General features: G+C 39.5%; 5 protein-coding genes across 5 annotated transcripts; all 5 read left to right on the forward strand.

Moving 5' to 3' along the window:
• Positions 1–367: 367 nt before the first annotated feature.
• LOC114701992 (olfactory receptor 2B2-like) lies at positions 368–1324 on the forward strand. The gene has a single exon (XM_028882213.1). The coding sequence runs from the start codon at positions 368–370 to the stop codon at positions 1322–1324; it is 957 nt and encodes a 318-aa protein (XP_028738046.1).
• Positions 1325–15468: 14144 nt separating this feature from the next.
• On the forward strand, positions 15469–16410 carry LOC114701643 (olfactory receptor 2B2-like). Its single transcript, XM_028881768.1, has one exon. The coding sequence runs from the start codon at positions 15469–15471 to the stop codon at positions 16408–16410; it is 942 nt and encodes a 313-aa protein (XP_028737601.1).
• Positions 16411–28648: 12238 nt separating this feature from the next.
• Positions 28649–29734, forward strand: LOC114701632 (putative olfactory receptor 2W6). The gene has a single exon (XM_028881761.2). It carries the CDS (start codon positions 28781–28783, stop codon positions 29732–29734), a length of 954 nt encoding a protein of 317 aa, XP_028737594.1. The 5' UTR covers positions 28649–28780.
• A 7956-nt stretch (positions 29735–37690) lies between these two features.
• Positions 37691–38632, forward strand: LOC114701621 (olfactory receptor 11). Its single transcript, XM_028881754.1, has one exon. The coding sequence runs from the start codon at positions 37691–37693 to the stop codon at positions 38630–38632; it is 942 nt and encodes a 313-aa protein (XP_028737587.1).
• A 22477-nt stretch (positions 38633–61109) lies between these two features.
• On the forward strand, positions 61110–62069 carry LOC114701611 (putative olfactory receptor 2W6). Its single transcript, XM_028881749.1, has one exon. It carries the CDS (start codon positions 61139–61141, stop codon positions 62063–62065), a length of 927 nt encoding a protein of 308 aa, XP_028737582.1. The 5' UTR covers positions 61110–61138; the 3' UTR covers positions 62066–62069.
• Positions 62070–72089: the final 10020 nt, after the last annotated feature.

The raw sequence follows: 72089 nt of genomic DNA on the forward strand, positions 1-72089 counted from the left end.
GTTGTGGCGCATGCCTTTAATCCCAGCACTTGGGAGGCAGAGGCAGGAGGATCTTTGTGAGTTCAAGGCCAACCTGGTCTACAGAGCAAAATCCAGGAAAGGCACAAAACTACACAGAGAAACCCTGTCTCGAAAAACCAAAATAAATAAAATAAAAACTGTTGTATAGGAATCCATAAACACCCATGAAAGGTTTGACAGATAATTAAACTTTTGTCAGTACATTTCACACTTAACAGGATTAGTTTGTAAATGCATAAGACACTGTGGCTTCATCAGTTGACAAGTAATTGATGTGGCCAATAATCATGTCCACCAGCTTACTAACCCCTTGTGTTCCAGGGACCCCGAGGCTGTACCATTTAACATGAGTCTGGCGAATGAGAGCATCTCAGAGGAATTCATTCTCTTGGGGTTTTCAGATCGGCCATGGCTGGAGCTGCCACTCTTTGTGGTGTTTCTAGTGTCCTATATCTTGACCATCTTTGGGAATATGATGATCATTCTCGTGTCCCGCCTGGATGCCAAGCTCCACACCCCCATGTACTTTTTCCTCACTAACCTGTCCCTGCTGGACCTGTGCTACACCACAAGCACAGTCCCACAGATGCTCATCAACATATGCAGCACCCGGAAGGTCATCAGCTATGGTGGCTGCGTGGCCCAGCTTTTCATTTTCCTGGCCTTGGGTTGCACTGAATGTTTTCTCCTGGGTGTCATGTCCTTTGACAGGTTTGTAGCCATATGTCGGCCTCTCCATTACTCAGTCATCATGCACCACAAGCGCTGCCTCCAGTTGGCAGCTGCATGTTGGATCAGTGGCTTCAGCAACTCAGTATTGCAGTCTACTTGGACTCTAAGGATGCCACGGTGTGGTCACAAGAAAGTGGATCATTTCCTTTGTGAGATTCCTGCCCTGCTCAAATTGTCCTGTGTGGATACTACAACAATTAAAGCTGAGCTATTTTTTGGAGGTATTATTTTCCTTTTAATACCTGTGACTCTCATCCTTATCTCATATACTTTTATTGTCAAAGCAGTGTTGAGAATAAGGTCAGCTGAAGGTCGGCGAAAGGCATTTGGGACATGTGGCTCCCACCTAATTGTGGTGGTACTCTTTTATGGTACTGCCATCTACATGTATCTGCAGCCTCCTTCCCCTGCCTCCAAGGACCGGGGGAAAATGGTGTCCCTCTTTTATGGGATCATCACACCCATGCTGAACCCCCTCATCTACACCCTTAGGAACAAAGAGGTAAAGGGAGCATTTAAAAGGTTGATAGCAAGGGTCTTTGTGATTAAAAAATTAGGGTTGCCCAAATAACAGCACTATTAGTATATATTTTTACAGCCTGATTAATTATATTGTTTTGTTCCCTATGGAAATATTATGATGATCCTCCTCAAATAAAATCTTGTTGACAGACATCTATATTAGTGTTTTGCTACCTAGATATATTCATTTCACATATCCAGAGATGTGACTTTTTTTCTTAAATCTTTTGATTGCTGCTTTGTGGATTTCACATCATGTAACTGGATCCCATTCAACCCCCATCCCTTCCTGTCTGCCCTTTGTCCTCTCCCCTTGCAGCCTCCTCCCAAAAATAAAATAAAGATTAAAACAAAAACAAAAAAAAACCATATTAACAAACAACAGTCTCAGTGTGGAAGCTGTAGTTTGACACAGTGAGGCACACAGTTTCACCACTAGTCCATATATCCTAACTTGTAAGTGTTCATTGCAATTAGTCATTGGTCTAATTGAAGGCCTCTTGCTTCTACTACACCATCAATATTGGGACCTCATTGGTCTGCTCTTGATGGATATCATGTTGCTGCCTTGGGAGACCTCTTCCTTCCCCTCACTGGCTGCAACACACAGAAAAGTGGGCCATGAACTTTGGGTTGGTTGCACACCAGAACTGACCCTTTTGCCGGGTGTGGGATGTGGGGTGTGGGGGGTGTGTGTGCAGACAAATTGGCCCTGATTGAGAACAGAAGAGATGACACCCCCACATCTACCATGTGGTGGCATCAGTGAGTTCCTCCCATCCCCCTTGTCACCCCAGGTGGGAGGGAGACCTGGCCTCTGGGACAGGAGAGCAGGAGAGCTGGACCTGTCCCTTACCAACTGCAGCAGCTGGGAGAGTGGGTCCTGCACCTCTCATGGGCAAAACAGAAGGGCTGTCCCTGATGGTGTGGGTGAGGGGCAGCCAGCCCTGAGGGCAGGAGAACAGGAGAACTGGCCCTCATTCTTGCTGCCTCCTTCCTTGTGTGAGCTACCCACAGCAAAGGTGGAGAACTCACTTTAATAGTGATGAGGAGGGAAAGCTGTCAAGCTGAGCAACCCAGCTACCACCCAGTCCCAGAACCAGGGCTATGGTTATCCAACCCCAACATCCACCCCATCCCTGAACTGCTGGGGCATGGGAAGGGACTGGACCTGTAGATCCAAAGCTAAAGGCTCTCCATGACACAGGAACTGTCTTTTTATGATCCTCCCAAACAGCTAACCCTACAAGCTTCTCATTTTCAGGCTTTATACCATTTTTATGCTTAGCAAGGTTTCTTAGACATCTCAGGGTCTAAAATACATGTTTGTGGGTCTCTTCCCCAGAAATAATACATTTTAATACACATGAATATTCACATCTACATGTAAAAATCAGATCTGTGCTATTTTTTTCTGACATGTATGGATCTAGAATAATTCTATAAAATTGTCTATAGCTTCTGCTCCCTAATCAGAAGTACACACTTATGAGACCAAGAGTGAAATCCTACAGTTTAAGAAATAGCACTACACTAAAAAAATTGAATTATAATTTATATAATATCATCAAATCTTCAGTTCTTTTATTTCTGTACTTTCTACCTCTCTTAAAGTCTAACTCAATCTCATCTACCGAAAATAAATAAATAAAAATAATAAATAAAAATAATAAAGCTGGACTTTACAATCTGAATCAAACTTCTTGTTGGCAATTTGAACAATTTCTTCAGTCCATACATTTTTCTCCCTTAACCATTAGAGCACTACTTGCAGTTTAAATGATCTCACAAGAGCTCATCATACAATGATTTCCACCACTTACTTCATTCACTTTTCATATGCAAGAAGAATGCTTATTGAGTCTTTATTATTTCACATATGGCTTTCAGAACTCAGCAAGGTACTGAAGAATTTTGTTTTAGTTTTTATGTGTACTGATGTTTTGTCTACCTAAATGTTTGTGCACCATGTGTATGCAATGTTCATGGAGGGTAGAAGAGGGCATTTGATACTCTGGAACTAGAGTCTGTAACTCTAGTTCTACTATTGAGAAGCTCACGCCTTTCAATAGTAGACTGGCATTTTATAGAGAGATATGGAGAAGAAGGGGATGCTGAGATGAAGCCATATATACACAGCCAAGAAATGGACAGCTGAATTAAAAAACCATCAACAATTTGCATAATTTAAAATCCTGAATCATGACATGACACTAGTGGAATTCAGGTGTTTCTGGTACATGGACTGCTCTCACCCAATGTGAGGTTGAACTGTTGACCTTGTGTACAACCTACTTCACAAATGAGTCTGTCAGATACGCTAAACCTATAGGTTGAAGATAATGCCCCAACACTGCGGAGAAACTGTAATGGGTAGCCATTCCAGCTTGGATCTGGAAGCTCCAACCCCCCATTGAGACTCTGGCAACTGTCACGCCTACGAGGCAGGGCGAGGGGAGGTGCTGGAAACCTGAGAGCTGGATGGGCAAGCACTCGCTCTGGGCGCGCTCTCTGCACCTGGACCCTGGATAGTGGAGATTGATTGTGCAGAGCTCCAGAGAACACCGATGGATTGCGATACACTTTCCCCAGACCCCCGCGACCTATCCATTCCTTCATTTGTAAGTCATCCACTAAATAAATCTTCCTTTTAACTACGTGGAGTGGCCTTTATAATTTTCCCCAATAAGAAACCTCAGGTGACTGTCCAGGCAGCTGGCTGTTTCTGTCAACTCACAAATTTTTTGGAAGTTGCTTGCATGCACTTCCTATTTTTATTTTTGTTAGCTAATATTATTTCCTTCTTGGGACTCTGAGGGAGTTGAAGCTTAGTTAGTTATAGTTGAAGATTAATTAGGATAGAAAGTGAATTAGATACATTTTAGACTTACCAAAATAGTATAGATAAGGAAATTATTTACTCTGATTTGTCAAATACAAATGGACTAGACATCATTTAGGTATTTGTTACTTGTATATATTGTATGTAGTTATTGTACTTTTGTATATAGTTTTTCTTTTGTTAGTTATAACCTTTTGCCTTTTTTCTTTTTATTAAAAGTAAGGGGAAATATGGTGGTATTTTATTTGTACTGAAATGTGATTTTCATTGTATGTTAATAAATAAAGTTGCCCGGGGTCAGAGCTATTAGAGCCATAGCAAGAGCATGGTGGTGGAGGTGGTAGCGCACGCCTTTAATCCCAGCACTTGGTAGAAGAGCTAGGTAGATCTCTGTGTGTTCAGGGATACAGCCAGCATTGGAGACATACTCCTTTAAGACCTGGAGGGCTGTACTTACAGGCAGTGATGAGGCAGTCATGTGTTTGGGTTTACAACCAATGAGAAGGCATAACAGAAAGACTATTTAAAGACAGACACACAGGAAGTAGCTCTCTTTCAGGGAGGTAGGAGCACTGAAGGAGGTAAGATTTTAGCTCTGAGCTCTGACCTCTCGGCTTTCTCTTTTACATTGGTTCTGTGTTTTTTATTTTAATAAGACAGTTGGTTACATCTACACAGTTATAACACACTATGTAGATGGAGGGAATTGAACCCAAGTCCTCTGGAAAAGCAACGAGTGTTCTTTGCTTCCCAGTTCTACAAGGCTTCACACAAACTTCTATAACTACAGTCCCAGGAGATCTGACGTCCTTTTCTGAACTTCTGGCCTCTGTGGGTAATGGGCACAAAGGAGGTGCACAGATAAACAAGCAGGCCAAACACCAATACACATAAAAATAAATGATACAAAAAAGACAATGGAATGAGAGAAAATTATTCTAAAGATGTATGAAATAAGAATAAAAGCAAGAAATAAGCCGGTAAAATTTAACAAAAATCAATATACATACATCTACTTCATTTCGTACACTACAAGATACTGAAATATGACTGATAACACATTCCATAAAAACCTCACTTGGGATAGCATACTGATAATAACACTTGCTGGTTGGTTTTGTCAACTTGACATAAACCTAAGTATATCTTGAAAGATGGAATTGTAATTGAGAAAAAGCCTCCATAAGATTGACTTGTAGACACCGGGCAGTGGTGGCACACACCTTTAATCCCAGCACTCGGGATGCAGAGGCAGGCAGATCTCTGTGAGTTCGAGGCCAGCCTGATCTACAGAGCTAGTCCGGGACAGACTACAAAGCTACAGAGAAACCCTGTCTCAAAAAAAAAGAAACAAAGCAGGAAAGGAAGAAAGAAAGAAAGAAAGAAAGAAAGAAAGAAAGAAAGAAAGAAAGAAAGAAAGAAAGAAAGAAAGAAAAAGACTGACTTGTAGACAAGTCTGTAGGACATTTTCTCAATTCATGATTAATGTAGAAGGCCCTACCTACCTACTGTGTGTAGTGCCATCCCTGGGCAGGTGGTCCTAGATGGCAAAGGAATGCAGGCTGAGCAAACCATTATGAGCTAATCAGCAATACATGTGTCTCCATGGTTTTCGCTTTAGTTCCTGCCTCTGATTTCTGTAGCTGAAGTTTTCTCTAGTCACTTGCCTTGAGTTCTTTCCCTGAGTTTCATGGATGACAAACCAGGCAGCATTAGAAGAAATAAACCCTTTCCTCCCCAGATTGCTTTTGGTCATTGCATTTTATCATAGCAATAGAAATCTAAGTAAGACAAATACTAATACACTACTTGTTTTAGTTCTGGGATTTGCATTTTAATGAATCTATTTTGCAACTAAAATGAATTCATAGAATAGGGAGTGATGAATTGAGGAATCAGAATATCAAAACTCTTGAAGACATTTTAAGGCATGGATTTGTTAAACACAAAGTAGGAAGTACTTTGTCCTGATGTCATTGACATCAGCATTGGAAGGATGCTCATGAAATACAGTTTCTTTCATAAAGAGCAGAATCCCTACCCATGGATAAAAATCAAGAAGTTAATTTTAGTATTACAGAAGAAAGGAATCATAAAGATATTGAAGCTATATTATGCTTATTGAGTGGACCATTTCTGACAATCTTACAAACAGAAATGCATATAAAATAAAGATCAAATTAAAATCTACTTAATAATTTCCTATTTCAGTTCTTTTTCAGAAATATTTTTTACAGTGAAATCAAACTTGACACATTGGTGTCTGTGAATGACCAAAGAATAAAACAGAGAAAACGAAGGTATTATATAGAAGGTGTCATGTAGAAGTTGGACTGATGGCTTGTCAGCTGAGAAGAGAGCTGCTGGAATCTGTTCTAATTCTTGTCATAGATGTCACACTATAAAATATGAAGTGACACAAATGGGTTAATATCTCTGACATTTACAAATACCTGAGGGAAGTCAGACTACACAGCTTGTAAGACCCCTTCTAATCCAAAAAGTCCATGGTTCTGGCAACTACAATATAAGATGAATTTGGTTAGTTTCCAGAAGATAAAATCTTGGGCTCAATGAAGCAATCAGCTGTATTTGTCACCCAAAGACACTGTAATATAATGTCCAATTCTTGATGAATTGAAACAACAAAACTTAGTTTTTGAAGTTCTAGAAGCCATACTTTTGAAATCATAATATCAGCTCTGGTGTCACTCTGGAGTGGTAGGAAAGGAAGAGTAGGGACGCTCCCCTGCCTGTTTCAACAGTGGTCACTGGGGCCAGGTCTTCTTGGTTGACTCCAGGACACATTTGGTTCTACGTCACATCTCTTTTTCCTCTATGTGCAACTCAGTTAAATCCCTCATCCCCTGTCTCCTGAGGTTCGTGATGACATTTGTGTTGTGGAAGATTACGTTAACGAGGCAAAGATGTGTTACATTTGTTTATGTGGTGGGGTATTGCTTTAACTGTGTAAAGGTATGTTACATTTATTTAGGTTTCACTTGTTTAATTATATAAAGATGTGTTGCTGTTTCATCTTGCCTGTCTAAGACACCTGATTGGTCTAATGAAAAGATGGAGGACAATAGCCAGGCAGTAGAGAGAAGTAGTTGAAAGAACTGGCAGGCAGAGAGAATCAGTAGAAGGAGAGAAGAGAAGAAAGGGGAGGAATGAGAGAGAATAAGGGAGAAAGAAAGGGACATGCCTGGGGCCAGATGCCAGGCAGCCAGACATAGAGGAAACAGAAAGTAAGATAACAGAATGAAAGACAGGTAAAAAGCCCTGACATAAATCATAGATAAGAGAAACAGATTAGAATAAGAGCTAAGATAAGGCGGAGCATTCATAACTAATAACAATTTTCCATGTCATAATTTGAGAATTGACTGGTGGCCCAAAAGAAATCCTGTTACACATTTGGGATCCATATGGATGATGAATCATCAATGCCACCTCTAAGGATTTTCATTCAGGAGTTGGAGAGGGAGTGCTCTGGTTAGATTTTATTGTCAACTTGATATAAACCTGGAGTTACTTTGAAAGAGAAAACTCAACTGAGAAATTTCCCAAATCAGATTAGCCTTGAGCATAGCCTGTGAGAGATTATCTTAGTTGAACATTGTTGACATGGCAGGGGCCGATCCCCTCTTACTGGCACTATCACTGGGCTGGTGTCATATCAGAAATCAGGCTGAGCTTGAATCAGAGAGCAAGCCAGTAAAAAACACTCCTCCATGGTCTCTGCTTCAGTTCCTGCCTCCAGGCTCCTGCCTTGAGTTCCTGCCCTGACTTCTCTTGGTGATAGACTGCACCCTGAAAGTGTAAGCTGGAATGAACCCCTTTCTCCCCAAGTTCCTTTTGATCATGGTGTTAACCACAGATGTCAAAGAAAACTGGACCAGTGGCTCAGCAGTGAAGAGAGCTGGCTGCTTCCTCCAGGTACCTGAGTTTGATTCCCAGATCCTGCAGTGGGTGGCTTAAAGCTTCCTGTGATTCCAGCTCCAGGGATCTGACACATTCTCGAGCTTCTGCAAGGAGCTGATTACGTGTGATATAAATACACAGAGGCACATAAATATACAAAAATCTCAAAGACAAAAGTAAATCATTTGAAAAAGATTTTCAACTGCATAGTTTGTCATTTGTGGTATCATAAATTACATGATCTATATTTTTTGTGGGAATTTTTTGCTGTTGTTCAACACTCTGAACCATTTCAACATTCTAGGCTATAGAGCCCCTCATCTTATAAAAGAGCATAAAGATAATTTAAGTAATGAAATTCTTTTCTAGATTCTTGAGCTGATGAGCATCGAATTTAGATTCACTTTTAGCGTGAACATGGTCTTATTGTCAATAAAATTTTTTTAACTACACATATTTTTCAGTTTGAATAGTGGAAGATTGCTGCTCTCTCTGATTCTCTCTGTCGCTCTCTTACACATACACACACATTGAATTAACGATTTAGGCAACGTTGGCAGAAGAATAATATCCCTTTTTCAGATTCAAGAAACAAATACAGTTTTATAAAAATTACTGGCACATATACATATACAGGTGGACATATTAGCGAGTGGGTTGTCATAGCCCAGTCATGCAAACAGCATGGTCTCATAAGAAGCCATTTCCTTGTCCCATCTGCCTTGCCTTCAGCCTGGAACAGTCACTACAGTGGAATTTTAAAAGCTATGTGAACATTAATCAGTACCACGGGTGACAGGATTACTTGAAGCAGTAGAACGTGTATTTAATATTTAATTTCAACAAACACATCAAGTACACTCTCTCATTAATGCTTTCATTTATCTGTATAAACTATATTACAAATAACAACCATATCATGCAAAAGTCCAATACTTTTCCTCTATTGTTATAAAAAAAACTTAACCTGTGTTATTAAAGTCCAGTGAAAACACCCAGATGGTCATAGCATTCAAACAACCTGCTCCATGCTATCCAGAAGCAATAACCTTTATAAAGTAAACTTTTTTAGCCAATGTATAAAAACGAAATTTTTTTTCATGTTAATATGGTAATTAGTGATGTTTTAATACATATAAATGCTGAGTTATGCTGAAATCAGATTGAACATATCCCAAATGTGTATGATGAAAACATCTTGACCCTTTCTCCCAGATTTCTGAAATATACAGTATGAAATTATTATCTTCAGTCACCCTATGTGGTGGTTTGAAAGAAAATGTCCCCCAGAGAGAGTGGCACTACTAGGAGCTATGGTTTTGTTTGAGTGGGTGTGATCTTGTTGGAGGAAGTGTGTCACTGTGGAGGCAGGCTTTGAGGTCTCATAAATGCTCAAGCCATGCCCAGTGTCTCAGATCACTTCCTATTGATATGAGTCAAGAGATAAGAACTCTCAGCTCCTTCTCTAGAATCATGTTCTCCACCATGATGCTTTGCTTCCTACCAAGATGATAATGGAATAACCCTCTGAACTGTAACAGCCACCAAAACTAAATGGTCATGAGGTCTCTTCAGAGCAATAGAAACCCTAACTGAGACAGAAGTTGGTACAGGGACTAGGGAATTGCTGTGATTGGCCTAACCATGTTTTTGTTTGAAGATATATGGACCTTGGGATTGTGGATTAGAAAAGCAGTTGAATGTTTTAAAGGTTGCTTAATGGGCCATCCTAGTAGGAGCATTGAAGACCATGGTTGTTGAGAGATATTTGATTACTCTGTGTAAAGATATACCACTGTGATTGGTTTAATAAAGAGCTGAATGGCCATTAGCTAGGCAGGAAGCAGTGAGGTGGGACTTCTAGGGACAGAGATCTCTGAAGGAAGAAAGAAGGTGGGATTGCCAGCTGGCTGCAGAGGAAGCAGAACATGCAGGAAGAGAGGTAAAAGCCATGAGTCACAGGGCAACATGTAGATGAATAGAAATGGGTTAATTTAAGTTATAAGAGCTAGTGGGACAAGCCTAAGCTATAGGTGGAGCTTTCATAATTAATAATCAGTCTCCTTGTCATTTTTATGAGCTGGCAGCCCAAGAAGAAGTCTGATTACAAATGGTGTCCAATGTAGTTGTCCACATTTCCACTTAAGACCCGAGAAAGCTTTAAAAAAGGTTGCAAACACACAGAAACAGAGCCAAACTTGGCTTCTTAGTCCTGCAGTCTCTCATGCAGGTCCCAGATCAGAGACCCCAGTCACTGCCTGTGGGCGTGAGCTGACAGCTCACCATGAGCGAAGCTACACAGTGGTTTAAGGTTTTGCTCAAACAGAAAAAAAAGATTACAGATACCCAGTAAAGCAGGTTCAGAGGGGATAAAACCTATAAACATCTCACAGTGTGTTTAATAATGTGTGTAGGTTTAAGAAAAAAAAGAAATAGAGTTTAGTCAATCACAAAAAATAAATAGTGTAAGAATAATAAAGACTTTGAAGTTAGAAGTAAATAATAAAAAAAAAAAAGAAAAAAGAAACCACATAAGGATGGGAAATAGTATAACACTTGGAGTTTGGAGCTTATATAATGCTTTTTTAATTTTGAAATTTTTGAATGCTAATGAACAGACAACAGCTGCTGAGAGACATTGAATTGTGGAAGGGACTGCTGAATTAAACCACCTTTAGGAATACCTTAACTTTAAAAGGGAAGGCTGAAAATGTGTTACATTGGAGAAGAGGCTATACTTTTGTTTCCAAGGAAACAAAAGGTTATGAATTCCTTCCATGTTAATAGAGATCAGATTTGACTAGGGGAGACTTCCTAAGTATCTTGGCTACAGACATGGAAGAGGAAGCTAAGAAAGACTACAAGACCTGTGACATGGAAGCTGATCCCTCTTCAAGGGACCAGCTTGGAGACAAGATGAGACATGATAAATCTTGTTGGCTACAGACCCTCGTGATTAATTATTACATGCCACCCTTTTATGTGGCATGGAAGGAAATTTATATTACTGTTTAGTTGTACAGTCCAAATGGACTTCTAAAGTTGACAGATACCTTTTAGCTGTTCAATCACAGAACAAAAAAATCATCTATAACTGACTTGTGCACACTGCACATTCCATAGTGGTGTTAATGAAAATATGTATGTTACCTTGAAAAGTTTGTGTGTTTTCAGAGCAAGAGGACCAGACACCAATAAGAACAGGTGGCCCAGATGATCCAATCTCTCAGGGTACATTTGTTGCACTTTCCACAGAGTCCTACATCCAGAGCAGCTTCAAGGCTACTGGCAGATAATGGCTCAGGTTCACAGACTACTCTATCCAGACATCAGATAAGTCCTACACTTTCCCACCTTACCAAGACTAGACAACAGCTAGCTCTCCTAGGACTTGACCATTATCTTAATTTTCTCAGGCTCTCCTAAAGATGTCCTCATTCCCAGACAACAAGAAGCAGTCCAGAGAACATGATGCCCAAATTCCCAAGAGGTGTGGTGGGTGGTTTTGGGTTATTTGGTAGGTTATGGATATTTGTCATCATTTAGTGGTGATATAGGAATATAGGATAAAAAGATGACTATTAACCTCAAATATTTAAATTGGTGTAGATTTTGCTATATTGATACAAATTTAAAGTTACTTTTGTTATAATGTATGTATGTTTCTATGCTTGTTTGGGGTTTTATGCTTATGCAGTTCATTTTCAAATGTAATGTATAATTAAGAAATATAGGTTACTAGTTAGCCATCTATAATAATCAAACTTGTAAACATGTTAGTATGTTTTCAAGGTTAAACAGATATATATCGATAGACAGATGGTTGTCAAACACTTTAAGACCTACAGAATATGACATTTAAGATGGTTAATAACCTGAGGTTCTTATGACAGTAAGACACATCTGCTCCCTGCAGCACTGATCTACTTCATCAAAGGATGATGGGCATCAAAGAACCTCCAGTTGGAGCTTGCTTTCATTTCATTTATAGAGAGAATGAACCCAGGAAAGAAAAGGTATTCTGGATATATTGGATATAAATACACGTTTTCACAGTTTTTCATATATGAAATATATAATAGACAAAGTTAATAAACAACTTGGAAAGATTGGTCAAATATCAGTCTCTTTCCTGATGTGGATAGAAATAAAAGGTATGAGGACATGATTATAGATGGCATCTTAGGGAACATTAAATGAATTTTATGATTTCTGACAGAACTGATTAAATGATGACCAAATGTGGTGACACACTCCTGTGAACCCATGTGGAGAAACACCCCTGTAAATCCATGTGGAGACACACTCCTGTAATTTCACCACTTGAAAGACTGAGGCAGGAGGAGCCTGGTATTTGGAACAGCTTGGGGTATATATCCAGACTCTGTCTCAAAAAACAAAAACAAACAAACAAACAACAAAGAAAAAAGAACAACAGTAATGGAATGACTTTAGGGAACTCCTTGAATAATAATTGACAAGTGTAAACACAGCCCTGTTGGGCACAAAATGCAGTTGTTAGTTGTTCAGATGTTCTGGTTGTTGTTTTCCCATCATCACTGCTGGAGTCTCACACAGTTAAGGACCTGGTCCCTGGAGATGTTTATCCTGAACCAAACAACAATGAAGGGGTGACGTCCCTTCCTAGATCTCCTCCCTGTCTTCCATTGGATCAGGAGGTTGGTTAGCCACTATGGATAGTATAAAGGGAGGAACAGGGTTGAGTTTTTTACCAGAGGCCAAAACCAGTATTTGGCTGAAAATGTATTTTCCCCATTTTTGTAAAATCAACCAGAAATTATCTCTTTAAAAAATAGTGATTCGCTCCCTGAAGAGTAATCGAATTGACTCCAGAACCACACTTTCTGGGCATCACCCATGCATCCTGCTCACCATCCAGTGTGCTCTGACTGCAGACCTTGAGACTTCTTCCTGCAAACAGAACTAAAGAAGAATTCACTTCACCTGAACAAGTCCAGGACTAGTATAAGGAAATGGCATTATATTTGTGCCTTTTGAGTTAATTCTGTTTGAATGCCAGGAGTTTTGGAAGTCAAAACTAATTTTTCTGTCTCTCATGCTTAAATCAGAGGTAAGTAGAATATATAAGAAATTTCTAAATAAACTCCCATTAGGATTTGAGCATTAGGAGACATTTGTCATCTCGGTGGGGACCATGGCCTTCACAGCAGGTCAGCTGTCCCTTTTGTTTGCTGCTCAGCCAGATCTGGACTCTCAGGAAAGCAAGCTAAGCTAGAGGAGCATAGAAACCCAAGCTTCTGCCTTCAGGGTTCATCTCTTCACAGAGAAAATTTTATGTAAAACCTTCTCTTTATTAGCTGTGTGGGGGGAAAGACTTATTGTTAATCTACAAATGTAAAAAACATTATACATGAAAGAACTCTCATAAGAATATGAGGTAGTTTGAGAAAGCATAAAATAACGAGGTGTCACAGAAAGGAAATGTGAGCAGGTTTGAGACCATAACTCAAGAAATAAAAAACTCTGCTGAGATGATGAGAAAATGACTCAGGAGATAAATGCCTCATCACATAGATTTGAGGACCTGAGTCCAAACCACAGAAAACACTCTAGTTAGAGCACACTGTTCTCTTCAGAATCCCAGTGGTTCTAGGGAGATGAGAGACAGAGAGGAGAGTGGACTGGATCTGGAGGGCCAGCGAGTCTGCCTTATGCAACATGAACAACAAAAGAGAAAATTGGACTCCACCAAGGTAAAGACAACAGCAGCTGAGGATGCCCTCTGACCTTCCTGTGTGTGCTGCATCATGTGTGTGTGCAAACCAGCACCAACAGTGCACACACACACACACACACACACACACACACACACACACACATACACCAAAATGCATTGACACAGTATTTTTTATCTCATCTTTATAAAATTCCAGCAGATGAGGGGGTAAATATTTTGGAATAAGTGGGCTGAAAATCAATACCTATTGGTAATACTTAATGACTATGGATAAAATTGATAAAAAAATACATTCTCATATTGATAGAATCAATATGAACACAATTTCTTAGGGCAATTTCTTTGAGATCCATACTTTTTAGATGCTGGACTTTCTACATGACTCCTTCTAAGATACTTAGGATTCTGACTCACTCCACCTAAAGTATCCCAGCACCTGTGCTCCTGTGGCCCAGCACCTGTGCTCCTGTGGCCCAGCACCTGTGCTCCTGTGGCCCAGCACCTGTGCTCCTGTGGTCCAGCACCTGTGCTCCTGTGGACCAGCACCTGTGCTCCTGTGGCCCAGCACCTGTGCTCCTGTGGCCCAGCACCTGTGCTCCTGTGGCCCAGCACCTGTGCTCCTGTGGTCCAGCACCTGTGCTCCTGTGGTCCAGCACCTGTGCTCCTGTGGCCCAGCACCTGTGCTCCTGTGGACCAGCACCAGTGTTCCTGTGGCCCAGCACCTGTGCTTCTGGGGACCAGGCATTCACAAACAGTTTATAGATGATAACATCCATATTCAGATTTGTTGCCTTGGCCCCTGAGATAGAAGCTGACATTTAGGGTTGCAACATAACCATCTGCACCACTGACCCATTTGGAAATGAACACTGTAGAAGCTCCAAGGGAATCTTTTGGGGCATTTCTGTCCTTGTATCTCTGTGGCTGCATTGAGCACACTGCTGTGTGCCCAACCAGAGTCAGGCTGAGTGAGGTGACCTTGTGATTCTCAACAGGCCAGATATGCATTTGTATTTCTGCCTTACAAATGAGGAACTTGAAGATCAGAGCATAAGATGCATTCTCAAGGCAATAAAACTAGTTACAGTGGGGTTTGGGGTGGATGAGCCAGGCCTGCCAGCCTCATTATCACACCAGCAAGCAATCCTGTGTAGATGCTGTGACAGGAGCCTAAGAGGACAAGTCTCCTGACATTGTGTCTGAAAATTTTCTGGATAGATTCCATAATGTCTGCACTCACTTGAGGGAAGGTCAGGAATAGCAGGGAAACAAGGTTTAAGTAGTTGTAACACATGCCCACAACCAGACACTCTCACTGATTCTGGGGGAGATTTAAGTGAATTCAAATAATAGGAACAATATCTATATGCCCCAACAGCAGGTATCTGGGTAGAAAGTCCTCAGAAGACCCATCTATGGAAGAGTAAACCCCAAAGGAGAAGCTCTGTGGCTGTAGAAACTCATACAGTGCTGTAACTTGAAATCATTTACTAAAAACTGTTGCATAGGAATCCATAAACACCTATGAAAGGTTTGACAGATACTTAACCCTTTGTCAGTATATTTTTCAAACATAACAGGGTCAGCTTATAAATGCATGAAATACTCTGGCATAGTCAGTTCATAACTAATTGATGAGGCCAATAATCATGTCCACCAGCTTACTAACCCTTTGTGTTCCAGGGACCCAGAGGCTGTACCATTTAACATGAGTCTGGCGAATGAGAGCATCTCAGAGGAATTCATTCTCTTGGGGTTTTCAGATCGGCCATGGCTGGAGCTGCCACTCTTTGTGGTGTTTCTAGTGTCCTATATCCTGACCATCTTTGGGAATATGATGATCATTCTCGTGTCCCGCCTGGATGCCAAGCTCCACACCCCCATGTACTTTTTCCTCACTAACCTGTCCCTGCTGGACCTGTGCTACACCACAAGCACAGTCCCACAGATGCTCATCAACATATGCAGCACCCGGAAGGTCATCAGCTATGGTGGCTGCGTGGCCCAGCTTTTCATTTTCCTGGCCTTGGGTTGCACTGAATGTTTTCTCCTGGGTGTCATGTCCTTTGACAGGTTTGTAGCCATATGTCGTCCTCTCCATTACTCAGTCATCATGCACCACAAGCGCTGCCTCCAGTTGGCAGCTGCATGTTGGATCAGTGGCTTCAGCAACTCAGTATTGCAGTCTACGTGGACCTTAAGGATGCCACGGTGTGGACACAAGAAAGTGGATCATTTCCTTTGTGAGATCCCTGCCCTGCTCAAATTGTCCTGTGTAGATACAACAGCAATTGAGGCTGAACAATTTTTTATAAGTGTTGTCTTCCTTTTAATACCTGTGACTCTCATCCTTATCTCATATACTTTTATTGTCAAAGCAGTGTTGAGAATAAGGTCAGCTGAAGGTCGGCGAAAGGCATTTGGGACATGTGGCTCCCACCTAATTGTGGTGGTACTCTTTTATGGTACTGCCATCTACATGTATCTGCAGCCTCCATCCCCTGCCTCCAAGGACCGGGGGAAAATGGTGTCCCTCTTTTATGGGATCATCACACCCATGCTGAACCCTCTCATCTACACCCTTAGGAACAAAGAGGTAAAGGGAGCATTTAAGAGGTTGATAACAAGGGTCTTCTTGGTCACAAAATAAGGAATACCAATGATAGCCCAATTAATATAAGCTCTTACAGATTGATGAATCATACTATTTTTTTTCTTATGGCACTATTATGATGATCCTGTGAAAATAAAATCTTGAAGCCAGAAACCCATATTCGTGTTCTGCTGCCTAGATATATTCATTTCATAAGCTGTGAGAGTGACCTTTTATGATCTTCCAAAACTGCTAACCTTATAAGCTTCACACTTTCAGGTTTTACTGCATTTTTTTTCTTGGTGAGGTTTCTTAAACATCTCAGGGTCTGAAATACATGTTTGTTGATCTTTTCCCCAATAATACATTTTAATAACATGAATATCTCATCCACATGCAAAGATCAGAACTCTACTATTCTTTTCTGACATGTAATGATCTAGTAAAATTCTGTTAAATCTATCTATGGCTTCTGCTCCCTAATCAGAAGTACACACTTAGGCGACCTAGAGTGAAATTTCACACTCTTTAAGAAATACTATACTAAAAAATACAATGAAAATTTTCGGCAGTTCTAATCAAATCTTCAATTCTTCTTATTTTTATACTTTCTACTTCTCTTAATGTCTTACAGAATCTCATGTACCAAAAATAAATAAATGAATAAATAAATAAATAAAGCTGGATTTTACACTCTGAGTCAAACTTATTTTTGTCATTTTGAACAATTTCTTTTTTCCTTACATTTCTCTCCTTTAACTATTAAGGCACTGCATGCAGTTTAAATGATTCACAAAAGCTCATCATACAATGATTTCCACCACTTATTTAATTCACTTTTCATATGCAAAAGGAATGCTTATTGAATTGTTATTAGTTCCCTTGAGGTAGAACATATCATGATCCATACATCTTCCATATGGCTTTCAGAACCCAGCAAAGTGCTGAAGAATTCTTTTTTATGTGTACTGGTGTTTTGTCCACCTATATGTCTATGCAGCATGTGCATGCAGTGTTCATGGAGGGTAGAAGGCGGCATTTGATCCTCTGGAACTAAAGTCACAATTATTAGACATCATGTAGATGGTAGGAATCGAACCCCAGTCCTCTGGAAAAGCAACTAGTGTTCTTTGGTTCCCAGTGTCTACATGGCTGCACACAACCATCTATAACTATGGTCCCAGGAGATCTGATGCCCTCTTCTGAACTTCTGGCCTCTCTGGGTAATGGGCACAGAGGAAGTGCACAGATAAACAAGCAGGCCAAACACCAATACACATAAGAATAAATGATTCAAAAGGACAATGAAATTAGAGAAAATTATTCTAAAAATGTATGAAATAAGAATAAAAGCAAGAAATAAGCCAGTAAAATTTAACAAAAATCAATATACATACATCTACTTTATTTCATACACTACAAGATACTGAAATATGTTTGACAAAAAATTCCAAAAGAACCTCACCTGAGACAGCACACTGATAATAACACTGTGCTGGTTGATTTTGTCAACTTCATGCATGGGTGATAGGATTATTAGAAGCAGTAGAACTTGTCTGTTTGTATTTAATTTCAACAAACACATTCAGTACACTCTCTCATTTACACTTTCTCTTATCTGCACAATATATATTACAAGTAACAATCATATCATGCAAATGTGCAATACTTTTACTCTATTTTTGTAAAAAGAAAAAAATTACCTTATGTTATTAAAGTCCATTGAAAAGATCCAGATTGTCATAGCCACTTATGACATATAAGCTCTTGACCCACTCTACACCATCCAGAAGAAATATACTTTATAAAGTAAACCTATTTTAGTCAATATACAAAAGCATGCGATTTTGTATTAATGTGGTTATATGTGATGTTTCAACACATATAGATACTGAGTGATGCATAAATCAGATTGAACATCTCCAAAATGTGTGTTATGGAAACATTTAAGATCCTTTCTTCTAGCTTCTTGAAATATACATATGAAATCATTGTCTTCTATCACCCTACTCTGCAACAGCACACCAAAATATCTTACTCTTATCTAACTGTAGTTCAGCCTCCATTGATCACTACAAGTTTGGTAACCAATGTTCTACTCTTTATTTCTCAAAGCCAGTGGGCTCTTTTTTATATAAAAATTATTTTTTCTTCATTTTACCTACCAATCCTGGTTCCCCTCCCTCCTTTCCTACTGTCCCCTCCCCCTGCCTCACCCCCAGAGTGGGTAAGACCTCCCTTGGGGAGTCAACAAAGTCTAAGGCCAGTGTTTTGTCTCCAACATATGAGTTGATGCATTGCCTGTCTTCAGGTGTTTGGGTCATTTCACTCAGCATAATGATCTTCAGTTCTAACTGTTGCAAGAAGGCTTTCATTCCTTTCATATCCGAGTAACACTCCACTGTGTATACTGAAATACATTATGCTGCATTTTCTTTAACAGTCATAACTTGATGGCCATTTCTCTTGTATTGTAAGTAGTGGGCAAGGGGGTACAAATGGCTATTCTCCCTGTTGAATATCCAGTAGTGAAACGTCTGGGTCATATGTTAGCTCCATTTTTCATTCTTTGTGGACCTTCACACTGTCTGCCATAGTATCTTGCTTACTTAAACTTTGTTCTGTGACAGCTGTTTTCTTCCTACACCCTCACCGGTCTTATCTTTTTGGATAACACCCGGTCTTTGCTCACTGTGGCTTTGATTTGCATTTCCCTGATGATCAATAACATTTAGTGAAATCTATTGATTGTTTTTATGTCTTCTTTTGAGAAATATCTGTTTAGCTCTATTATCCATTTTTAATATTTTTCAAATTTGTTCTATTCATTTTACATATTTGGAAATGCTCAATGATGTTATAGTAGTTCTAAATTCACAACCTATGCTTTAAAGGTTTTATTTCTTTTTAAAAACTAAAATATATTTACATCTTCTCTCACCTTCTTTTCTCTCCTTCCAACTCTTCCCATGTCCCCATCCTCTCTTAAACTCATGGCCCATTTTTCTTTAATTGAGATATATAGAGATTTGACTGACTACTTACTTGATATTGGATAACCAATTAGGGAGCTGACCTTTGGGGAAAACTAATTCTCCCCCTTCAGCATTCCTCATTGACAAATTCCTCATTGTAGTTGTTTGTTTAGAGGGAGGGCCCCTGAGATTCCCCCCCCCCTTCCACTTCAGTATTTCTATTGGTATTGTTCTTGTTCAGGTCATGTTCAGGCAGACATATTGTTGGGCTATTGTAGGTGAGGCAGCCCTGTCATTTCTAGGAGTCACAGTCTCACATCAAATATCCTGGCAGTCTGCCTTACAGTCTTTCCACCCCCTCTTCATCAATGTTCCTGAGCCTTAAACCCAGGAGTTGTATTGTAGATATACCCATTAGGCTGTGTACTCCAGGACCAGCTGTTCTCTCCATTTTGAACAGTTGTGATTTTCTGTAATGGTTTCTGTCTGCTACAAAGAGAAGCTTTTGATGATGGGTAAGAGTTAAATGTATCTGGCTATAAGGATAAGCATGTAGAATGTTGTTAGGAATTACGACGGGTTGGTAAAGTGACAGTAGTAGATTGTCTTTTAAGATCCATGACCTCCTGCCCATGGGTCATTGGCTAGGTTTGCAGTACCAGGCATGATTTCCATCCTGTTGAGCAAGAATTAAGTCCAATTAGAGAGATGTTGGTTACCACCAAGATATAAGTGCCACTATCACATCTTTAGTGAGATCTTGCCACGCTATTAATCATTATGGTTTATAAACCTCACAGCTGGGTGGGGACTATTGGTTGCCTTTCCCCCTTGGAAAGCTCACATTACTGAGAAAGCTAGTCCTCAGCGAGGAGGCTTCCAGTTCAGATCCAGTTCAGATCCTCTGAATTCTGTGTCTGAAATGCACGGTATCTTCAACAATAGGGACTTGCCTTCAATCTAAGGAGTGTTCTGTATTGGACTTCTTGATTCCCTTAATCAACAACTTAAAGGGGTTATCACGCATGTACTGAATATTTTGTTAGCTTTAGCTCTTAGAGTGAGCATTGTCAGCCCTAGTGGTATAACTTCATTTAATCTACGTATGTATTTGTATACACATACAATCCTATGTGTTATATGCAATTTTAGGTAAATAAAGATAAGATTTTATGGCTTTTCCCAACATTCTTAGTATTATTTCCCCTCTTCCCTCCCTCTCCTTCTGTAATGACTTCCCACAGTAAAATCCCCAGACCCTGGGTTTCCCATTTCCCCTTCGTATCACTTGGCCCCTGCTCTTCCACTCTCTAGAATTCATTCTCCTACCTGCCTCCTGTTCCCCCTCCACTGTGGTACCTTTTTACTTCCGTGGTTTCTGCAGTTACTCAAGACTATCTACTCACATCTCTCCCATCTGGGAACCACAGATGACAGAGAACATGTGCTTGTCTTTCTGGGTCTGGACCACCTCATTCAATATAATATTTTCTAGTTCCATCTGGAAGTAACCTAATCAATTGAGTAAAAGACCCCACAAGGAAAACTTCAAATCTCTGAAGAAAGATATTGAGGAAGTCACTAGAAAATGGAAAGACCTTGCTGTGAAACCTAAAATACTGAAATGTTAGAGGAAAACATAGGCAGTACTCTCCAAGATATCAGTGTAGAAAGGGACTTTCAGAATTAGCCTAGAAATGAAGGCCAACAATTGACAAGTGGGTCCTCATGAGGCGAAAAGTCTTCTGCATAGCCAAGGAAATAATCAACTGAGTGAACAATAAGCCCACAGAGTGGGAGAAAAATCTTTGCCAGTTGTACTACTGACAGAAAATGAATATCCAGAATATATAGAGAACGCAAAATATAGTCAAAAAAAATAAAATAACTCACTCAAAACATGAACTTTAAATCTTAACAGAAAATTCTTAAAAGAGGACATAAAATGGCTAAAATAGCATAAAAATGTTCAGCACCCTTAGCAATTAGAAAAATGCAAATCAGCACCCTTTTGTGATGCCACCTTACTCTAGTCTGAATGGATAAGATCAAGAAAACAACTGACAATAAATGCTGGTGAGGATATGGGAAAGGGAGCCCTCATTCATTGGTGGTGGGACAGCAAACAGTGCAGACACATGGAAATCAGTACAGAGAATTCCCAAAAAGCTAAAAATATTAATAAATTTTCCATATGACACAGCTCTACCGCTCCTTGGCATTTTCCCAAAAGAATCAACATTATATACCACAGATACTTGCTCAGCCATGTTCATTGCTGCTCTATACATAGAAACTTAGAAATGGAAACAACTGAATTATCTTCAGCTGATGAGTGGATAATGAAAATATCGTACATATACACCATGGAATACTATTTGGCTATAAAGAAAAATAAAATCACTACCTTTAAAAAAATAGCTGTGCATATATTTTACATCAACAAATATATATATGTAAGAAATTATGGTTGACCTCACATTTCCTTGTTGATGATAATTGTAACTTTTTAATCAGGGTATGTGCAAATGTACTTTGTGGGTATGCGTGTGAGTGGCCATATGTTCATTTGCATGTGGAGAATTTGACATTAAGTTTCTTTCTCTGGGGCTGGACAGATGGCTCAGAGGTTAAGAGCACTGGCTGCTATTCCAGAGGTCCTGAGTTCAATTCCTAGTAACCACATGGTGGCTCACAACCATCTGTAATGAGATCTGGTGCCCTCTTCTGGCATACATGCAGACAGAACACTGTATATGTAATAAATAATTTTTTTAAAAGTTTCTTTCTCTGTTGCTGCTCCACCTTGTTTTCTTGAGGCAAGGTTTCTTGATGGAGTTGTCTTGGTAGACAGGCCAGCTAGCAAACCTTGGGGATTCTCTTGTCCCTGCCTCATCCCCTCCAACATGGGTTACAGGTGCACGGAGCCACCTCTGAGCTTTGTCCTTGGGTACCAAGGATTCAGATGCATGAAGTAAAGAGAAAATTGTTAGCCATCAGAGTGAGAGATGACCCAGTGCACAAAGGGCTTTTCACACAAGCATGAGCTCCTGAGTTTGGACCCTGGTCTCCTGTAAAACCAGATGCAGTAGTGTGTGTGTCCCAGTGTTCTGATACCCATGTAGTGTGTTTGGGTCCCGGTGTTCTGATACCCATGTAAAATCCAGATGCAGTAGCATGCATCTGTAATCCCAGTGTTCTTATGCAAGATGGAAGGGAAATCTCTGGAAGCCTGTGGGTCAGATCTCGGGGAATACTGATCTGCAACAAGGAGGAAAGCTAGACTACCCAAGATAGTCCTCTAATCCCACATGCATGCCCACACTCACACATATGAGCACACACACACACACACACACACACACACACACACACACACACACACACATTTCTTAAGTTCTTAAGTAAAGCAGGAAATGTAAATTTTCTCTGACTAAAAATAAGTATTTAAGAATATATGCATTTTTTCTAGGCCAAGGACTTCCATGTCAGGACTTTATATGTGGGCTAACAATACTTAAGTTTTTAGAAAATTTCCTTTTGTAGCAAAGTGAAGGATAGTTAGAAGCGGTGAGACACTAAAATTAACAAATGAAGCCACTTGTAATATGCGTGCCTATTATCCCATTCCTCAGGACACAGAAGCAGGAAGATAGATGAGTTCAAGGTCACCTTCTCTCAAAAAGTTAAATAATAAAATTATTTTTTAAGCGAAGAAGCATGTGTAACCGCGAAGTTGAAAGAATCAGCTCTGAAAGGCAGACACCACAGTGGAGCTATTGGCTTAGGGGTATGAACTAGGGAAAAACACACGGGATCTGTGCTGTTTTAAAACTTGGTGGCTGGACAAATCCCAGTGAGGCAAAAATCATCAAAAGCAGATTGAAGAAATAAAATTCAAAGAGCTAATGGATCCTTGACATCAACTTTTCTGATTACACATAATTAAAGTTGCATTAGTAAAGTCTTCTGTTCCCCAGTGCTACTGTGGTGACGGACTAAGTCACAACACAGCAGAGTGTGTTTGGATGTAGATGCACTTTGGAGAGAACACACTAACGTAGACTCTCCTCCTTCCTTTGACATGTTCTGTGATGTCACACTGTATTGTATTAACATGTTAACATGTAATGTTTGGGCCGTATTGCTTTATTCCACACCAAGTTTTCACACTATAATATTCCCATCAGTTATAAACTTGAATGTGTTTTAAATGAGTTGTGGGTTATGATAGGCTAAGTGTGAATAAAACAGAGGTGAAATGAAAAATAAAAATAAAAACAAAGAGGGCTTTGAATTTTTTTCCTGGCTAACCATTTTTCTCCTGCCATTGTTTCTGCCCCTATGGAACACATTTTTTCTTATTTCTCAGAGGGACTAATTATCTCAAGAAATTCTTGAGAGCATCAAATTCTCTAGGTTTTTCTTCCTAGTTTCCATAAGAAAATGCTAAAGTAAGATGATAGCGCACGCCAATAGCCGAATCGAAGTGTGAAATAACTCACATGTGCCAAGAATTGAGTTGAGAAGCAGAATCCCATGAAGGACTTTACTGCTCACCTTTGTATTCCATTCTGGCTGACAACAAAACACTACCCACTGCCTCTAAATAGAAACGGCAGTTCATTGTGTCTAGTCAAAATATTCCATCCTCATCAGTATAATTAGTGCTAAAGTTAAACTACACTACTTTAATAATGTTTATATTTAAGATAAAATATTTAGCATGATAATTATCACATGTGTTCTATTTCGACTTGACAAAAGTACCCAAAAATGGTCAGTAAAGTCAGTAGGTTACTAGTAATGATCCTTACAATTTAAATATATCTTAAATGTACAATGCACACTTACACATGATATCTCTTGTGTATCAACTAAAATTTCTGACTTCGGAAAAATATGTGAAATTTATCTCCCCTATCAGTCACTGACAGCTAAGGATAGAATACGTGCTTGCAATTCACATTTGTTCCTACATTGTTTCCCTGTGACCTTAACATACAGTAAAGGGAGCTGACACAGCTTTGTATTGCTTTTTAGCCTAAATGGGTTAATTCATTTTCTGAATTGAAGTTATCAGTCAGGTCATAACCATTTTATGTCAAATTACAAATACAGAAGTGAAATTATTCTAACATGTTTTTGTGTTAATTTTAAATGTCAAATGGAATCTTTTTCTCTTTTTAAACAATCCTCCTTTGGATAGACCTGTTTTAAATAGAAAATATTCCTCTAAAGTTGCTGCTGTGGATCTTAAAACTGCATAGAAAATTAACTAACTAAATTGGTAAAGGAAATTAAAAACAGTGCTTCTCTAGTTGCACAACTGAATAAATAGTATAGGCTATTGTCACAAGAGGAAAATGACACAAGCGTGTAGCCCTGTGCTTCTTTTCCTTGACTCGAGGTTCCATTCTGGACCAAATATGGGGTGATCACTTCCTGTGCCGAATGCTCATTATCAGTGCTCTCAGCTTTAATCAAAATAGACTCCACTAGGAAGACCTGGTTCTCTCTTCTCTCTCTCTCTCTCTCTCTCTCTCTCTCTCTCTCTCTCTCTCTCTCTCTCTCTCTCTCTCTCTCACACACACACACACACACACACACACACACACACACACACACACACAACTTTCAGAGAGGGGGTGAGAGTGTATGTTGGAAATAGCAGTATTTCCTATGAGACCATACACTCTCCCAATTCTTGTTAGCAATAATTAGCTAAGGGAATTTGGGTGGGAATGTTAGGAGTCCCCCATAGAGTGAGGCAGGAAGTAACCAACCCTGCATCCACTCAGACACCCATAAGATGTTCTTGCTTGTTAGATGTGTGTGCTTAGATCCTTATGCACCACCCACCACCTATTCTGGTGACCATCCAAGTCCTCTCAGGCTGCGCTTTCTCTGGCTCCTTACATGGGATTGGGAGGCTGTAGATGGGCTTCATGTTACAGCATGGGTGGTGTGAATCTGGTGTGCCCACCAACATTCTTCATCCAGGCTGGTTCCATTAGACTATGTCCTATTGTCCCCTGATTTAGCTCCTTTCTCATAGACTTCCTAATGTCGTGTTTCTCCTCTCTTTGTCCATGCTCTGGTAACTCCATTTGACTTCCAAGTGAAGTCCCAGGAAAGAGAAGGAGCTGTGGACATGGCATTTCTGAAGGTGCTGTTAACTTTGGTAAGTTATTGATTCTGTGACCTAGGCCTGTAAAGTACCAAAGATCTGATGTTTGAGAACCTCAGGCTGTGGTCATATCAGTCTAAATTTGATATGCTTATTTCCAGAGGCTTTATCGTATATTAAAAATTGTGGTTAAATATAATTTATTCTGTGTAGAGACTGGAGAAAGATTTGTGAGTGCTTTAGTGGAGTTCTTCTCCCCAAAAGAAATTAAGAAAACATTGGAACCTATTGAATTGTAAAATCCTAGGGATAAAGATACTGACTATAATCGTGTATCCTGTGAGAACTCTCAGTAAGGAAGAATGAGTGATGTTATGACTTTGCCCTTCAACATGGATAATCTGTAAAAAGAATGTAGTATGTCCTTATTGGGTCTTATGGCTTTGTGACCACTGCATGCACAGAATGAGCAGCAGGCTCACTCTGAAACACCTGTGTCATTCTTAACTCTGGGATTTCTTAGTTCACGCCTCTGAACTAAGTAGTAAACTCCATGCAAACCTGGCAAAGCAATTAGATAGCAGCTGATATGAGAGCATTATTTGACTTTTTAAAAGAATATGTGAAGTTTAAATTATCTGGTCAGGGATCCAGAAATCACAAACCAGATAAATGTTTGTAATGTTTTTCAAAATGATGGAAAAACATTTAAATTCCAAAAATGACAAATTGCATTACTAAAGCATTATTAGATAGTTAACATAGTGTCTCTTGTGAAGGAATGGCTATGTTCCTGTTTAGAAGTCATTAGTTTAGATTTGAGTAAGGATACACACACACATTTTTAAAATAACATTTTAGACCAATAAAAGATGTAGCCATTTTCTGTTTAACGTCTGAAATGTAGGAAGCAATCCTCCCCAAGGGAAGGCTGGGTAAAGAACAGAAGTGACTGAGTCAATGAATGAGAATGGAACATTGGTGACTATAATCATGTTTGAATGATCCCTGGTTGATTTAAGAAGAAAGGACAAGGAGAGAACCAGGGTTCATGTTCTGCTTTACAATCAATAAACACTCACGTACATGCATGAATGTCACAGGGAAATTCTAAGAAGAGTAGCCATGGAAAAAAGTCACTGTCAGTCACAGTCACTCCCTCCCAAGGCTTTGTTGGGCTTATTCTGCAGAGTGCTGGGTGCAGAGCACTCAGTGTTAACACAACAGACAAACTTAATTATGTTTCTCATTTCCTGAACAAAACTATGATTTTTTTTTGCAGCTTCCTTGCCAAGACAGCTACTTGCCTTGCTGAATCTATAAACAAGGCTCTTTATTAAACTTGATGTAATAAATCAAGACATGAAATGAAGTCTCAACATTACAATTCAAGTTTTACTGTATGCATATTTAGTATGATCGCTGTGCTGTCAAACTTCTGGCTAGAGTCCTTACTGACAGGATGACTATGGATCAAACGGCAGGTGATCTAGTATGTACTGGCCAGGTGTCAAGATTGGTTATGTGATTGTTCTCTTGGTCTCAGTGGTTTAATCAATACTCTTGAATAATCACATGACTGATCTCCTGGGAAAACTGAGAAAATGAAGTGAGCTTGACTACATCCAACAGTTAACATTAGTACCTAGTTCAAAACAGCTAAGTAATATTAGTCCTATTGTTATTTAAATGACCTATAACTCATAATTTATTTTCTGTTATATTTTAAGATGTTTAAGAATGTAAAGAGAATTTGTGAAGACTAACAGAAAAAAATACATGCATTCTACCATTCAGAATTAACTGCTATTCCCTTATGGTCACACTTGTAGCTATAGAAAAGGTAATAAACACTCTACATCTCAGAGTTTGATAGACTTTTCTCTTCATCAGGTAGAATCCCCCCACCTCCAGTTTATTTGCAATTTCCTAAATTTCCGTTTTACAAGAGGAAGCAGTAAAGCATTGCTGGCTTCATCATAAACATTGGCTCCCAGCTATCAAAGCACTCCAACCTACCTAAAGATTATCAAAATTATCACACCCACCCATTACAACTGGAGAAACTCATTGTAGCCTCTACTGGGATAACTTTGATAATAATTTCATTTCCAGTGTGTGTTAATGTTTAATGAACAAAATATTTTTGTGCTCTAGTGTACCCAAGAGATATATTTGCTTCTAATAAAAGTCACTATCCTGTGGCTTTTTACCAACTGCTTAGGAAAATATGAAAAAAAAAAAAAAGCTAATTTGTATCACACGGAACATTTGCCCTAAGACATAAAACATCTACCAAAACCTGAGAACATAAAACGTTATGGGAGACACAATATCTTCTGGTGCTAGGAAATTGGGACAGACAAAGAACACAATCAGGAGAGATTCCCTAGAAGCAGAGTTCGCTGTAAGAATAGAGAATAAGTGGAAGAAAAACAGCTAAGAGGATACTCCCTGTTCATTCCACTGCATGGCCTCTGATTTTTTTGATCTTTGTGAGAAGGTTTTCCCAACGTGAGAAAAGTCACCCAATTCCAGGGATAAAACACAACTTAGTGATGTAAAACATAATTTTATCTTTGAGGTGTATGGTAAGACAGGCAGAGAATGCTAAAGTAATGTTGTATGTCATTTGTTATTATCTTGTCTGACATAGGATATTAGGGTCATTTTCAATCAGCAGGATGGATGGGACCAGCAGATACAGATGTGAATAATGATAAGTTAAGCTTTTTCAAACATTTTGCTGGGTCTGCCCTCATGGTTGTGGGTGAGATTCTAGATTTCTTAGGAGTGGTGAGAAAGTTTTCAGAATGACATTTGACCCAACAGGGAGTCCATGTCCCCAATCTAGGAACAAGCCCCTATCCTACACACAGGAAACAGGCTACAAGGACAATTAGGTATTTCTCCATTTTTTAAAGTGATGGGAAAATTCAGTGTTAATTTGTGAATGAATCAAATTTTTAGAGACAGGTATTTACACAGTCTCCAACTCACTGACCTTGAACTCCTGAGCCACCTGTCTGCCTCTGAGGGGCAAGGTTACAGGTATGCCATCAATCACCATTCTGAAGGTAGTCTTTTACAGCCTGCTAATGAAAGATTGTGATTGAAAATATTGACAAATAATCACAAGCAGGAGCTCTAAAAACTCAAATTTGATACTTTTCAGAGCAGATGATGATTTAGATCAGTTCCTATGGAAACGTTAGGTCAAGCATTTCTAGAGAGGTTCCCGCTGTACCACCTGACAGTCATTCTCTTTTGAGACAGCACGTCTGCGATCTTCACCGACGCTGTTTTTCTCCTCCTCGGTAATATGTGGCCGCAGATGATGGAAAAGGACAACAGGAGCTCTTTTGAAGGCTTCATCCTGGTGGGCTTCTCGGACCGTCCTCGCCTAGAGCGGATCCTCTTCGTGGTAGTTCTCTCCTTTTATCTGCTAACTCTTCTTGGCAACATGACCATCATCTTGCTTTCAGCCCTGGATTCCCGGCTGCATACACCCATGTATTTCTTTCTGGCCAACCTCTCCTTTCTGGACATGTGTTTCACCACGGGCTCCATCCCACAGATGCTCTATAACCTCTGGGGTCCAGACAAGACCATCAGCTATGTGGGTTGCGCCATTCAGCTGTATTTTGTCTTAGCCTTGGGAGGGGTGGAGTGTGTCCTCCTGGCTGTCATGGCATATGACCGGTATGCTGCTGTCTGCAAGCCCCTGCACTACACCGTCATCATGCACCCTCGCCTCTGTGGGCAGCTGGCGTCTGTGGCATGGTTGAGCGGCTTTGGCAATTCTCTCATAATGGCACCCCAGACGTTGATGTTGCCCCGCTGTGGGCACAGACGGGTGGACCACTTTCTCTGTGAGATGCCAGCGCTGATCGGCATAGCCTGTGTGGACACTATGGCCCTGGAGGCACTGGCTTTTGCCTTGGCGATTTTTATCATCCTGGCACCACTCATCCTCATCCTGATCTCCTATGGCTACATTGGCAGAGCAGTGCTGAGGATCAAGTCAGCGGCTGGGCGAAGGAAAGCCTTCAACACCTGCAGCTCCCACTTAATTGTTGTTTCCCTCTTCTATGGCACCATCATATACATGTACCTCCAGCCGGCCAACACTTACTCCCAAGACCAGGGCAAGTTCCTCACTCTTTTCTACACCATTGTCACACCTAGTGTTAACCCCCTGATCTATACTCTGAGGAACAAAGATGTCAAAGAGGCCATAAAGAAAGTGCTAGGGAAGGGGAGCACAGAAGTATAACAACAAAGGATCACGTTTAGGTTTTGCCTTTTTACCCACATTCTTGATACACTACTAGACCTAGGAATGGTCTAGGATTACAGACAGAAGGGACATTTTATGAGAAAGATAGGTTGCCGGGGATAAGATACCACTCCTATATTGAAAACCATTGTGTCCTCTCAAGTTCCTCAAGTTTATCACCAAGGGGTTCTAACTTGAATAAAACAATTATCTGTCTTTGCAAAATACCAACTGGGAATGTCATCATCACTTTTTAAAAACTACAATGACTGTGCCTAGTATGTCCTTAACAAATATGAGAAGAAAGTTCTTAGAAGTAATACAGAAGAAACACTTGATATTTTCTAGAAATTTCCAATGTGCTTTTCTAGTGCCAAATGCCTACTCAAGAGCCAAAACAATTAGTTCAATCATCTGGCTTTAATATCTCCAATACCATAATTAACTTGCAGAGTGTGTGCATTTTAAATCACATATATACATAATTGATCTTAAGGATTCATGTTTGACTTTCAAGCAAGAGACACTAAAGGAGAAAACATGTAAAGCAAGATGAAGAGGAGAAAGTTCTCGTTAATATTTAATGTACCCGTCAATGCCAAGAAAAGGCAGAGGAGTCTTCTTGCTTCAAATGTTTACTTTATTTCTCTACTCTCCCCATATGTTATGAAAATGTTTTGAATGGAGGAAGAAAGAAAAGAGATGAATGGCGGGGATTGTTGTGATATTTGTGATTGGTTAGTCTCTGAATATTGATCCCTTCCTGTCTCTGTTACTGACAGCAGTGCCTCCCCTGATACTGTGGTGATCACTTTGAGCAGTTCACACTGTACCTATTTAAATACCCACCGCAGGCTCCAGTGTTTGGACAGCAGGTCCCCAGCTGGTGGCACTGTGTTGCAAAGTTGTGGAGCCTTGTGGGAAGTAGAGCTTCACTACAAGAAGTAGGTCACTGAAATCTGGGCTTGAGGTTATGCATCCCTACGCCACTTCCTTGTCCACTTCCTGCTTCCTGTTCTACAGACATATGAAGAGGTGAGGAGCCCCAGCCACACTCTCCTGCACTGTGATATTGCTACCATGCTTTCCCCTCCATGCTAGAGGATAAAACAAAATAAACTATAAGCCAATCAATCCCTTCTTAAGTTGCTTTTTTAAAAAATTGACAGCAAGGTCTTACTATGTGGCAAGGAAGAAATTAAAAGACAGAATACATACTTCTATTGAAACACTAATTTTTGTAGTCCTCTTAATGGAACTCCAGATTAATTCATTTCCCACGGTACCTATTTTTGCTTTACCACGTTCTTCTCTAAAATATTTAATATCACCATAACAAGTTACAGAGACTAACAATGTGAGAACTCCGGGTAAAAACATCACTATGTCTTATTGACATTTCCACAGCCCAGCAGTTTATTGAATAATTTACAAAGTATACTACTACTTAAGCATAAAGTAAGATAAATTAAAAAATACCCTATCATCTTATGAGCATTGTACAATATCACTCAAAATAAATTATAGAAGAAACATTTTATCTTATGCTCTTTGAGTTTTTCCTTTCACAGATCATGAGTCATCCTTACCTATTGATATTTTCAATAGATGGGCATGTGGTTATGATGATCATTAGGATTCTGTTGAGCAAGACATCAGAAAGTACATTCCAGCAAACTTCTGCATGACGGAGATGAGGAGGCAATGGGTCAGACATCTGAGGAAAGTGTTCCTGGCAGAAGTAGCAACGTGTGCAACCTTCAGATCAGGATGATGACAAGGAACAAAAAGAGGGATGGAGAAGTAGGAGGGATCGGGAGCAGGGGCCACCCTGGAAAGGAAGGTGTTTCCAGAAAGAAAATGGGAGCAATGCTGTAAAATGTGGCTCATTGGCCAGGTGAGGTAGGACCTGAAAATCAATCCTTAGATATCATCAATCTCTCGAGGCCCAGCAAGCCAGCACAAGCAGAGTGACTGCATGAAATCTGAGTGGAGAATGTGGGGGACAGAGGGGGACAGCTGAGAGCCAGGCAGCCAAGGTGGATCTTCTGTTGAAGGAAAACTGCAAAGAGCAGAGGAAGGGGGTAATGTAGAAACGGGTTCTAAGATAAAAAAGAATATTTAAAATGAGCGAAATTATAGCATGTTTATAAGATAGAAAGAGAGGAATGATCTAGTCACAAAATAATGACATAGAAAGGGAAGAAAAAAGTATCATGAGACCAGGTTATGGCACATTATTCACAGATTGTTGCCAATATGATGAAAAGAAAGCAAAGAGCTTCTCTTTCAACCTACTATAGATGGGAACATATATGGGAGGACATAAACTTTAAAGTATCCAATTCAGTCTTTCAACATGGCTCAGCAGGCAGAGGAGCCTGCCACCAGGCCTGATGACCTCGCCTCACTCCCCAGGTTTTGCATGGAAGAAGGAGAGAACTAGTTCCCATGGGTTGTCCTCTGACGTCCACAGACATGCAGCAGGACTGCAGGACAATACATACACACACACACACACACACACACACACACACACACACACACACACACACACAAATAAAATATAGTAAATATTTACAGCAGCATATTTTAAAGCCACCAATTGAAAAGGAGAGGAGGGGCTTATTTGAGTAGATGATACAGAAAAGGTAAAAACAGAAACAAAACAATGAAACATCTGTTGAGGCCCTGGGGCTGACCTTCTCCCTTGTATGTTCCTCCACTGTCCGTTCAAGTGTAGTTTTACTTGAACAAACATTGTTTGTTGATGTTCTCTTTGTGTCTGGAGGAATTCTTCTCAATGATGACAGAACAAAACAGAAAATTCTGTAAAAAAAAAAAAAAAAAAAAAAAAGTATGTTTAGATCAATTGGGTCACTACTTCATAATTAATGTGTTATTTTTTTTCTATCACTATTTTCTTACTCAACAAAATCACACTTGAGTACTTCTGACTCCTTGTAACTATATATTCTTCCTTGCCTCCACACAGTTCTCCACACAGCCATAGGCGTACAACTCATAGCTTTCTCACTGTGTAACACTTTACACAGTTCCTTCTCACTCTCACACAGCTCTCTTTACAGTCCCTATACACAGCAGCAGCTCTTTCACACAGCCCCCTCTCACACACACCCACTCACACGCACGTACTTCTTCTACATTGTTCACTCTTTACTCACTCACTCTTTCACCCACTCACTTCCTCACATTTCTCTCATGCTTCTTCATCTCTCACTCAGCACACACACACACACACACACACACACACACACACACACACACACTTCACTCACATTCTGCAGCAGCTCTCACATAGCTCAACACAGACTTCTCTCTCCACACCACAGCTGTTCTCTCACAGCCAAACTCTGGACAATTATAAGCTACAGTTTCAGGACCTGACCCTCTCATCATAACACAAGACAAGTCACTTAGTTTCTCTGGGGCTAGTAATGTCACATTGACCCATGCACATAGTTCTAAGTTGGTGAGGGATCCCAGACAGTAAACAATTGCCGGAATCCTGAGCAGTCAGGATACATGCAGAAAGAGAACTACCACAGGGAGCTATATCTCAACGTAAACAGTTGGGCCTTGATTTAGCAATAAACAACACCTGAGAATTAGTCTTTGTGTATTTTCTGCAGGGGAAACTTAGTCTGTTTTTTAATTTGTTCTGAAGCCTAAAATTAGCTGTCTTTGAGATTGAGAATACTGTTACTTTCCTGTGCCGGTGACGAAGAATATTCTGCTACTATCTCTGTTCAGAATAATCAGCTTAAACAGAAATCATCTTCCTGACCATCCACAGCTAAATGTGTGCCTCAAAAGTATAAAACATACCACCAAAGGACTGTAGAAAGAACCTCACAACTGTTCTTATTAGGGAGACATAGCAGTGGCATCCAAGGAAGTTATGGACAAAAAACAACCAGTCATTCACAGTCAGTAACCCCACGGCTTTGCCAAGTGGTGGTCCCCAACAGGGAATCATGCATCTGGTGGGTTGACCTGTTAAACACTACTTGTCACTGCTGTACATTCCCACGGCCCCCTGCGGTTCTATTTACTTCTGGAAGGCCAGTAAACAATATTTTGTGAGGACTCTTTTCTCCTTCATTAGCACCAGCAATATGAGATCTGCTGACTACTTTTCCTTATGTAGTAGATGACTTATCTTTATTACTTAACTATATTTCCTTGAATATTCAGAAAATTAAAACCCACTCAGATAGATTTGCTATCTGATTTCTATATTCATATTTTCAGTCCTTTGCTACTATATTATTTACAGTCTCTGGAGTAATATGACACACTTTATTTTTCTTGTACTTATTCATTTGAAAAACTGATATGAGACTATACATTAGAACATATAAAATAAATCTTGATTAGGGAAGATTATTGAAAAATGCAAATCAAATTATTAAGTTTGTAAAAAAAATGTAAGAAACTTCATTGAACACAGAGATGGCTTAATTAAGCAAAACCTAAAAAAGAAAAGAATTATTTGGCTATGTAAGAAACAAAAGTAGCCGGGCGGTGGTGGCACATGCCTTTAATCCCAGCACTCGGGAGGCAGAGGCAGGTGGATCTCTGTGAGTTTGAGGCCAGCCTGGGCTACCAAGTGAGTCCCAGGAAAGGCGCAAAGCTACACAGAGAAACCTGTCTCGAAAAATTAAAAAAAAAAAAGAAACAAAAGTAGCCTTCTATGAGCTGAGATAATAAAAACATGTCCATAGTTCCAGAATTCACAGAAGTCCATTCAATAAACATTGATCTCAGATGCAATTATACAGCGAATCCACAGTTCTCTGTGGCTTCACAGAATTCTCTTGGTGCCTTTACAGAAGGAAACAAATTATTACATTGATAGCACAAATTTGAATCTTTACTGCATAAAGTATTTTAGTCCCTATTGACATTCCCTTTTGTCTTGGACACAGTTGAGGAGAAGGTCCCCAGGGGAAGAGCACTATAGAACAAAACCTGGGTGAAAGGTGAAGAGCTGATTCACAGAGAACCCCACTGGGTATCATCCTTGGTTCTAATAAGGGTTGCTATCCTTTTGAGCAAGCCAGAGCACAGACCAGCACTGAGGAATCTCCCTCTAGCCACTCCTGGCAGTCCTGATAGGGAAGACTCTGAAAAGAGCCGTGAGTGCCCACTGTGCCATGCAATGCCAGAAAATACACTCTCCAGCTACCCACAAGACTTTCTTATTCCCTTGTTTTCTGAGTTACTCCTGAATGAAGATCTCATAACTTGTCACCAAGTGGAATGAGGTGGGTGGAGCACAGTTCATCCCATCAGGCTGATGCTGAAGAACTTATGAAGACATTATTGGAGCTGCATATTTCTAATGAGTCCGTTTGGAATTCAAAGTTCCTTGAACTAGCACACAGACACAAACCATTGCATCCCTAAGGCTCCACGTGGGGGTATGTGGAACACTTCCTTGAAACATTGTATAAAGCATATTGGAAAAAGACAAACTGAAATTTGGGGGTTTGAACATTTATTTTATGGATTGCTTGCTATTACGGCATTTAGAAAACATTGACTCAGTCTTAGTTTCTTCATTCCATTTACTTTTCTTATAGTGCCTATATGGGAACACTTGTTTGTTCTCTGCTGAAAAAAAAAACAAAAAACCTTAGGAGCAGAGCAGCCTTGTGTCCTAACCAGTTTGTTACCTACAGCTTATAAAACTGTAAATCTAGATTTACCTTTAAATTAAAACTAAAGGTAAATTTAAATTTCTATTTCTCAACCTTTAAATTTAGATTTGCCCACAACCTGGTCTTTGAAAATGAAGAAAAAGCAGCCAGCTTTGATACTTCTTAAAGCTAAATTACGATGATTGGTGAAAGCTACACTTATCATTTCTCCTTACACTCCAGCTGCAAAAGGGAAGCTCAGCCCAGCGTTTTAAAAGCCCTCCAGCTCTGAGTGTTGAGAAAGGCTGTCCCTGCAGATGCTGCCAACAGAACTCCACTCAAGAACAGAGAAGGAGGTTTGTGTACTTTTACCTCTCAGCTCAGATGGGGAGCTCCATTGTAGGAGGTATCAGGTAGACAGCATCAGCTGACTTCTTGGCTAGAAGTGCAGAGACTCAGGGTTCTGGGTCTGTTTCAGTTGTTAACATGTCCTTCCATTTCACACCCTGATGATCCTAACAATTCAAGACGCTTCAACTTTCTCAGTACAAAAGGATACTTCAGTTTTTATCCAAACAATCTCCTTTTTGTAATGGATTTGGTAGAGATCACTGAGTGTTTGCAGAGTAGGAAAACTTGACCCTGAAGAGAGAAAAGTTCAATGTAACACTGAGAGTTACTGCAATCTCCCTTCTGCATTGTCTTCAGCACATTATTTTTCTGTCTCTCTGTCTTTCCAGGCAATGACCTGTCCCTGCTCTAACTGCTGTGGATCATGGGGAGATACTCCCTGTGCTGTTAAATGCCACCACACAGTGATTTCACAATGACAGGAGAATGTCCATTCTTCTGTAATTACTGATCTTAGTGTGGGTGAGAAGGTATTGTCTTCTTATCAACCAGGGCTCCTTGCAGAGTCTGGTTGTGACTGAATTCCAGCAAATAAATGCCTTATTGAGAACTGGTCTGGAAAGGCCACTGGCCCAGCACTTGCATCAATATAATGAGACACCTTCTGAATAATACTTGAGGAGATGTCCCTCTTTCATATTATAGTTAAGGAGAACCTACAGCTTTTCACCTAAACAAGATCCCTTCTAAGGCTAGATGAGTTTTATTACTGATAAACCAGGACAGCAGAATGACCTCAGCAGTCCTTGGAGGGACTATGGGTTAGCGTCACCTTAGTTATATGAGCTTGATGGCATTTTAAAGCCCTGGAGAAACTTGGGAAATCTCAAAGTTGTGACATCTCTCCTTACCCATCATGTATTCTGCTTCAGAATTCCTACCAGGGGCAATATTTTCCTCCCTTCTCCTCTTCTTCGCTCATCTGTCCCTTGCTTTCCTATTTTCTGATTAGTTCCATGGTCCATTTTTAAACTGAGTTGTTTATTTTCTTACTGTTCAGTTTTTTTTAATTCTTTCTCTATATAGATATTAACCCCCTGTCAGATGTATACCTGTAAGAAAAAATCCGACTTTCCATTCTGTAGACTGCTCTGTCGTTGGAACAATGGTGTCCTTTACTGTACAGAAGATTTTTAGTTTCATGAGGTTGCACATATGTGCGACCATTTTAATGTCTATGCCATCAAGGATCTGTTCAGAAAGCCCTGTTCCATGCCAACAAGTTCAAGTCTTTCTCTACTTTCTCTTCTCTCCGGATATCAGGTCTTATGTTAAAGTCCCGACCCATCTAGAGTTGAGTTTTGTGCAGGGTGAGAGATCAAATTTCATTCTCCATGTAGCTGCTCCTCAGTTCTACTCTATTGATCAACACATCTGCTTTTATGACAGTGCCATGCTGTTTTTACTATAAAGCTCTCTAATATAACGTGAGTTCTCCAACAGTTTTTGACATTGACGGTAAAGAATGTGGTGGGGATTACCTCTAAATCTTCCTGCCAATAGCTATGTAGGAAGTTCCAAAAACAAAAGTTAACCAAATGGCAAAGAATCAGCAAACAAACGTACAATTTGTCTAAATCATGAATGTGCTTTTTAAATTTTAGCATTCAGGTTAGATATGTGGGTGTGGACACAGAAACTTCAGAAACACCTAGGTAACTGGTTCAACTGTACTTTTTCTGTGGCACAAGCAATATCAGTTATGTAAATGTCTTCAAACTTCTAGTAAGTAGAAATACATAACTGAAACAGTTAATAAACATGGTTATAAAGCACTGTGAAAACAAATAAATACATGCTAAATATACAGTAGTTAATATGTGTGAATTGACTTCTTGAATTTTTATGTTTCAGGAAAACGTAAGTTAAAACGATCATGAGTTGGGCAAATGAGAGCATCACCGAAGAGTTTGTTCTCTTAGGTTTCTCAGATCAGCCATGGCTGGAGTTTCCACTCTTTGTGGTCTTCTTGACTTCTTATGTAGTGACCATCTTTGGAAATTTCAACATCATTGTGCTGTCCCGTTTGGACCCTAAACTCCGCACTCCCATGTACTTCTTTTTGACTAATCTGTCAGTCATAGATCTTTGTTACATCACATGCACAGTTCCACAAATGCTGGTAAATTTACGCAGCATTAGGAAAGTTATCACTTATGGTGGCTGTGTGGTCCAGCTTTTCATGTTTCTGGCCTTGGGAGCTACCGAGTGTGTTCTGCTGCCAGTCATGTCCTTCGACAGGTTTGTAGCCATCTGTCGGCCTCTCCATTACTCAGTTATCATGCACCGGAGGCGCTGTCTCCAGTTGGCAGCTGTATCCTGGATCATTGGCTTTGGAAACTCAGTGTGGCTGTCCATCCTAACTCTACAGCTACCACGCTGTGGCCACTATGTCATAGATCATTTCCTCTGTGAAGTCCCCGCCCTGCTCAAGTTGTCCTGTGTGGATACAACTGCAAATGAGGCCGAACTGTTCTTTGTTAGTGTGATTTTCCATTTGGTACCTTTGACACTCATCCTTATATCATATGCTTTTATTGCCCAAGCAATCTTGAAAATCCAATCTGCTGAGGGTCGACAAAAAGCGTTTGGGACCTGTGGCTCCCATCTAATAGTGGTCTCCCTGTTTTATGGTACAGCTGTCTCTATGTATCTACTGCCACCTTCACCACACTCCAAGGACCCAAGGAAGATGGTTTCCCTCTTCTATGGGATTATTGCCCCCATGCTGAATCCCCTAATCTATACACTTAGGAACAAAGAGGTAAAAGAAGCCTTTAAAAGGTTAATCAAGAGAGTCTTCTTAACCAAGAATTAAGTGGTACGGGAAAGACACGGTAAAGGGTACCCAGGTTGCTCCCCTCTTCCTGTTGTGCTGATGGAGAAATGGAGTCTCCTGACTGCACTGTGGCACGTTTTTCTCCAGAGACTCGAAGCCAAGCTAGGGCCCTGAACATTTCCTCGTGTTGATGAAGGTGTTTAGATTGTTGTTGAAAACACTGAACCTAGCCCTATCCCTGAGCCTAATTCTTTTTTTTTTGTTGTTGTTGTTTTTTTTTTTTTTTTTGTTTTTTTGTTTTTCGAGACAGGGTTTCTCTGTGTAGCTTTGTGCCTTTTCTGGAACTCACTTGGTAGTCCAGTCTGGCCTCGAAATCACAGAGATCTGCCTGGCTCTGCCTCCCAAGTGCTGGGATTAAAGGCGTGTGCCACCACCGCCCGGCTCCTAATTCTTTAAGTCATCTTATAAACACCACATTGTAGCACTTTTACTGCACAGAAGACGTGATGGAACATCTTTGTCTCACTGTTCATCAGGGGAAAGAACCCTTGGCAGCTTGCTTAGCTAGCTCCTTCAAGCACTAATGGACAAGGAGTAGCCATAGTGGACAGTCCTGTCTTCTTCTTGATTCTAATGGATTTCTTAGAGCTTTTTTTCCTATAGGAGGATGTTGGTTATTGGCTTGTCATCTGTACCCTTGATTTCATTCCTGTTCTCTTTAGGTTTTCTCTAGCAAAAGCATGTTGGATTTTGCCAAAGGCATTTTCTGCTGCTATTGCAATGACCATTTGAATTTTGTCCTCAAGTCTACTGGTAGGATTTATTATATTTGTTAATTTACATATGTTGAAACATCCTTATAGAATAAAGTCGACTTGATCATGGTTGGTCTTTTTGATATATGTCTGTAGTTAGGTTGCAAGTATTTTATAAATTATTTTGCATCTATGTTAATCAGGGATATTGGCCTGTAGTTTGTGTATATATGTATGTGGGGGGGGGTGTCTTACCTTGTCTTAGTTTTAGAGTAATACTGGCTTTATTGAGGAAGTTTAGAAGTGCTCTGTTTCTATTTTTAATAATTTAAATAGTGTTGGTTGTAAATCTTTGAAAGTCACCTGGAGTTCTGCTGTGAATCCATCTGGACCTGAGCTCTCTTTAATCAGAAGGCTTTTTATCACAGGCTCAAGCTCCTTGTTTTTGTGAATCTGTTTAAATTGTTGATTTCTTCATGGCTTAACTTTGGTGTTTTGGATGGATCTAGAAATGTTTCCATTTCTTTTAGATTTTCTTTTCTTTTTTAAGAAAATTTTTATTCATTTTACATACCAACCACAGATTTCCCCCGCTCATCCCTCCTCCCACTCCCTCCACCTCAGACTTCCCTCCCCAACCGACCACCTATCCCCTCCTCTGAAAAGGTAAGGTCACCCATTGGGAGTCAGCAAAGCCTGGTACATTCAGTTGAGGCAGGTCCAAGCCCCTCCCCCTGCATCAAGACTGTGCAAGGCGTCCCACCATAGACAGTGGGCTCCAGAAAGCCAGCTCATGCACCAGGATGGATCGTGATCCCAGTGTCAAGGGCCTCTTAAACAGACCAAGCCACACAACTGTTTCACTTACGTAGAGAGCCTAGTCCAGTCCCATGCAGGCTCCACAACTGTTGGTCTAAAGTTCATGAGTTCCCACTAGTTTGGTTCCATTGTTTCTGTAGGTTTCCCTATCATGATCATGATGCCCCTTGCTCATAGAATCCTTCCTCCCTCTCCTCAACTGGACTCCTGGAGCTCGGCCTGGCGCTTGGCTGTGGATCTCTGCATCTGCTTCCATCAGTTACTGGATGAAGGCTCTATGATGACAGTTAGGGTATTCACCAATCTGATTACCGGGGTAGGCCAGCTCAGGCACCCTCTCCACTATTGCTAGTAGTCTAAGCTGAGGTCATCCTTGTGGATTCTTGGAAATTTCCCTAGTACCAGGTTTCCCCCTATCCCTCTATCAAGATCTCTCTTTCCTCACTGATTTTCTGACTTAATACAGTACAGGTTTTTAAAATATAACTTTATACTATACTGAATTTCTTTGGTGTCTCAGACATTACAAGTTTACCTTTTTATATATGATTCTGTTAATTTGGGTCATCTCTTTCTTTCAGGTATTTAGTCCCTTGTCAAACATATCTCATAGTTATTTTCTCTCATTGTATGACTTTTTGTTTTCTTTTTTAAATGCCTTTATTAAAATATAATTAGTACACAAAATTTTCCCATTTACTATGACCATTCAATGATTTTTAGTGTGTTCACAGAACATAATTAATATCATCACAGTCTAGTTTTAAGACACTTTCATCATCCCAAAGAGAAACCAAGAACACACAAACAAACATTCCCTATTCCATCTCCCAACCCCAGCCTAACCCCAGACAATTTACAAAAAAAAGACACCATCCTTGAATCAGATAATGATTCTATCCTCATCTCAACTTTGAACTTCTTAACCTCTAGGACTGTGAGAGATAAACTTATGTCATTCATTAACTACCCAGTACATGGTATTTGGTTTTTAGCAGACTGACTTGGCTAAATATTTATAAAGGCTCCAGGAATGCTTCAAAAGAATATGTGCTCTGTCATTGTGTGGAGAGCTCTATAAATGCCAATTAATTTCTCTTGACTGGTTATGTCATTGATGTATTCCATACAATGAATTAGAAGATTCAATATTGCTAAGACATGGCTTCCTGATTTGACTTTGTAGATGCACTGCAATTCCAATTGAATTTCAATAAGATATCTCACAGATAGAAACTATATAATACTAAGTATTAACTGGAAAAATAAAAACATATAGGATATTAAAATATGAAAAAAGCAAAAAGTTGGGGCTCATCTTACTCAATTTGAAGACTTACTATAACATTTCAGTAATCAAGTCTGCCCAGTATTGGCAAAATAATAAACCACATATCAGTAGACCAGAATAAAGAGTCAGGAATACATTTATACATACACAATCAACTGACTATTGACAAAGGAATTATTCTTTTCAATCATCAGTGCTAGAGTAATTGGTTAGTTATGTGTAAGAATATGAAACTAGATATAACTGATCATAGATCTAAGTTAAAACAATAAAAATTCTAAGTAAAAATATTTTTTAAAATCTATGCCGTCCTGTCTTATGTTATTAATTCTTAGATACATCATCAAAGTCACAATGTATGAAAGAAAACTGGTAGCTATAACCCAAATTAAAAAATTAAACTTTGCCAAAAATACAGATTAAAGAAATACTGTAAAATACATATTTCATAAAGATCTTATACGGAAATAATATAATACAAAAGCCTTCTAACTCAACAGTGTGAAAGTACATTCCAACTTTAAAATGAACAAAATGTCTGAGCAAGCAACTCACCAAAACAAACATACACATAACAACAAAACATGAAAAGATAGTGTCATTTTTATTAGTAAATTGCAAATCAAAATGACAAGGAACAACACCACATACCTACCCAATTGATGAAATGAGAAGTTTTAGAAAAAGATGTTGGAAATGGTTACATGACACACAATAACACTGATGAGTTTTTTAATGGTTACAATTGTAAATATTATATTAATTGTATACAATAAAAATTAAATACTGAATACAATCTAAATCTGTTTATATAACATTTACAATATAATTATAAAGATAAAGAACAGATTGGTGGTTTCTGCAGAATGTACATATATCAGTATCTAGCTGTGTGTACATATGCACATTTATTGCTACAGAAATGAACACAAACTAGTTGCAGTTGTTCAACTGATAAGAACAAATTTATAAGTTAATTCTCTTCCATGTACAAGAAAACAATTTTATAAGGTAAGTTCAGAATTAGATTTGTTTTTCATTGAAAATAGAATCTTCTCTCATACAATACATAACAACCACAGTTTCCCCTCCCTCCTCTTCTCCCAGCTACCACCACTCCCCTCTCCCCCAGATCCAGTCCCCCTCCATTCTTCTTCAGAAAAGAGCAGGCCTCCAAGATACAGCAATGAAACATGACAAAACAAGATGTAGCAAAACAAGGCAAAAGCCCTCATACCGAGGCTGGACAAGGCAAACCAACTGGACTAAGAGAGTCCGAAAAGCAGGTAAAAGAATCAGACACATCTGCACCCACTGTGAGGAGTTCCACAAAAACACCAAGCTAAGAGCCATAGCACATGCAGAAGACCTGGTGTGGACCCATGTAGGCCCCTTTTCTATTCAGTCTCTGTGAGCCCATGTGAGTCCTGCTTAGTTGATTCAATGGGCCATGTTCTCCCCTCTGACTCCTACAATCTTTCCTCTCCTGCCACAGGATTCCCTGAGCTCTGAGGGGAGGGACCCAATGGAGACAGGCAATTTAGACTCTCTCAGTATAATGTCTGGATGTGAGTCTCTGTACCCACTATAATATGTGGCCAGAGGAAGCCTGTCAGATTATGACTTGACAAGGCACCAATCAATGAGTATAGCAGAATATCATTAGGAATTATTTCAATATTTTTTCTTTTTTTTGCCAGTCACATTTGGTTCTATCCTAGGTCTCTGATCTATCCAGTCTTCAGTTCCTCCATCCAGCAGATTTAGATTTCTTATACCTCATGTAAAATTATCACAATCAAAATTTATTATTTATTAATAAAAACAATTATTTTTTCTTCCAGTGTACTATATTTACCTCCTCCTTTTATAGATTCAAGTTTCTAAGATTTGAGGAATGGGAACATAGGGTCTGTGTTGTCATTGATAGCAAGAGACTCATTATGCTACCTTTATTGGGATGCAGGGCTAGGGAGCAGGGTAATAAATTCAGTCCTTGGGCCAGTGAGTAGTCTCTTGCTGCCAAGCTTCATGACCCAAGTGACATCTGCAAGATCCACCAAGGGAAAGCACATATCCAACTCCCACAATTGTCCTCTGATTTCTCCACAGAAGTAAGTAAATGCATCTTGACTGAAACCTGTCCCATCCTAGCTCCAGTGGGGCCAGAAACCTACCTGGGAGTCATTTCTTCAGGTCTTAAGTATATAATTGGAGTTCATGTACTTGATACTTGGGCTAACATTCACATTAGGTCTTTGGTCTATGGGATGAAGACTATCACAGAGGGAAGTCTAAGATATACCTTTGAACTTGCTGTCCTGCCAATCCCCCACTCATAGGTGTTAAATCAAAGTAATATTGTTTCTTAGGGGGTAATAGTAGGATTCAGTTCTGCCATCAAAGACATACAGTATACATAAATTTTCTCTATCATCTCCACTTAAATTCTCCAATCTGACTCCTTCAGAACTTGGACACATCCTGTAGAATGACTATAGATTACTGCAATGTTGGCCAATTAGCAAATCCAAACACAACTTCTGGGCTAAATTAACAAGACCTTAGAAATATGCTATGCTTATTTACTAAATAATACATACATATATATTTTTCATTACATATATTAATAACATGTATTATATATAATATATAATTAGTGAAGAATTTGTCACAGTGAGTTGTTTTTTGCTATATTCACCTCTTCCCCAACTCCTCTCAGATCTAGATCCAGCCAACTTTGTATCCTTTTATATTTACGCATCAAGTCCAAATTGTGCTGCCCGTATATCATTGAATGTTTAACTTCCAGTGGGAGGGACATGGTCAACTTACCAGTGGCAGCACTTATTTTTTTCATGGATTTTATTTTCCTTTTTTAATTTTCAAAAATTTTTCATGCAATGTATTTTTTATTATATTTTCCCCTCCCAGATCCTCCTCATCTTCCTACCCACCCAACTTCATGCTTGGGTGAACTTTTCCATCTCTCTTTCTAAAAAAAAAAAAAAAAAAAAAAAAAAAAAAAACATCAAAAAATGAAAATTAAAACAAAAAACAAGCATAAAAAGAAAATCAATGAGACAAAAAAGTCAAAACAAAAAAAGCATTAACAAATGGAATCCATTTTGTATTTGGTCAACTACTTCAGGGAATGGGGTCTGCCCTGAAATGTGGATGATATAACCAGTGGCACTCTACTGAAAAAAAATAGATTTTCCCTTTCCCAGTGGGTATCAATTACCTGCTTCTCGGTTAGGGATGGGACTTTGTGTCCACTTCCCCTTCTCAATGCTGGAACTTTGTCAGTTTGAGCATGTGCAAGTTTTCTACATGCTGGCAGAGTTTGTTAATTTTATATTGGTACTGTTGTTTCTGGAAGACAGTGTTTGTTGTGTCATCCACTACCTCTTGATCTTAAAATCTTTCTTCCTTCTCTTCTGCAAAAATTATTCAGCTTTGAAGGGAGGAATTTGATAAAGGCATCCCATTTAGGGCTGAGTGCTCCAAAGTCTCTCACATTCTGCACATTATCCAGGTATGGGTCTCTGTGTTAATTTCTATCTACTGCAAAAAGAAGCCTCTCTAATGAGGATTGAGCAATGTATTGACCTATGGGTTTAGCAATAATAAATCATTAGGACTCATTTTATTGCTATGTTCTTTTAGCAGAATAATAGAAGTATGTTCCCCTATCCCAGTGGCCTATCTGGTATCAGGTTCTTAGCCACTTTAGCAGTATCATGTACGGATCCATCTCATGGAGTGGATCTTACATCCAAAAAGAAAAATAGGTCGGTTACTCCCATAGCATTCGTACCACTAATGCGCCACCATATTTTACAGGTAGGTTTCTGTTGTAGTTCATATAATTTGTAGCTGGATGGTACTGATGATTACTTTTCTCCTTTAGTAGCAATATACATTCTAACACAGTGAATGCTAGTCAGTAGGAGTGAAGCTTCTAGTTGGACACCAGCTTGATTTCTCCATGTTTGATGATATAAGTAAATTGTATCTTCAGCAATAAGGCCTTAACCATGAGGTTATCAATAGTAACCAAGAGCCTTGGTAATAATCTGTAATGTTTAGAGAACATCTATCAGATGCTCTTTAGTCAATGACTCCACAAGATGTAACCCATTTCTACCACTGAATGTTTTACTTGTTGTCATAAGGTGTCTAGTTGGAGCATTGTGTTCCATATTAAATAGTGACACTTAATTTTTTCATATATATATTTTCTATTAAGCGTCTACAATAATAGTTATTGGCCTTTAATGTTATCTGTCCCTCTCCATAGTCCCTCCCTAGCCATTTACTTCCCTCCTCCATTTAATCCTTCTATTCTAATTTCTCCTTTATCTCTTTATAATGCTATACTCTATTTCCCCTTCTTTGGAAGATCCCTTCCTCCTCCAAGGTCCTTTACCAGCTACATAACCTCTGTGGTTATTCAGATTGAAACACACATATCTAAACCTTAAAAGCTAATATCCACATGTGTATATATCATATAAGAGAAAACATACTTTGTTATTTGAATCTTGGTTACCTCACTCAGGACGATTACTTCTAGCTTCATCCATTTACCTGCAAATTTCTTTTTTCTCAACAGCTGAATAATATTCATTGTTTAAATTCACAACAATTTCATTATCTTTTTATCAGTTGATGGGGGTTGTTCCCAATCTCTGGCTGTTTAACACAGTAAAGACATGGGTAAGCAAATATCTCTGTATAAGATGTAGAGTCCTTTGTTTATTTGCCCAAGAGTGGTATGTCTGGATATTGTGGTAGATCTATTTTTGGTCTTTAATAAACATTCATGCTAATTTCCACATAGGCTAGACCAGTTTTGCACTTCCAGCAGCAATAACAAGTGTTTCCCTTTCTCCACATCCTCACCAGCAGGAGCTGGCATTTGGTTTATTTGTTTTGGACGTTCTGACTGGGATAAAATGAAATCTTAAAATAGTTTTAATCTGAAACTTCCTGATGGCTAAGGTTGTTGAACATATTTAAAATGTTTCTCAGCTATTTGTGTTTTATCTTTTGAGAACATCCCATTTTTAAATTGGGGCCGGGCAGTGGTGGCGCACGCCTTTAATCCCAGCACTCGGGAGGCAGAGCCAGGCGGATCTCTGTGAGTTCGAGGCCAGCCTGGGCTACCGAGTGAGTTCCAGGAAAAGGCGCAAAGCTACACAGAGAAACCCTTTCTCGAAAAACCAAAAAAATAAAAAATAAAATAAATAAATAAATAAATTGGGATATTTGTTTTCTTGGTGGTCAGGGTTTTTTTTATGTATTGTAGATACTGTCTATAAGATGTATCATTGTCAAAGTTTTTTTTTTTTTCAGTTCTATAAGCTGCCACTCTACTGTCAAGCGCCTTCTTAGCTTCACGAGGACCATTTGCTAATTTTCTGTTTGACTTTGCCTTTACCCAGTCTTCGTTCAGTAGTGAGTTGGTTAGCTTCCATGATTTGTACACTTTCTGCTATTTCTGTTGTTGATATACAGCTTTAATCCATGCTGGCCAGGTAAGATGCAGGGTGGTATTTCAATTTTTAATTGCTGCTGAAACTTGTTTGTGTCCTAATATATGGTCAATTTTGGAGAAAGTTCCATGGACTGCTGAGAAGAAAGTATATTCTATTGTGTTGGGGTAGAATGTTCTGTAGATATGTTAGGTCCATTTGGTTTATGACGTTCTTTAACTCCAGAATTTCTCTGTTTAGTTTTGTCTGGCTGACTTGTTTATTGATGGAGATTGGGGTATTGAAGTCTCCCACTCTCAGTGTGTGACGGTCAGTATGTGATTAAGTTGTAGTAGCCTTTCTTTCATGAACTTGGGTGCTCCTGTGTTTGGTGCACAAATGTTTAGAATTGTGATAGCCTCTCGGCAGATTTTCCTTTAATGAGTGTGTAGTATCCCTTTCACCTCTTCTGATAAATTTTGGGTTGAAGTCTACTTTGTCAGATATTAAAATAGCTACACTTTCTTGCTTCCTGGCTCCATTTTCCTTGAAACAACTGTTTTTCAGCCTTTTACCCTGAGATGATGTCTGTCTGTTGTAGGTCTTCATCATTGAATTATCTTTTGGAACACCAGCCCCCAAATAATGACACAGAGACTTATTATTAATTATGAAAGTTTGGCCTTTAGCTTAGGCTTGTTCCCAACTAGCTCTTTTTTTTTTCTTTCTGGAGCTGAGGACTGAACCCAGGGCCTTGTGCTTGCTAGGCAAGCCCTCTACCACTGAGATAAATCCTCAACCCCCAACTAGCTTTTATAATTTAAATTAACCTACTTCTATTAATCTACTTTCTGCCTCCTGACTTTTTACCTCTCCTCCATTCTGTAAGTCCAATTCCCTCCATGTCTCACTGGCATCTTCTGCACACCTGGATTCTAACCCTGAGTTCCTCTCTCTCCCCAGAAGTCCCACCTAACCTCTCCTGCCTACCTATTCAGCTCTTTATTAAACCAATCAGAATAAAACAGTAACACATTTTCACACAGTGTGAACAAATAATCTTGCAACATCTGTCTTTGGTGGTAAGGTTTATTTCTTGCATGCAGCAGAAACATGGATAATGCCACAGGAATGTCCATGAAGTAGCACTGATGAGCCATGGACTTAGATGCACTGTTTATGGAAGAAATTAATATTCTGAAAAATATAAACAGAAACTTCATAAGAAGTGACATGAGAGCCAAGTGGTGGTGGTGGTGGTGGTGGTGGTGGTGGTGGTGGTGGTGGTGGTGGTGGTGGTGGCGGCTTTAATCCCAGCAACCAAGAGGCAGAGACAGGAGGATCTCTGTGAGTTCGAGCTCAGCTTGGCCTACATAATGAATTCCAAAACAGCCAGGGCTACACAGAGAAACCTTGTCTCAAAAAATAAAAAATAATAATAAATAATAATAAAAGAAGCAACATAATACAGCTTAGGGATGATAAAAAAGAAATATGGATAATGTTCTCTAATTTAACCTGTTAATTTATGTCTTTTATTGTGGGATTGAGACCATTAATAATGAGAATTGCTTATTATTTTCCATTATTTTGTTGTGGTGGTATAGGTTTTTCCCCTCTTTTGATTAATTGTTCTAGGATTATCTCTTCCTTGTATCTTCTTGGGTGTAGTAACCCTTCTCTTCAGACTGAATTATTCCTTCTAGCTTATTCTGTAGGGCTGCATTAGTGAACAAAAATTGCTTAAATTTAGTTTTATTATGAAATGTTTTTCTTTCTCCATTGATTGTGATTGGTAATTTTGCTGACCATAGTAGTCTGGCTGCCATCTGTGATCTCAGAGCTTACACAATATCCATCCTGGATGTTCTGGCCTTCAGAGTCTCCATTGAAAAGTCGGGTGTTATTCAAATGAACCTGACTTTGTATGTGACTTGGCCATTTTCCTTTGTAGCTTTCAATATACTTTCTTTGTTCTGCACATTTAGTATTTCGAACATGTATTATGGGGAGTTTCTTTTCTGCTCCTATCATGACCAAAAGCAAATTGGGTAGAGAAGGGCTTATTTCAGCTTGCCGTTGTAGTCTAGAACAAAGGGGATTCAGGACAGGCACTGAAGTCAGGAACCAGGAAACAGAAATTGAAGCAGAAGCTCTGGAGGAATTCTGCTTACTGGTTTGCTCCCCATGACTTGCTCAGCCTGTTTTCTTGTATAAGGACCACAGGCTGATAGGTATCACAATCCTCAATGGGGTGGTACCACTTATACCAATCATTAATCAGGAATATGCACCACATGCTTACCTATAGGCCAATCTGAGACAGGCATTTTTTTTTTTCAGTTGGAGTTACCTCTTCCCAAATGACTCTAGACAGTGTCAAGTTGACAAAAAAAAAATCTAGCAAAGTCAAGCATGGCACAATAGGTATATACTTAAAATCTCAGTTGAAGTAGTAAGGCTGTGAATTTGAAGCACATTTGGGACATCATGTCCTGTCTCAAAAGACAAAAACAAATGTAAATAAAAAAAATCAGGTGTCTGTAAACGTGGGAGTAGACATCAAATACTACAGTTTTATGTATTAGCTCTCACCAGCACCTTCCACTTTGCATGAGACTCCAGTCAACGAAGCGAATACATTGACATCAGCTGGTCTTCATTATTGGCTCCCTGGAATTGGTACAATGAACGCACAAATGAAGAGGCTTCAGTGACATACCACAGACCCAAGCCTGATCCCACCACTGGTTTGGAATTCAACAGCCAGTTGATAAGACCCTGGTATGGTATTATTCCCCAAGAACACCTTGAAATATGGTAATGTATCTGCTACCTCTGACTTTTCTCATTCTGAAAGTGCTAGTAATGTATTCTTAAAGGGTATAGAATCATCAGGTGTGTGTCTTTTTTATTTTAAAAAAAACTTATGTAGGCAATGGGATAATGTGCAAACCAAAGTTGGGCAGCATAGAATCCCATATGGCCTTGTAACTAACCAGGCAACCCACTTCAAAGGAAATCAGGTAAGAGAGTGGACTCAAATCCAGGGGTTCCATTGACCATGATAGATGCTGTGTCATACAGAAGCAACTGGTCACAGAATGTTTGCATAGCCTTCTCTAGGCTCAGCAGCAACCATCTAGAGACAACATTTCAAACTAAGAATCTGTACCTCAGGGTGTAGACTATTCACTGTAAACATAAAAGAAAACTCCTAACCATTTTGCACTATGGTTGACTGTAGCCCCTAAAAATTTTATGCAGTGGAAGCTTGGTCCCCAATGGTGATGTAAAAGCAGTACAAACCTTGAAGTTGGCTGCTTGTAAAAAGTAATTAGATCACAGAAGTGGAGTACTTCCCCAAGAAGTTCCCACAGTAGCAAGTTATTATAAAAAGAGCAACCCTGGACTCCTAATCCTTCTCATCTTCTAACTCACCATGTGATCATTCTGGTAACTCTTCTTGACATTGTGCCTCCTTCAACTTTATGACACAAAAGACTGAAATCTCATCACCGTCCAAACAGATGAGACTACAAAACTGAAACTTCGTGCTAAAGAAAATACTTTATAAAATGCCCAGCCTCAATTATTGTATTCTAGCAACAAGAAGAGATTAATATATCACCCACATGTGGATGGGCAGGATTACTCTACAGAACTTGCAATGCCAAGGGAGTTGACTTGGCAGAGTTCAGAAGTCACTTTTCCTTGTGTCCCACTTGTCCAGAAGACAGCACTCGTATTGTCAGCAGTTGAGGCAGGGGCAGTTCTTTGCCCAATAGGCCATTTTGTGCCAAGAAGACAAACTTCCAACTGGAAATGTCTTAGAAGCCCAACGTTCTCTCGGGATCAAATTGGTACTGCCAGGAGCAATTGTGTCTCACGTCAACAGAATTCTAAGTTATTTAAATGCCATATTCTCAAGGTCTATGAAGTGTTTGAAGATTACCTGTCCATCCAACCTACGTATCTGTAAATCTGGACAACCTAACTAACGTAACTATAGAGATGACAAGCATAGGTGACTATAAATCTGTAAGTCTTATCTACCAAAATAACCTAAGGACTAAGGCTTCATGTAAACAAGGTAAACAGTCTATAAGCAAATGTATGGTAAAGGACGATGACTTCAAAATTGTGACAATACATGCAACCCGCTACAGTGAGATGTGGAGGTGGCTTATTCCTTTGTTTCTCTGATCTTTCCGAATTTACCCCAATTTCTGGCTCTGGGTTTTTTATTAAAAGACTGTTTAGCAATTCATGTTACAATATTCAGTCTCTCATAATTAAATTAGAAATCCCTCTACTGTGCTATGTCTCTAATGTGAATGATACATGGGTAGGTCTAGGAACCCAGAGATAGGAAAAGAAGTTGCCCCATTTATTCTCAAAAGGGGATATTTGCAACTTCGGGTCTTGAAGGTTTTGATGTTCTAAAATGGCACTCAATTTCTATGAGAAACAAAAAGGTGCCTTAGTGAAAGTATAAGCTATGACTGCTTCCAGGCTTTGGAGACTTCTTGTGGCCAAAACCAGCAAGGGAGAAGAGGAGACACAGTAGGTGGCAGACATTCTCAGATACGGCCCACATGACCCATATTTCTTGGTTTTCATGCCCTGTGTAATCTTCCTTTGAATAGGATGTCAGCTTACTGACTTGTTGCTAATGAACAGAACAGAGCAGAGGTGGTGTAAATCCCTGCAGAGATGTTGGCTTCTAAGGAGACTGACTTTCCTCTTGAATGTGCTCTCATGAGTCAACCACTATGGAGGAAGCCAGTCGCTCTGCCCTGGAGGAGCTGGCCAATATGCTTTCATGAATGTGCTTGTAGCAAGTCTTCTGGGGCCTGCCAAGAGACAGTTCATGTGCTTGGTACCTCAGTTAATGTTAGGGCAAAAATACCCGACTGCGGCCTCGGGAGAGACTCTGAGCCAAAGGAGCACGGCTGCTCAGTGCCCAGTTGCCTTATCTAAGAGAAACTACGAAATAGTGCATCCCGTTTGTTTTAAGCTGCCAAAATTTGGGGTGATTTGTTACACAGCAGCAGGTAAGTGCTGCTTTGTGCTATCCGCAAGAATTGACTCTGGTTAACAGGAGAAAAAAATGGTATCTAATAGGTGACCTCTTGATGCCAAAATGGCAGAACTGTCCTGGGAGCCTACTAGCACCATCATCTTCTCAACACACAACTGATAAAGATTCATGAAGTTTGATTGTCTGTGCATGGGCCACTGAAATACTTTATCACTCCATACCCATCACCAGGCCTTAGGCCAAGCACTTCTTTAACTCATGAGCATCCCTAAACTCTTCCAGGGGGCGCTGATTTGAGACCTTCTGTCTTGTCTCCTCACTTGGCTATAGCATGAACAAATCCCTTCCTCCCTTGTCAATTCCTTACTTAGTGACAGTCTTGACTCAATTTACGTGCCATGATGTATTCCTTTATATGGATTGATGGTGGTAGTCTAACCAAGTCTGGGGTTTACACTCCTCTAAGTATGTTCAAATTTTTTGCTATTATGAAATTGTTGTCCACATTTTTCTTTCTTCTTTCTTTCTTGTCCTTTCTTGGCTCAGGCTATCTTAGTTACTTTTCCTTTTGCTGTGATAAATACCTGACTAAAGAAACTCAGGGAAGAAAGGGTTACTTCCCCCATGGTGGTGGAGAGGCCATGGTAGCAGAGCTGGTCAGATCGTGTCCATAATTAAGAAGCATATAGCAATGAATGTCTGTACTTGACTTCTCTTTTTCTTTTCAGTCCGGGACCACAGGACACAGGTATGGCACCATCTACATTTGGATGGGTCTTCTCACCTGATTTAACTTACTCTAAATAATTCCTCAGACACATGCCCAAGTGCTTGTCTCAAGTAATTCTAGATCCTGCCAAGTTCAAAACCAAAGCTAAGCATCACTTGGAGTCTTATGTAGTTCATACTGGCCTATCAAGTTCAATGTGCAGCCAAGGGCTATCTTTGAAATTCTAACCTTCTTACCTCTGCTTTCTAAGAGCTAGGATTATAGATACATGCCACCACATTAAACCTTGTGTACATTCCTTGGTTATATGTTTTTCTGTGGGCCTGGAGCATTAGTAATGTGAGTTTTCTATTTTACTATGTAACATCTATCTTTACTTTATGTACTTATTAATTTATAAAGCTACAGTTATATAATAGCCAGTAAGCTGAGAAATGTCTGTTTATGGGAAATGGAGACAGATGAAGGAGAAATAAAATATAGATCATTACCATGTTGTGGCATCCCAAGTTGGCGCTGTAAAATGTGCCTTAGAAGACACTTCATCAAGAGGGTTAGCTCAGGGGACAGCATTTCACTGCAGTATCTGCTGTATTGAAAAATTATTCAAGCTTTTTTTCAAATAAAATTGAGCAAATTGTTTACTATCACTTTTAAATCTCTTTTTATAATAATAGAATCAACAATTTTTTGAGGAATTGCTTGCTATTAACATTTTGGTGAAGATTAGAAGTTTGTCAATAAACACTGTATTTAATATAGTGTGAAAATATCAAAGTAGAAAAACAATAAGCAGTTAACAAATACCATAGCATAAGTAACTTGATGTTTATCTTTTTGTCTACTGGGAACAGGTTATTCATTTTGACACAATCTTGTAATAGCCTAGTTCTTACCTTCTTTTGGATTGTGATACCTTTAAGGGTAAATAAACAATATGTATGGACCAAATATTTTTCACTGAAATTGTGGTTGATGAATAATTATTACATTCACAGGGTAATATTACATTACACATTTTAAAAGGGAATAATTTCTGAAGGGAAATATAGACAAAGTAAGGTCACTATGAGAATAATTATCCTAGGTACTTACAGTAAGTCCCTGACCAATGAAATCCCTTCTGCAAGGGAGGTGATGCTTATTCCAGTTACACTGATAAAGTTTGAAGTTTAGTGGTGTAACTAATCATAAGTAAGTCTCCAGGGCTGCTGAGCAGTGGAGAGGCAACTGTAAAGGGAAGAACATGACAGGAGCCAACTCATTTGAGCTCTCCGAATAATTGCCTGCTTCTCCTAAGATAACCCTGGAGACAACTTCACTTTGTGAATTATTATGAAACTCTTCGGAAACTTTTAATAGTTGCACGCATTATGAAAGACTGTACTAACAAGTTTTATTCTTCGAAGAGCTGGATCCCTGTGGACTTGGGGAAACAAAATTATCATTATCGGCTCTAACAACCATCATAACAAGATCCCCAAGGTCTCATTCTTTGCAACTTCTATAAAGAAGTTGAAAATCACTCTCTCCCACCATGCCTGCTCTCATTTTAGATATTACCCACTGACTTCAGCAGCCAGGATCCCTGGAGGTTTCCCAGATGTTTAGAGGAAAACACATGAGTAAATGGAACTGGGTTTCTGTTCTGCCAAAAGAAGAGACAGTCTGAGAAAAGCCTAACCCATTGCACACATTTCCCATTCTTCACTTTCCCAACCTCCCTCCCACCCCCTTCAGGGCACATGTCCCAATAAATAAGTCGACAGTTCAGTGAATTAACAGGGTGACTGTATTTTCTTTTCACTTTGAAGACAGAGAAAAAAGGAAACACAAATGACTTAAATCCCTGGATTTTTCTTCTTTGTGACTTAATTTCTTAATTTTAGGCTCATTAAAAAATAAACACCTCTGGGTTATTTAAAGTAGAAAATAGTGCACTGTAATATCTAGTCTTATTCCAGAGTTACTCACCACATTGCTTTGACAAATGGCAAAAAGATTCCTAAGCCACTTCATTAACAAGCAAGTGGCCTGTGTGAAAATAATTGGCAGTGCTGTTACAGACTACACTTGAACCTACAAGTTGAAGTTTTATGTAGAACTAAAGGAAGCTGTGTTTTTGGTTTGGGGGCTTGGTTTTGTTTATTTGGAAGGAAACCTGACAAGTCTCAGCTCTCCAGTTCTTCTGTGTTGACTTCAGCTTTTCCTCCACCCAACAGACAATCTGTGAAAACAGCAGCACTATTTCATTCCTCCCGGGTTCCTAGGTGTTCTGAGAGGATGACTGGGCTATCCCTGTCATTATGGGATGTGTTCCTGTGAGTCGGAACTCGGAATCTGTGTGAGCCTGTGTCTCCTGGTCAAACATAGAATCAGAGTCTCCCGAGCATGAGTGAGCCAACGGAAATGGCTCTTTGGCTTTAGGAACAAGATGCAAAGATATGAGTCTTTGTTCAGAGTCAAATCTAAATATTACACTTAATTACTTGTATTTACTTTCAAACTCTTATTTATCTTTTAAATACTGAAATAACACCAAATAATGGTTATATGTTACGTGTCTATATGGTGATATATTAGCATTTTAAATGGACAGATATTAGGTAGACATTGGAGGTCCACTTCTTGGGGATGGCAAGATGGCTCAGAGGATAAAGGTTCTTGCCACCAAGTCTGATGATTTAAGTTCAAGCCCTGGGGTCTATATGGTAGAAGATGAGAAGTTACTCCTGTATATTGCTTCTCTCTCTCTCTCTCTCTCTCTCTCTCTCTCTCTCTCTCTCTCTCTCTCTCTCTCACACACACACACACACACACACACACACACACACACACTCACACACTCACATGCAAATGTAATTTTAACAATCTACTTTTTTCAAACTCTAGTTAATTTCACATATTTATATAAACCAAGCTGGTTTTTCTTTGGTCTTAGTTTTGTTTTACTTTGAGATAGGGTTTAATGTAGCCTAGGCCGACCCTTTGTAGCCATGAATGAATTTGAACTTTGGATTCTCCTGCTCAAACCTCCAGAATACTGGGATTACTAGTGTGCTGGCCACACCCAGTTTATATAGTGCTGGGATCAAACTCTATTACACACTCTACCAAATGAGCTACAGCTCAGTTTCCATGTTGGAAACATGACTGCAACATATGTATATATGAAATTATAAAGCATTTTTCAACTTTAACAGATTTTATGTGTGTAATATGTAATATTTTAAGTATTTATTAATGTTAATGTAGGATAATATGCCATAATCTAATATATATGTATGAGGGAATATTTAATTCAATATGCGTATACCACATTACTTATTTGCAGCAATACAAACATTTACTTATCATTTAATTAATAGGCATCTCATCCATTTCCTCTTGTATAGCTAAGTCAAGTGTGTGTGTGTGTGTCCTTTTTAACTTATGCACTATGTTGATTTGTATCTAATTATGCATAAAGTTGAAAATTTTACAAGTTATGTTTCAGAAAATTATATCTCATTATTCTTCACACTTTGTCTTTTCCAGATAAATGTGATCTTTTTGTTTTGTTTGATTTTGTTGAAACAGGGTCTCATGTACCACAAGCTGGTATGTAACTGAGGATGACTTTGAACTTTTGTTTCTCTGCCTCAGTATTCCAAAAGCTGGGATTACAAGTATGGGTCACCATGCTGGTTGGTGTTATGCTTATCAGTCTACTACATGAAACAGTCAAAAAAAAAAAAAGAAAAAGAAAGAAAGAAAGAAAATAGAAGTTCTTTGATTATTAAAAATATTTGCTGTCTGTTCCACATACTTGTTGTAATAATTTTCACTGTTTTCAGAAACTATTAGGATTTATCAAAAAACCTAAGCCATTGCAATCTGCTTGCTGGCCAATGTACTTGATTCTTATATCTTTATAACAACTATATAAAATGATAGTATCTTAAACTTGATAATTTATACACATACTGTGCCTATGAAATGAAGTTTCTGGGCCTGTCTTGAGTTTCAAATAACATCAGCTTAAAGAAAGCTGGTAAACATCGATACTGTGCATCAGTGAGTGTGCCTACTGTTCATTCTTAGGCTATGTTCCAACTTTAAGGATTCACTCTAGTCCTTAATTTGACTGAGACAGTTATTATCATTTTGACTTTCTGAGAGGGGGAAGTTTTTACCTCCTCCAATGAGTAATTAATGTTTTACCTTCGAAAGGGAAATCAGTTTTTTGTTTAAATATAGATTAAAGATCTGGAGAGATGGCTCAGCAGTTGAAGAACGCTTGTTGTTCTTCCGGAGTTCCAGAGTTCAGTTCCCAGCACCCACATCCAGCAACTTACAAACACCAGTCCCAGAGGATCCAACAAGACCCTCTTCTGGCCTCCAGGGCCACCTGCACACACAAACACACACACACACACACACACACACACACACACACACACACACACACACACACTTTAAATGTAAATTAAAGAATTTCAATTAATCAAATTATTTGTACTCATTTTCTTTTTTTAAATTTTATTTTATAATTTAATTTAATTTTACATATCAGCCATGGATTCCCTTGTTCTCCCCCCTTCCCCCCCCCCCCCCCAGCCCACCCCCCATTCACCTCTCCTCCAGGGCAAAAACTCCCCTGAGGATTGAGTTCAATTTGGTAGATTCAGTCCAGGCAGGTCCAGTCCCCTCCTCCCTTCACCCAGGCTGAGCCAAGTGTCCCTGCATAGGCCCCAGGTTCCAAAACAGTCAGCTCATGCACTGAGGACAGGTCCTGGTCCCACTGCCTGGATGCCTCCCAAACAGACCAAGCTAATCAACTGTCTCACTTATCCAAAGGGCCTGATCCAGTTGGGGGCTCCTCAGCTATTGGTTCATAGTTCATGTGTTTCCATTCATTTGGCTAATTGTCCCTGTGCTTTTTCCAATCTTGGTCTCAACAATTCTCACTCATATAAACCCTGTTCTTTCTTGCCAAATGGACTCCTGGAGCTCCACTTGGGGCCTGGCCATGGATCTCTGCATCCGGTTCCCTCAGTCATTGGATGGGGTTTCTAGCAGGACAATTAGGGTGTTTGGCCATCCCATCACCAGAGTAGGTCAGTTCAGGCTTTCTCTTGACCATTGCCAGTAATCTATTGGGGATGTATCTTTGTGGATTTCTGTGGACCTCTCTAGCACTTTGCTTCTTCCTATTCTCATGTGGTCTTCATTTATCATGGTCTCTTATTCCTTGTTCTCCCTCTCTGTTCTTGGTCCAGCTGGGATCTCCCGCTCCCCTAAGCTCATTTTCTATTTGTTGTATGTGGGTAACTTTATCTATCCAGACTGAAAGAAAGACTAGAAGCCAAGTGACAATTGTTCATCTGCTCTAGGAATATCTTTTGAAAGTCTATTTCCATTTAAAAATGGAAAATTTTTAGACTATTTTATTAAGTCTTGCATTAAGAAACTTTTTTATTCATTTTACATACCAATCAAAGATCCCCCTCTTCCCTCCTCCCACCCCTCCAACCTCCCCCTCCCGACCCACTCTCCATTCCCTCCCATGGGGAGGTACAGTTAGTAGAGGCCAGTACAAGCGCCTCCCCCTGCCTCAAGGCTGTGTGAGGTGTCCCATCATAGGTAGTGGGCTCCATGAAACCTGCTCGTGCACCAGGGATGGATTCTGATCCTACTGCCTGATCAAACTACACAACTGTCTCGCTATGCAGAGAGCCTAGACCAAATCAAACTAGTGGGAACTCATGAAATTTAGATCAACAGCTGTGGAGCCTGCATGGTCCTGGTTTAGACTATTTTAGACTATTAAAATTAGTATTTTACTATTACTGATAACAATACTTTTAAAATATTTTAGAACATCAAAAATAGTCTACTCCTAGATTATCACTTGAAAATCATATTAAAATAGAAATAAATGTGAATTTAAAATTCTCTCCTCACTATATAATCTCAATAGTTCAATGCAAGGCCTTAGAGGCATGCCAGAGCCCTGGTTACTAAAGATGGTTTTGCCCCACAAGTCAACAAGAATGCTTTACCACTGAAATAGTCAAATCTTGAGGAGGTGAGCACCTCTGGCCCCAAATGGAAACTAAAAAAATAACCTGGGTTTTGACTCTCATCAGATGTTATTTCATCATTTCCCCACAGGAACTCACTCTTCTATTTTCATCTGCAATACCAGCTAATTACCCAAAGGAGGGAGTGGTCCCCATGGTGTTGTCAAGAAAACAGGTTACACCAACTTGTAGGCACCATCTTTGATGCTAAAATATCAGTCCTGTTTTCTCTGCTCTGGGCTAGAAGAGCATCCCCATCCACCTTGCTTACTTTCTGGGGTCTTCAGGAAGTCCTCACTGTAGGGCTTTGGTTGACAACTCCAAAAAGCCCATAGGAGGCTGGATCTGTGGCCTAAATGGCAGCTAGACAGAAGATGCATACTATTGCTGTGTTCTATGTGTGGCCTATTACTCTGTAATTTAACTAGCCTGGGTGATTGCATCATTGTATCTTTTCTTTTTATCACTTTACTCAAACTATAAGAAGAAGAAAGAAAAGGTCTTTACACGTCTTCAGAAAGAAACTAGAATTCAGTGCACAGAGAGTTGGGGACTTGATTTTCAGCCTGTCATTTAATAATCTTATTTTTTGTTTTATAATCCTGTTTTTTCCATCTATATCAAAGGCAGGACCACAACAAAAATCCCAGATAACAAGATAAAAATAAGAAAAAAAAAAACATTAATGTGTGTTATTCCTGAATTGTTGGGGAAAGTTGAAAACAGGTGAGCCTAAAGGACTAAAGAATGGAGACACTGTTTTTGTTTTTTACTTTGGTATAGTTATCTGTGGAAAAATAAACTTACCAGAGGACCATCGACTTTAGAAGAATCAACATAGCTGATAAAAGCCCTCGAGCTCTGCTGCTGTTTTGTCCGTGGTTCACTGATTGAACACACTGTGAGGAGGAACACTGGAGCTCGCACACCGTCTGGATGTGCTGCAGTATCCACTTAGGAGTCCTCATTGTGTCATTCCTTCTGGTTGTCAAAAAGCTGGCAGACTGAGGGTGTGAGCCACGTTTCCTTTGGGGCAGCAGGTGTCTGCACTTTGCCTGACTCTGTCACCTGTCATCTTGGTGTCTTTAATCCAGTTCTGACTGTGTTATTGATGAATCACGCTCTCTTCATTTTGGGGACATATTAGCATCAATGTGTTTTAAAATTACTCTTTTCTAATTGCTTTTTTTTTTTTTGAGACAGGGTTTCTCTATGTAACTGTGCCTGTCCTAGAGCTTGCTCTGTAGACCAGGATGGCCTTGAACTTAGAGATCTGCCTGCTTCTGCCTCCCAGTGCTGGGATTAAAGGCATGTTCCAGACATGCCTGGCTCTAATCGCTCTTTATTTCTCACATTCTCCTTCACTTCCTCCCCATTCATCTTTCTTGCTGTTCTTCTCACTTCTACAATTGTTTTGGTGTTTCTAAAAGGTGAATAGAAGACAAAACACAGCCAAGTGGCTGTTTCATTTCTGGACAGATTATGTTCCCTAACCTTAGCAATTTAGGTTTCAAGATGTTGTTACTCACCAAAAAGTGAATGGTTGAGATATCAGTTGGCAGACCTAAGATACTTAGCAGATATAATTATACCTTACATATAAAAGGTAGTGTAGACACTGTAAAGAAAATGCCCGTTTATACCTCATTAATAAGACTGTCATAGCTCCTAATTGCTGATAGTTGCCTGAATCTTGTGGTTTGTAAGACAAGTTCAGGTCTGAATTCGGTCCCAGTTGTCATCTTTTTAAAGGTCTACCTTTAAGACATGTAGAAGACACCAGGTGGGGTCATAACACATCTGCTTGCTTTGTTATATGGAGACTAGAAGAAAGGAGACTGTCTGCCTGTGTGTAAAACAATTAGTTGAATTGTGGGAGCTACTTACAAATGTGTTAGCAAGGGAGGATCTGACATTAGAGTTAAAATACTTTTGTCCTATGAATCATTGGGAGAAATTTTCTCTTTAACAGAAGACTGTAGCTGGATGCTGTGGTACTTGCCTATGACCTCAGTACTTGGAAGTGAGGACAGGAAGGTCAGGAGTTCAGTGTCAACTGGCTACGAGGAAGTATGAGGCTAATCTGGGCTACATGAGACTCTGTCTCCAAACACCAAAAATCAATTAATTCAAATTAATAGGTGATTATGTCAAAATTTCCCAACATGAAATAATTTGTATCAATGATGAACAGTCCTTACTTCTGGGTGGAGAGCTGTCTCCTGTGGATGGCAATGTCAGACTAGGTGACTAATTGTCCCTCCCCGGATCTTGTTGCTGCAAGGTTTTTAGGAAATAGAGATTAACGTTCCTCATTTGGTTCCTACAGCGGCACAGATCTGACAATGTGAGGAAAAGGCAATGGAGAAGGCCAATGACAGCTCCGAGGATGGTTTCATCCTCGTGGGCTTCTCTGATCGCCCTCGCCTGGAGATGGTGCTCTTCATAATTAATTTTACTCTGTATTCGGTGGCTGTGCTGGGGAACACAACCATTATCCTTGTGTGTATACTGGACCCCCGGCTTCACACCCCAATGTACTTCTTTCTGGCAAATCTTTCATTTCTGGATCTCTGCTTCAGTACCAGCTGCATCCCACAGATGCTGGTAAACCTCTGGGGCCCAGACAAGACCATCAGCTATGCTGGCTGTGTGGTCCAGCTTTTCTCCTTCCTATCGGTCGGGGGCATAGAGTGCATCCTGCTCGCTGTGATGGCCTTCGACCGCTATGCTGCCGTTTGCAAACCTTTGCATTACATGGTCATCATGCACCCACAGCTGTGTGTGAGACTGGTGGCTCTGGCCTGGGGAAGTGGCCTCATCAATGCTATCGTCATGTCCCCACTAACCATGACCCTGTCCCGATGCGGCCGCCGCAGAGTCAATCATTTCCTCTGTGAAATGCCAGCCCTGATCAAGATGGCCTGTGTGGACGCTCGCGCGGTGGAAATGCTGGCTTTCACCTTCGCCATCCTTATCGTCCTGCTGCCCCTCACACTGATCCTTGTCTCCTACGGCTACATCGCCGCGGCTGTGCTGAGGATCAAGTCGGCCGCTGGGAGATGGAAAGCCTTCAACACCTGCAGCTCCCACATCACTGTAGTCTCCCTGTTCTATGGAAGCATCATCTATATGTATATGCAGCCCGGGAATAGTTCTTCCCAGGACCAAGGGAAATTTCTCACTCTCTTCTACAACCTGGTGACTCCCATGCTGAATCCGCTCATCTATACTTTAAGGAACAAAGAAGTTAAAGGGGCATTGAAGAAGGTCTGTGGGAGGCACTGACGGGCAGAAGTGAGTAATGAGGGACAAAGTCCCGAGCGTGTCTTAAGATTCATCTGTTGTTTGCTTATAATAAACTCAGCTAATGTATTGGACACTCTGAAGTACTTTTTTGGTTGATTGAAACATACATATCTAAAGCCTAAGAGATAATACCTACATATAAGAGAAAACATGAAATATTTGTCTTTGGGGATCTGGTTTACCTCACCCAGAATGATTGTTGCTAGCTCCATCCATTTATTGCAAATTTCATAATTTCATTTTTTCTTAATAGCTGAATAATATTCCATTGTGTAAATGTACCACATTTCATTATCCATTCATCAGTCTATTAATGAACATCTAGACTGTTTCCATCTCTGGCTATTATGAATATAGCAGCAAGCACCTATAAAGGCGGGCCAATTAGAATAACACTTGACTTTTTTTCTGGGAGTGGGTGAGTTCTGAGACAAGGTTTCTCTATATAACAGTCCTGGTGGTCCTGAAACTTACTCTATAGACCAGGCTGGCCTCAAACTCACAGAGATCCACCTGCTTCTGTCTCCCGAGTGCTGGGATTAAAGGCATGCACCACCACTACCTGGCTACACCTGACTTTTTAATGAATGCTCTGAAAGAAAAAGTCTGGACAGATGTTTTACAACCTCTAAGAAACCATAGATACTATCTCAGACTACCATATCCAGCAAAACTATCAATCACAATCATAGGAGAAAGAAAAACATTTCATGCTAAAAACAAATTTGAACAATTTATGTTCATCAGTTCATCCAGCTCTATAAAAGGCACTAGAAGAAAAGCATTCATCTTAAGATGAGGTTAACTAAACCCAAGAGGATACGAAGAATAAACAATCCCAGAATTGTTAATCAAAGAGTTGGGGGAGGATACCATAAGTACACAATAACAGGAATCAATAAACACTGCTTGTTAATAACTCTCAAAATTGACTATCTCAATTTTTCAATAAAAAAAACACAGGCCTACAGGTTGGATCAGAAAACAGGATTCATTTTTCTGCTGCATCCAAGAAATATACCTTACCATCAAGGACAGACATCACCTCAGAGTAAAAGGAGAGAAAAGGGTATTCCAAGCAAATGTAACGAGGAAGCAAACAGGTATATTTATGTCTAATATGTTACTTTATGTCTAATAAAACAGACTTCAAACCAAAATTAATCAGAAGAGGCAGTGAGGGATACTGCATACTTATTAAAGGGAAAATTGAACAAAAGGATATTGTAATTCTAAACATTTATGCACCAAACACAAGGACTCCCGAGTTCATAAGAGAAACACAGCTACAGCTAAAATTCCACACTGATTTTTAGCACAGGGATAGTGGGTGACTTCAGTACTCAATGTTACCAATGTATCATTTGAACAATCCCTAAGGAGACTAAATTCTGGAGTTAAATAATGACATGAATCAAATGGACCTAACAGACATCTATAGAACATCCCACCCAAACACAAAAGAACTTACTTTCTTCTCAGCAGCCCTCAGAACTTTCTCCAAAATTAACCACATTATTAGGATATGAAGCAAATCTCAGCAGCTATTAAATATTGAGCTAACACACTGAATCCTCTCTGACCACCATGAACTAAGCTGGACATCAGCAACAGAAGTGGCAGAAAACGTACAAGCTCATGGAACTAAACAGTCACTCTCAAATGGAAATTGGGTCAAGACAAAAACCAAGACGAAAACTAAAACCCTTTAGAATTGAACGAAAATGATAACACAGCATACTCAAAGTTGTGGGGCACAGTGAAGGTAATTCTAAGAGTAAAGTTCATAGCCCTAAATGCCTACCTCAAAAAACTCAAGAAATTCCATACAACCGTTTTGTTTTGTTTTGTTTTGTTTTGTTTTTGTTTTGTTTTGTTTTGTTTTGTTTTGTTTTGTTTTTGTTTTGTTTTGTTTTTAAAGACTCATACCACAGAACTGTAAAGACTCTGGCACTAATAAAAATAACAGAAATTATCAAAGGGATAAAGACTTGAAAAATAACCTCTCTCTCTCTCTCTCTCTCTCTCTCTCTCTCTCTCTCTCTCTCTCTCTCTCTCTCTCACGCGCACACACACACACACACACACACACACACACACATACACACAAATGTATGCACCTCAGTACTCATCAGAAAATGTAAATTTTCTTTTATTTACTTTAGTTGTTATCTTTTTATTTTCTTTATCATGAGAACTTTTTCCCCATTTATTAAACATAGATTCTTTTCTCATGCACTATAATCTGAATACAGTCTCCTCTCCTCTCCTCCTCCCAGTTCCTCTCCACCTCCTCTCTCATCCAGATCCACTCCCTTTCTGTGGAGTGAACAGGTTTCTAAGAGATAACAACAAAACATAGCAAAATAAAATAGAATAAGATAAAACAAAAACTACCATATCAAAGCTGGGTAAGTCAAGCCAACAGAAAAATAAAAGAGCCCCAAGAGAAGACATAAGAGAATCAGAGTCCCACTTGTTGACATAGTCAGGAGTCTCATAAAAGTACTAAACTGAAAGCTATAGCATATAGGCAAAGGGTGTACCCGCTGTACACCCCTGTGGGTCCTGTGATTGCTGCTTCAGGTTATGTGAGCACATCTGAGTTTTGTTCAGTTGTTTTAGAGGGCCTTGTTTCCATTGTGTCCTCTCTCCTCTTTGTCTTCCCCCACTCCTTCTGCCTCCTCTTCCACAGAGTTCTCTGAGGGGAGGAATTTGATGGAAGAGTATCATTTAGAGCTATATGTTCCAAGGCTAGTCATATATATATACATATATATACACACACATATATATGTATGTATGTATGTATGTATGTATGTATAATGTCTGGCTGTAGGTCTCTGTATTTGTTACAATCCATTGCAAGAGGAAGACTCTCTGGTGATGGTCAAATAAGGAACTGATCTACTAGTATAGTAGAACATCATTAGGAGTCTTTTATTGTCACTTTTTCCCCCAGACCAGTAGCATTTGGTTTTACCCTAAGTCTCTTGGATAGCTAGTCTCTGGTTCTTTGTTACCCAAGAATGGGTTCCATCAAATGGAGTGGGCCTTAAGTCAATTCAGACACTGGTTGGTTACTCCCATAAAGTTTGTACCATCATTACCTTAGCATATTTTGCAGGCAAGACCAACTGTAAATCAATGGTTTTGTGGTTGGGTTGGTGTTTACAATTCTCCTTTGGTAACATGCAGGCTAGCTTTCCAGGTCCTAGACACTAGAACATGAGGATGAAAGTTCTATGTAGACACCAGTTCTATCACTCCATGTTCAGCGAGTTGTGTGGGTGTTATCTTCAGCAATGGGGCCTTCTTGTCAGTTTGAGGAGAGAAACCTATTGTCTTGGAAACAGCCTGGTTATTGGGGATTTCCATGAGACCTTTTCAACCAACAAATCAATTGGATGAAACCCAGTCCCAGCACTGAAAGCTTCATTTAGTAACAAAAGATGGCTAGTTGGGATTCCATCTCCCTCACTATTTGGAGACTTCATTCGGATTGCCTTCATATGAATGAATGAATGAATGAATGAATGAATGAATGAATGAATGAATGAATGAATATGAATGAATGAATGAATATGAATGAATGAATGAATGAATGAGTGAATGAATGCCTTCATATATTATAAGAAGTTTCCACTGCCCTAGGTTTCCAAACTACCCTTAAATGCTCTTCAGTTCTAGTTTCTCACCCCTCATTCCCTCCCTCAATCCTATCCCCCTTGCCCCTTCCAACCTGATCCTCCCGTTGTTGTCCCTGCCCTCCCCAACTCTAGCCCACCCATAATATCTCTTCTATTTCCCCTTCCCATGGAAGTCCATGTGCCCCACCTAGTCCCTTCCTCTATACCTAACCTCTCTGGGTCTATGGATTATAGCTTATTTAACATTTATTTGATGGCTAATGTCCAGATGTAAGCAGGTATATACATTTATCTTTCTGGGTCTAGGTTATCTCACTCAGAATGATTTTTTTCTAGTTCCATCCATTTGCCTACAAAATTCATGATGTCATTTCTTAATTTTTTTACTTTATCTGTTGAGGGACATCTAGGTTGTTTCCAATTTCTGGCTATTATGAATATACCAGCAATGAATATGGTTGAGCAAGTGTCTCTGTGGTAAAATGAATCATCCTTGGATATATGCCCAAGAGTTGTATAGCTGGATCTTGCATTAGATCAATTCCCATCTTTCTGAAGAACTGCCATACTGACTTCCATAGTGGCTATATGAGTTTGCATTTCCACCAGCACTGGAAGAGTGTTCCTCTTGCTCCACAATCTTGTCAGCATGGGCTTATATTATTGATCTTGGCCATCCTGAAAGGTATTGGATGGAATCTCAAAGTAGTTTTGATTTACATTTCCCTGATGACTAAGGATGTTGAACATTTCTCTCAGTGCTTCTCAGCCATTTGAGTTTCCTCTACTGAGAATTCTCTGTTTAGAACCATATCATTAATTAGGGTTTTTTTATAGCAAGTTTTTTTAGTTCTTTATGTATTTTTTATATTATTCCTCTATCAAATATGAAATAGGTAAAAACCTTTTCCTATCTTGTGTACTGCCACTTTGAATGATGTGTCTTTTGTTGTGCAGAAGTTTTCAGTTTCATGAGGTCCCATTTATTAATTGTTGATCTTAGCGCCTGTGTTATCAGTGTTCTGTTCAGAGAGTCTTCCCCTGTGCCATTGACTTCAAAGCTATTCCCCACTTTCTCTTCTATCAGGTTCAGTGCACCTGGTTTTATGTTGAGGTCTTTGATCCATTTAGAGTTGATATTTTTGCAGGGTGATATGTATGGATCTATTTATATTCTACATGCAGCCATCTAGTTTCACTATAACCATTTGTTGAAGGTGCTGGTTTTTTTCCAGTGTGTATTTATAGCTTCTTTACCAAAAAATCAGGTATCTGTGTGTGAGTTTGTTTGGATCATCAATTCAATTCCATTGATCAATGTGTCTATTTTTATGCCAATACCATGCTGTTTTTATTATTATAGCTATATAGTATAACTTGAGAACAGGAATGGTGAGACCTCCCCACTTCTTTTATTGTTTTGAATTATTTTAGCTATCCTATATTTTTTTATTTCCATATGAAGTTGAGAATTGTCTTTTCAAGATCTGTGAAGAACTGTGCTGGAATTTTGATGGGGATTGCTTTGAATCAGTAGATTGATTCTGACAGGATGGCCATTTTTACTATGTTAATCCTACTGATCCATGAGCACAGAAAATCTTTCCGTCTTCTGATATCTTCTTCAACTTCTGTCTTCAAAGTCTTGAAGTTTTATCATACAAGTCTTTCATTTGCTTGGTTAAAGTTACCCTAAGATATTTTATATTATTTGGGGCAATTGTGAAAGATATTGTTTCCCTGATTTCTTTCTCAGTCTGTCATTTGTATATAGGAGAGGTACTGATTTTTGTGGATTAATTTTGTATCTAGCTACTTAGCTGAAAGTATTGATCAGCTATAGGAGTTCCCTATTAGAATTCTTAGGGTCACTTATGTATACCATCATACCATCTGCCAATATGCTTTGACTTCTTCCTGTCTATTTGTATCCTCTTGGTCTCTTTTAGTTGCCTTATTGCTCTAGATAAGACTTCAAGAATTTGTTGATCTTCTTAATTTTCTTAAAGAACCAACTCTTTGTTTCATTGATTCTTTGTATTGTTCCTTCCCTATCTCTTCTGATTAGTTTTGGTTTGAAGACTATTTTGTTAGATATTAAAATGGCTACACTAGCTTGTTTCTTACGTTCATTTGCTTAGATTTTTTTCTAACCCTTGACCCTGAAGTAATGTCTATCTTTGATATGAAGTATGTTTCTTGGATGAAGCAAAAGGATAGGTCCTATTTTCACATCTATTCTGTTAGTCTGTGTCTTTTATTTGGGAATTGAGACCATTGATATTAAGAGATATCAGTGACCAATGACTGTTGATTCCTATTACTTCATTGTTGTTATTGGTGGTGATGGTGGTGGTGGTGATGTTGTGTGTGTGTGTGTGTGTGTGTGTGTGTGTGTGTGTGTGTGTGTGTGTTTCCCTTCCTTTGATTTTGGTGGTCTGGGGTTATTTATTCTCTTTGTTATCATGGTTGTAGTTAACCTCCTTAAGTTGGAATTTTTCCTTCTAGCACCCTCTGCATGGCTGGATTTGTAGATAAATATTGCTTAAATTTGGTTTTAACATGGACTATTTTATTTTCTCTGTCTAGGATGATTAAAAGTTTTGCTGGGCATAATAGCTGGGGTTGGCATCTGTGGTCTCTTAGAGTCTGCAGCACATCTGTCCTGGACCTCCTGGCTCTTAGATTCTCCATTGAGAAGTCAGTATAATTCTAATAGGTCTGCATTTACATGTTACTTGGTCTTTTACAGCTTTTAATATTCTTTCTTTGTTCTATATCTTTAGTGTTTTTATTATATGCCAGGGGAATTTTCTTTTCTTATCTAGTCTATTTGGCATTCTGTATGCTTCTTGTACCTTTATAGGTACATCCTTCTTTAGGTTAGGATATTTTTCTTCTATTTGTTAAAAATATTTTCTGGGCCTTTGAACTGGGTTTCTTTTCCTTCTTTTATTCCTTTGTTTGTTTGTTTGTTTGTTTGTTTTTTGAGACAGGGTTTCTCTGTGTAATGCTGACTGTTCTGGAACTCACTCTGTAGACCAGGCTGGCCTCAAAATCAGAGATCTGCCTGCCTCTGTCTCCCAAGTACTGGGTTTAAAGGTGTGCACCATCACTAACTGGCTAATTCCTATTATTCTTAGATATGGTCTTTTCATAGTGTCCCAGGTTTCCTGGATATTTTCTGTCAGGAAAGGTTTTATTTATCATTTTTTGACTGATGTATCCATTGTTTTTCTATCATATAGTACATGCCTGAGATTCTGTCTTCCATCTCTTGCATTCTGTTGGTCAAGTTCCTGTTCAAAATCCCAAACTTTTCATTTCCAGAATTCCCTCGGTTTGGTCCTTCTTCCTTGATCCTGCTTCCATCTTCCGGTCTTGGACAGTTTCACTCATTTCCTCACACTGTCTCTTTGTGATCTCCTGGATTTCTCTAGGAGATTTATTCACTTCCTCACACTGTCTCTTTGTGATCTCCCGGATTTCTTTAAGTGATTTATTCATTTCCTCTTTAAGGTGCTCTATGATCTTCAGACAGGCTATGTTAGGGTCTTTTTCTTGGGCTATTCAGTCTCTACTGTGGTAGGGTTGCTGGGCTCCAGGAGAGACATATTTTCCTGGCTGTTATTGATTGATTGTTTTTACGTTGACATCTAGGCATCTGGGATTGGGATGATTACAGGTCTGGTGATGATAACCTGTTTTGTCTCTGTTGGGTGAGTGTTTCCTTCCTTGGTTTCTGCTTCCTCCCTGGACTTCAGGAGAGCGGGGTGGCTATGTGGTGCCTGGTAGAAAATTTTCTGTGGACCTGTTTCCCTGGCCTGCTCAGCTGATGTGTCACCAGGGTCTGCCTGCAGGTATTGGAGGCTAGAATAATGGGATGAGGCTAGAATAATGGGATGAATTTGGGTAATGAAGGTTGGGGGAGATCTGTGTGATCCACTGGGGATGGGGTCAGGGAGGAAAGGGAGACAGCAGCAGGATTTCTGCTATAGAGATGGGATGCGGCTGGGCAATGGGGAAGGAGGTCTGGAAGAGCAGAAGGAGGGGTGTGGTTGCAGGAGTGGCCCTTGGCTTAGCAGGGGTTGCCTGCCTGGGTCAGGGGCTCAGACAAAGCAGTAAGTGGGGGAAGGAAGGTTAGAAGGGGAACATCTGTGAGACCCACAGGAGATAGAAATGGGGGGGCAGGAAAGGCTACCACAGGTGTTCTGCTGCAGAGCTGGGGGATTGAATCTGTAGGCATGGAGGGAAAAGCAAAGATCAGCAGGCAGCCTACCTGGTGTTCTCAGGAAATGTAAATTTCCTGCTCGTAATAAAACTATGCACAATGACTAAAACTACAAGCACTGACAATACCAAATGTTGAAAATGTGTAAGGTCTTAAGCTCACTTGAGTTGCTGGTGGGCATTAAATTAGTATTTGGGGAAGCTATTTAGTAATTATACAAAACTAAAGGTTGAGCATAGCAAAATCTATTGGCTTGTGGTAGTCTGAATAAGAATGGCTTCATAGGCTTTAGTGTTTAGTGGGAAAGATTAGAAGAAGGTATGATCTTGTTGGAGGAGGGATGGCCTTTTTGGAGGAGGTGCATCACTGGATGGGTGTGGGAGGGGTGAGGTTTTAAATACCTACACTATTCTTGATCTCCTCTCTCTCTCTCTCTCTCTCTCTCTCTCTCTCTCTCTCTCTCTCTCTCTCTCTCTCTTCTTTGTGGTTGTTGTCTCATCATGTCAGCTTTCAGCTGCTGTACCAGTGTGATGGCTACCCGATGCCATGTTCCCAGCATTGATGGTCATAGACTCTACTACCCTCTGGAACTGGGAAATCCAAATTAAATTCATTCTTTTATAAGTTGCCTTGGTTGTGGTATCTCTTCATAGCAACAGAAAGCAACTAAAACATGGACTTATCAGAGAAATGACGAATACTTCTAGACAGTGTTACAGAGTCTCAAAATAGAGAACTCAGGGGAGGTTTTTTTTTTTTAAGTTATGAACAAAATGAGTGACAATAAAGTGGATTTTGCAGGAGAGGGAACAGGTTGAGTTAGGCAGAGCCTATCATTTACTCACTCTGAATTGGTGGAACAGTAAAAAAAACTCTATTTTTATTTTTTTAATTTTTATTTATTTATTTATTTATTTATTTATTTATTTATTTTTGGTTTTTCAAGACAGGGTTTCTTTTTTGCACCTTTCCTGGAACTCACTTGGTAGCCCAGGCTGGCCTCGAACTCACAGAGATCCGCTTGCCTCTGCCTCCCAGTCCTGGGATTAAAAGCGTGTGCCACCACCGCCTGGCAAAAAACTCTTTTAAAGCCTTGACAAGGACACTGTTTAGTTACTGTTTCCTGGAGCAAGCAATGAAATTATTATGCCGATGTCCAAATTAATTAAAGTTGAATTGGAAAAACATATATGTCACCAGTGAAATGTAGGATCAGGAAATTATGTTGGTTTCATAATGATTTTTTTAATATAGCCATCTTTAAATGTCACTTGTTTCTCATTGTGAGAAATTATCCATCTTAGTATTAAGAGTTGAATATGGTTTGTTCTCTTAAAGCTCCTATTTAATTTGTTTGTTTGTTTGCTTGCTTGCTACATTTTCTCTCTGTATCGCAGGCCTTCCCAAACACAGAGGCTGACTATGAACTCTTGATCTTCCCAAGTTCACCTGCCAAATACTGATATTAGTCATATGCCACTACACCTGGCCACATATTGAAATTTAATCTACATTATGACATAGTAAGAGGTAGGACCGTGTAAAACCTCTAAGGCTTACAGGTTTGCCTCCAGGAATATACAAACGCATTCATATGATTAATAAATTAATGTGTTGATAGGTTATCTTGGGAATTTCAAAATTCAATTTGTCCAGGTCTCAGGCACTGTCATGTGATACCCATCACTATCTTGGCTCTGCCACAAAGAAAGTCACCACCAGATGTAGCCCCTTGTTCTTAGACCCGATCCACAATCCAAAATAAACCTATTTTCTTGCCTAGTGTGTTGTAGTGTGCTAGTAACAGCAGAAAACATAGTATAGAGTAGATGAGAATTTTAAAAATCTATACATTTCATATTCCACTACAACCTGTTCACACAGGTTCAGCAATGACAATCTAATCATGCCTACATGCACCTAATAGAATGATACCAAAATGTCCAGCATGCTAATGCTTTATGTTTGACAGCTGAAAGATACTGACATTAAAAAGAGTTATAGTAACTTTTTACTTAGCTGGATGAACAATTTGTGGTAGCCAGCAGAAGCCCTGCAATTTCCACTTTTCTCATTTCCTCTGCTTTCATTCACATAATCTCATAAATGTTATCTTCCAAAT

This window comes from Peromyscus leucopus, chromosome 5 (assembly GCF_004664715.2).
Source record: "Peromyscus leucopus breed LL Stock chromosome 5, UCI_PerLeu_2.1, whole genome shotgun sequence".
Taxonomy (NCBI): Eukaryota; Metazoa; Chordata; class Mammalia; order Rodentia; family Cricetidae; genus Peromyscus; species Peromyscus leucopus.

Excerpts from the sequence above, each read along its gene's own strand:
- LOC114701643 (XM_028881768.1), top strand. The coding sequence starts at position 15,469 with ATGAGTCTGGCGAATGAGAGCATCTCAGAGGAATTCATTCTCTTGGGG.
- LOC114701611 (XM_028881749.1), top strand. The coding sequence starts at position 61,139 with ATGGAGAAGGCCAATGACAGCTCCGAGGATGGTTTCATCCTCGTGGGC.
- LOC114701621 (XM_028881754.1), top strand. The coding sequence starts at position 37,691 with ATGAGTTGGGCAAATGAGAGCATCACCGAAGAGTTTGTTCTCTTAGGT.
- LOC114701992 (XM_028882213.1), top strand. The coding sequence starts at position 368 with ATGAGTCTGGCGAATGAGAGCATCTCAGAGGAATTCATTCTCTTGGGG.
- LOC114701632 (XM_028881761.2), top strand. The coding sequence starts at position 28,781 with ATGTGGCCGCAGATGATGGAAAAGGACAACAGGAGCTCTTTTGAAGGC.